This window comes from Acipenser ruthenus, chromosome 13 (assembly GCF_902713425.1).
Source record: "Acipenser ruthenus chromosome 13, fAciRut3.2 maternal haplotype, whole genome shotgun sequence".
NCBI classification, from domain to species: domain Eukaryota; kingdom Metazoa; phylum Chordata; class Actinopteri; order Acipenseriformes; family Acipenseridae; genus Acipenser; species Acipenser ruthenus.
This window is the reverse complement of record NC_081201.1, coordinates 34,245,608-34,300,295: the sequence shown is the minus strand read 5'-3', so window position 1 is coordinate 34,300,295 and position 54,688 is coordinate 34,245,608. Positions and strand designations below refer to the sequence as shown.

Genomic DNA, 54,688 nt, shown 5'->3' with positions numbered 1-54,688 from the left:
TACACACTTTGAATTGCAAAAAAAGCAAATAGATTTTTTTCATGAAAAACATAATTGTTACATCCCTTGTGTCCCAGGAGATGGCACAACTAAAAACAATTTCCAGTTTCATTCTGCTCATTTGTGAATGCATCATCAATCCTTGGGATAGTTTGCTGTGACCTTGTTTGTTTTGTGTATTCACAAATTGGGTTTGTTCTACGACTAAAGATGTTCCAGTAACAAACTGGTCCATCTCAATCATACTGGCCCATCTCAGTGGTTGAAATGTGAAATGTTTAGAAGACCAACCTGCTATGGTTAATGTTTGGTTTGGTTGCGCTATGTTTAACTATCACTGTTACTTTGATGTTCTACTTACCAGTAGAAGAGCGTATACTTGGCAACGCTGTTGCATCTCTGTTAAAAACTGGACTCGGATGTTGGTAATGTCTACTTCATGATTCCGCTGGTGCCACCCTCTCTATTGAAATATATATTTAAACACGTACATGGAAGTGTAGAGGTGGATTTGGAGTTGAACCATATACTGTAGGTAAAGGTAACCCACTCAGAATCGTCTGACTCGTGCTCCAAACCTTACAAATGTTTACTACGGTCATTTTGAAGTTTTCCCATACTTTTTCTATGGTATATTATGCTTTTTTTTTAACCAAAATATTGTGTATTTCCTAGAAAATAGTACTGGGAAAATATTGAATGGACAAAAATCGGGTATAAATCAGTAAACATCGTCCAGTTAAAAAAAAAAAAAATCCTGAAATTTGTCGGTAAAATTCAGAACACTACCTATACTGTAGGAGGTAATGTAATAAACATTTTATTAGAAAAAAATGTAAAATTGTCATTTTGGCACCACAACAACCAAATCATGTTTGACTTCTACACATTGTCATGGTCAGACCATGGAGAAAATGGTCGTACAAAAGTCATTGTTTCCCATGAAACAGTCCTGGTCGACCATGGTACCATGTCTGAGAAAGACCCATATAAAAGTTGCCATTGTAATTGTGCAGTTCGCCATGTTTACACTACAGTGACCATATGGCTCCATGTTCAACTGGACAGCTTGGTAGTTGGGACAGCTCAAGCTTTTTAACTCCTATCCCAATGCATTCTGGTAAACATAGCCCTGCTTCTCTTAAAGAACAGAAACAAGCTAAAGGCACCTGCGACAGGTAAAATGTACCAGAATGCACTGCGATGGAGGTGGAAAAACCTGAACTGTCCCAAACTGTACAAGTGAACATGGAGCTATGTGGTCACCCTAGCTTTAACTATACTTTATTACACAGTGAAGACAATAATTAAAAATTAAAAAACAAACAAACAAACAAACAAAAAATGAAAGTCTTTGGTGCATGTAACATTTGGAAACCATAATTTATTTATAGCAGAATCGGTTGCCTACACATTTTATATATATATATATATATATATATATATATATATATATATATATATATATATACACACACACACACACACACATTGTGACAGGGTGACGTCCCCTGATGGAAACACAGTCTGTCTTTGTGTAAAAAGTACTGTGTACTGGGGTAACTGTGTAAACGTATTTGTTTAACCGAATTGCAAACAATATGGTGATTCCTGCAAACAGAGGAAACACTGAACCAGATTAAAAAGTTGCATTTAAAAAAAAAATCTGTGCAATAGAAGACTGCTACTGTCCTGGTTTCATCCTTGCAGATGTTTTTGCGTCGGGGGGGAACAAATATTTGTTTAGACTGCATCGCTGTTTCCCGTGCAGTTCATGGCAGTTAGAAAGGAGGCTGTGTGGTCCAGTGGTTAAAGCAACGGGCTTGTAACCAGGAGGTCCCCGGTTCAAATCCCACCTCAGCCACTGTCTCATTGTGTGACCCTGAGCAAGTCACTTAACCTCCTTGTGCTCCGTCTTTCGGGTGAGACGTAGTTGTAAGTGACTCTGCAGCTGATGCATAGTTCACACACCCTAGTCTCTGTAAGTTGCCTTGGATAAAGGTGTCTGCTAAATAAACAAATAATAATAATAGACTGCTGGGAGAAACACAGTTGCAAGTGTGTCCTTCAGCCCAATGATAACTACTGGAGGATGGGGTGAACTACAATTCCCAGAAGCTTCTTTGAAATGCATATTAACATGTGGCAAAGCGAGAGAGATGTTAATAGAAGTGGGCGTCCCATAGCACGCGCTGCAATGTTAAATAATCAAGCGGACAGAAGAGTTTGCATAACGAGAAGAATCAGAGTTGATGCAATGAAGTATTGGACTGTTCCCTGGGGAAATCATCTAGAAAATTAACAAAATAATAATCTTTAAACAGGATTAACATACAAATGAATCTTGTTTTACTGAGGCGTGTTTGACTCACCATGTCTCAGGATCGACAGTACCTGCTAAGGCACAAAGCTTTAGTATTTCAAAGCTCAATGCCACAAGTCTTGTCCTTCACATAAAAAAGTGCATCCTGACTGCTGTGAAATCCCATCAGCATTTGTAGTAAAAGAATGTTATTTACCCGTATTAAATGATATGAGCTGACAAGTCTTTGTCTATCCCTGTGGAATTTGATGTCTTTCTTGCCTTCTGTTATTTATTTTATTTTTTTTGGTAAAGATTGGATGCAAGTATTTCTAACACTATAATGAAGGCTACAAAACTCTGAATCGAACTACATGCATAATCGTTCATAATCACTTTGAAAACCAAACTAACAGGTAGCCATCAACACTTTAATTGTGAAGATCTATTGAAAAAATAAAAAAATAAAAAAATTTGAATTATTGTAAGAAATGTTCCGACAGTATGTTATGAATACTTAGAGGCATGATATGTTGGTTTTCAATATAATTATGCAGGATTATGAATATAATTATACAAAATGATGTTGCATTTAAGAAGGTGTTACGAATACTACATTATGTACAACTCAAACAAAGCATTACCTTTTGTTATATTAAGCAGTATTTATATATATATATTTTTTAAGTATTTTTTACATAGTATAAAAATGTGAAACACAAGCTTGCAGGTCAACAAGCATGGAAGTGTGATACTAAAATCAGCATGCAATAAATTACATCAGGGAATATCAGTTAGCACATGTGACAAGACTACTTAGTTGCAGTACTTTAAATACTGGATATAAATTCATCTGAAAGGACACTGAAAGGTCACTTGAGTTTGGACCTCTGACCTTGACCACTTCAGAATGAGTTGGGAATGTCATTCTGTGCTCATGATTGAGTTGTTTTAAAAAGTGGATCCTGCAGAAAATCTGTGTTCCATTGGCTAAGAAAAGTTGCTTCACCTGACATTTGAGTGACAGTGCCATTTGAGAAAGAATTGCAACAGGAGCAACATCTGGTTTATCAAATTGCCTTGTAAAAACTTTAACTAATGTGCCCTTTGAGATAGCATGTGTTGACCTACTCTTTGTATGAATGCTTCTAAGCGAAGAGCTTTGCTATAATTTATGCTTACAGCGGTCTCCAACTGTACATGGTACTCATTTGGATACATTTCTGTTTCTTTCTTCACTTACAATAAAACCACCGTGCTGGGATGGCTGGGGAATGCTGTTTATTTGTTTTTAATAGACATGGAAATGGAGAGCCATAGATAGGAACGCTAAGGGCTGTTGTGGGTTTCTCAGCTTGTGCTTGTTGTGTCATGCACTGTACCTTTGATGCTTCCTTTTCTTTTGTAGTCAGAATGGGTGAGCTGTAGACACTTCATCTGATGCCCCGCCACCACAATTTAAACCAATGCATTTCTTTTTTTCTGATGTTAAGAACAAACCACAAAATCACTTCTTAATCACTATTTAATAAAACAAGAACAAAAACGTTGATTTGCATGCAGAATGGAAGCCGAGTCGGAACTGATGTTGAACATCCCATAAATCTTAAGAAGCAGCTGCTTTTTTTCTTGCATGGATCAAAGGATTCAACACAAGCTGGTGCCAAATGTATTTGCCTCAGATTTTCTTACAACTTCTTCAGGATTAAGAGGCTCTGGGTTGGTGATTATAGTGCTCATGAAAGGCGAGGGACAACAGAACTGGCACTGCCAGATGCACCATAGGTGGAAAATTGATTGCTAAGGTACCAATACGCTTTAACAATCCTGACCTCAATGAATACTCCAGTCCTGGGACTTTCCATCCAATGGAAGCTGGAATCACCAAAATCAACTGTTTTGTAACTTAGGCCTCCTATGGGGAAGGCTAGTGCATTTGTCAATCACAGCACCTACTCTGCTCTTTGTCTCAAGTATTGCAGCTAATACATTTTAATTATCAGCAGGAGCTACTGACTGGATTTTCTAACTACTTGACTTGCTTTGCTGCCTATGCTGTAGCTTTTACTATTCAGTACTACACTTTTCATGGTACACTGCAGTAAACACCCATACCTAACAGCACAGTGTGAAACCAATTTAACTGCATTGAAAGCGCTTCAATTGCATTGGAATGAACTGCCTTTTTAAACAATTTAAAATGTCGTAACTGCAGTTTAATGTCACTAAATAAACTGTATTATGTTCTGTTTGACTATACACTTGGATTGTTTTCGTGACCAAGGAAGGTTGTCTCTCTATAAATCCCTTGGGACGTTCTTCGAAGTAAAATGGTACTTCTCAATGTTTGTTTTTCTGGTATGTGTCTTATTTTAATAAAGAGAGGAATACAAATACCAATTATAGTGGTATAATCTACATTTACAATGCAATTAAACTACTTTTATTTGCCATATGGGACAGTGAGAGAGAGAAATAGAGAGGTTGGGTTCTTATGTAATAAGTGTCATGATCAATATAATATTATGTATAAACAAACACATTGGGACCATATTCAGTAAACTATGACAATATTTAAGTTGTAGATACAATTTCAATTATATAAAGGTTTTTTTTTTATTCCAATGTTTAGTGTCAAAACAGAAACACAGAATAACAAATCAAAACAGAACAAATATGACGCAGGTTCACAGAGAGTTATTTTTATATGACAAGTATAATGTATGGAAAAGAAAGTATATTTAAACCCATAATTAAAGCTTTGCATCTGCAAATCACAGTTTCATCATCTTAATAGCATTTCCAGCCTGAATCACAAATGCAACTGGCATTAATTTAAAGGACAATATTGCACAACTGTCTGAGTAAATGCAAAAGAAAAACTAGTATTGCTGGTGTTTGCTCCTGTGGTTTATCTAATTTTTGTCAATTCTGCAATTCTTTATTTCCTGCTAATCTAGTTTGAACAGACAGATTTGGAGAAATAATGCAGTTTAGCAAAATGAGTAAAGGTAGCTTCTTTTATTCATAAAGGTTAACTTTAAAAAAAAACATTCAATAACTCATGAGCTATAGCGCTGTGAACACGAGAGAGAGAGAGAGAGAGAGAGAGAGAGAGAGAGAGAGAGAGAGAGAGAGAGAGAGAGAGAGAGAGAGAGAGAGATGTAGTGTCCTGGCCAAGGTTGGTCTGCACTCTTGAAAATATGACCCAGACACAAGAACTTGCAGTTTATATGATTTTCTGCACACTTTTAATAATCACCAACACAAATGAAATAAAACACAGGAACAAATCAAAAGTTTTAACAAAACACTAGAAGCCCCAAAACCCTTCAAAATAAACAGAATACCACACCCAAGCTACAACTATCACGGTGCTTTCCACTTATTCACTGTGCTTTCCCCCCACTCTCTGCTCCACACTGAACATTCATTCCTTTGTGTGTTTTATAGGGTGGGTCCACGGGCAATGGACAATCAATCATTCAGTTGCCACCTGGCCACATTCCACACTTTTCCGACCATACCTTAATCACTAACTTAAACACAATTTCCATCACCAGACAACCACTCGTGCACCCATGCGCTGGGCCTCTACTCTACACACATCCTCCCCCTACCATGTCACAATAAATACATTATATACATATACATATATATATATATATATATATATATATATATATATATATATATATATATATATATATATATATATATATATATATATATACAGCAAATACAGTGAATTCTAAACATTATTATTATTATTATTATTTATTTCTTAGCAGACGCCCTTATCCAGGGCGACTTACAATCGCAAGCAAATACAAATACATTCAAGTGTTACAATATAAGTCATACAATAAGAACAAGAAATACAATAATTCTCAAGTGTGACAAACCACAATTCAATAATACAGCAGATAATAGTGAAAGTTACATCAGGATATGATTAAGTAGTGATAGTTACATCAGGATATGATTAAGTACAAAATACTACAGATTAAACACTTGGCAGATTACAATATTCTGAGGTTCAGGATTAAATGCAGTAAAATAGGGGGCAGATAAGAGCAAAATAAAGCATATTTAAATGAAGGGTGATAGTGTCCCAGGATACAACAGAGGAGTTCTACAGGTGCTGTTTGAAGAGGTGAGTCTTAAGGAGGCGCCGGAATGTGGTCAGGGACTGGGCAGTCCTGACATCTGTAGGAAGGTCGTTCCACCACTGCGGAGCAAGGGTGGAGAAGGAGCGGGCTCGGGAGGCAGGGGAGCGTAGCGGAGGTAGAGCCAGTCTTCTAGTGCAGGCGGATGCGTGAGTCATACAGAATCATATGAATGATGGAGTGAAAAACCTGAAATAGCAATTTAGACAGCAGCTAATAACAGATATCAGGCTTAAAGAGCATTGAAAGCAAGAGAGAACAAGTGGGCCTTGAGAGTTGCTTTGAAGCGAGCGACTGTGGGAGCTACATGCACTAAAGCTGGGAGAGAGTTCCAGAGAGTCAGAGTCAGAGGACCTCAGCTTGCGTGCAGGGACATAGAGGATCAGCAGGTTGGAGAGATACTCTGGACCTGTGTGATGAAGGGCCTTGTAGGCAAGCAGGAGAATTTTGAAAGTAATACTGAACTTTACAGGTAGCCAGTGCAGCTGGGCAAGACAGGGGGTAGAAGGAGGATTTGACTACAGAGGAGATTTGGACACCAAAGCTGGTAGCCCCCTCAAGCAAATCAAGCAAAACAAACATGTACATTTTTATTGGTTAATTTGAAATGAAAAACAAGGCTTCATTGCTTCATTCGTTTAACAAAGGAGGAGAGAGTCATGTTGGATAATGCAATATATGCTCTCTTCTGGAGGCCTGGGTTAGAATCCAGCTTAAATTTGATTTCTGTGGTATTAGTCATAAGGACAAACAGGTGGTAGCTAATATTGGTACAACATCAGCAGTACATTTGCTTTAACAAATAGTGCTTATTTTTACCTTAACATCAATTAAATTCTAACCCTTGAGGGTTTAAAAGTACAGAAAGGTTGGTATTGTTTCTGACACATGACTACCTACAGAAGTCAACAATTAGCTGATTGCTGGGCATGTTACAGTAGCCTTTCCATACTGCCGGTATCGGGCTTTCAAAGGTCACTTGTATCTACAGGCTGGTACAGAGCCCATGCTTTGTTCATTGTTGGCACACAACAAGTTCCCATTTCTCATGCTTGATTAGCTAATCTCGCTTGCTGTGGAAGCTAGAAATAATGCCACTGCCGTCTGAGGAAAATTACTTCAAGGAAATCGTAACGTTATTGACATTATCATTTTCATAAATCAGCCAGTAACCATGTTATAATTAGTCACATCAAAGACATGATTATCTGTCAAGGAAATGTACCCAAGCATAGATACAGACTGCTGTGGTTGATTCTTTGCAAGCAAGCATACTTGACATGGGGAGGGTGCCTGATCAAAAAAAAAGAAAAATGCTGTTCTAACAGTGTTTGCTCAATGATGCAAGTCAAGGATGCAAGTCCAACACCTCAGACAATCTCTCAAACTTTTAACTTCCAGGCATTAATTGTATCTAGATTAAAAGTTTGTCAGTTCTTTAATTGCTGGGAAGCTATTTCAAAGCTTCATGTATCGCGCTGTAAATTAGTGTTTTAAAGACTGACAAAATAAAAAGCTAACATGCCCCAGGGAAGCTATCATTTTAAATTGAAAAATAAACAACCTGACTGCCACCGACAGTATGGATCACAGGTGTTCTTATCAAATGTTTCCTGTTTAGATATTAAAGAATGATAACTGATTTGTAATAAGAAGAAAGTTACAATGTTTAAGCATGGAAAATGTTTGCCCTCTTTCTTGGATCTGGTATTGGTACTTTGATATCGGTATTGTGCAGTTTGCTATAGTTTTACCATGATTATACACTACTACACTGTGCTATGCTTTTACCATGGCATGGTAAAGAGAATGTTAGGGGGAAAAAATAAAGAAAATCCAGGATGAAGTCATATCCAGATAATAATAATTGTAGGCCTGGTGTTGTGTTCTTAAGCCTAGAAATGCTTCATACTGTATGCAAGGGGTGTCCAATCCTGGTCCTGGAGGGCCCGGTGTCTCTCCTGGTTTTCGTTCCAATTGTGCCCTAAATTACTTAATTAGAACAATAATTGATAATAATTGGTCCAATTAGTAATTTAGGACACAGTTGGAACAAAAACCAGGAGGGACATCGGCTCCCCAGGACCAGGATTGGACACCCCTGCTTACTGTAAACAAACCAACCTGCCTTCAAAGAATTTCAGAAATACTCTAAAAATCATTTTTTCTTTTCGGTTTTAGAATTGTAATTTTTTGCTGCAGTTCTACCAACCTTTTCTTATTTCTTTACACATTATTACTTTTACTCTTTTACTTTCAGATTTAATAAAAGGTTTTTAAAACATTCAAATAAATTACCATTCCACAAAGAGCTGAAATGGTACCTACTGAAACCAGTGAAAGGTAGGAAATTACTTTTCAAAGTTTTCGAGTGAACCTTTATTCTAAAATGATACAGATGATTTAATGCTTTTAAATATGGAAACTGACCTCAGAGTGGGAGCTGTAGAACTACAGCGGGGGTGACAATCCATTCAGGAAAATAATGCAATTCAGAACATTTATAAAAGAACTGCCATTACTGCAATATTTGAACTGCCTTTATAGAGCAATACAATTTAACTGTTGTTTGTACCAAAACTGTGCAGCCATTATACTACCATGCAACCACTGCAGCTGTTCTCTAGTTTGCTCCGCTGATCAGAATATATCGGTTCGGTTCAATTTCTGTTTTTTACTAAATGCATTCTTCCTAAAGGTACTGTCTGAACAAAACTAAAAGACCAATACAGAACATATTTAACCTGTTACATTCATACAGAAAGACCAATAACATGTGAATGGATTACTATCAGTTGACAAGGAAGGTCAGGTTATCAATCCTGATTTTACCCACCAGTTCCCATCCCAATTATTAGCTACAGTGCACAGTTGTCACAATTTTTAAATTCCTTTATAGTTCTTTATTTAGGTTTAGCACTTGCTCCCTTATAAACGTTTGCCATAGTAAAAACATAGCAAAGTCTAATACAGCATAGCAGAAGCATGGTAAAGCATATGTAAGCATAGGAAATAATAGAGAGGTATGGTAAAACACATTAATAAAATTGGCAAACCAGATTAACTATGGTAAATGAATAGGCAAAGCATGGTAAATATCATTGTAAACTTTTAAAAGGGCTGTGTCGGTTGTTAGTCCCAGACCTGTCAACTCTCCCGTATTCACCGGGAGGCTCTCGTATTTTGGACCCTTCTCCTGGACATCTCCCAGGACAGATTTTCTCCTGTATTCTCCTGTTAAACCCCCTTATGTCAGCAAACCTTTAATGCCTACAAAATTCATGGCCGGTATGTGATTACTGCAATCCTCGTCTGTACATAGCAGGGTTTATGACACACGGGAGTCCTGTGGCAGACATGCATTCAATGCACAAGGCAAGTTCACATACTTAGCCATGCAGAGAGCTAAACTTACAGCCTGCAGCTGTTTCTTCAATTTTGTAGCGGAGTTTCCTATGGGATAACCTTGGGGTGCATGGGAGGGGGTTTGCATTAGCAAGACAGAAATGTTAAGGTGCCACAGCTGAAAAGTGAGACGTTGCAGCCCCTCTGGTGGTGACACAGATGGCAGAGAATACAGAAGCTACTAGATGCTGCCATGAACAGCATGGTGCCATTGGTTGAGTTTCCATGCATGTTTTTTTTTTTTTTTTTAGCTGAGTTACTGTTTCCAATGTTTACATTGTTACCTGGTCTGTAGTGTAAAACGGGCGACACCTTGCTAATATATTTGAGTTTTTTTCTCAATAATTTAATAGCAACACCATTCTTGATCATTTTTTTATGTAAAGGTTACGGAAAGATTCAGTGTTGATGTTCAAGTCGCATAGAAAAGCGCAGGACATACGAGTGTGATGGTACCGCTACCTAAGAGAGGTGCTGGCCAGTCCCCCCCGCAGTCCTCCCCCCCCATCCCATCGTCTACAGCCTGGAAAATCACAGACAGTGAGGGTGAGCACTGAGAGAGAGAGAGAGAGAGAGAGAGAGAGAGAGAGAGAGAGAGAGAGAGAGAGAGAGAGAGAGAGAGAGAGAGAGAGAGAGAGACTCGCACACTTACCCACGCTGAGGAAGACAGTCTGGGGTTGCTGCCACATTCACACCAAACTACACACACACTCACAGAGACCGAAACCGCAACTTTTCTTTTATCGGCAGCATTCACAACACTGCTTCCACTGCTAAGAAACGAAAGAGAAAAAAAGAGAAAGAAAAAAAAAACTAAAGAAAACGGAATATGGAAATAATACTTAACTAGGAGGGAATTATTGATAATGTTCTAAGAAAGTACTCTAAACTAGAAAAAGCTTCTTTTTCGTGGGACTCTTCTTTCTTGGCAAGCGGGACAGATGGTCTCGGAAAGGTAAGGTGGTTGTTTTCTAATTTTGAAGCACTATAATAGCAATACTATATATATATATATATATATATATATATATATATATATATATATATATATATATATATATATATATATATATACATGTATTGTCAAAGAAAGATGCCGGTGCCGGTATATGTATTCTACATACGTCCTCTTGTTTACCAGAGCAGTGGTACCGTGTAAAGTCGCATCCGGCTGCCTCCTTGCTTCAGTCTCCTTATCTTGCTTTCGCACACTTTTGATGAACGTTTATTTTAATTGCTCATCTCTCATGTACCTCACACTTAATGAAATTAGTTTATTTTGGAGCGGTAAAATAAACCCTGACTCCAATCATAACTTGGTTAAGAGTGAATGGTATCTATCTATCTATCTATCTATCTATCTATCTATCTATCTATCTATCTATCTATCTATCTATCTATCTATCTATCTATCTATCTATCTATCTATCTATCTATCTATCTATCTATCTATCTATCTATCTATCTATCTATCTATCTATAGTTATGTCTGAATTTTAATAGTTGCTCTTTAAAACTCAGTAATATTAAGAAAGCCTTTTTTTCCTATTAGTATTTCTCTCCCTCAGAACCTGTACATTACTGCAGTCCTTTTGCTTTTTCAGACAGTCTGAAATGTACAGTATTTTTGGTTTGCAGAGTTGCACTGCACCAGAGCACCATTTAACTCACGTCACCCCCATTCACTTTTATTTCTAAGACCCCCTTCATGAAATTGTTCTTTATCTGGTTTCTGTCAAGATAACATTTTTAGTTACGGTAACAATTAGGGGGAAACATTAGACAAAAAAGCACCTTCATACTTGTCATCAGAAAAATAGCGTGTTGTTTGTTTGTTTGTTTATAATAATAATAGTTCGTGTTAAGCTGAATGAAAACGACGCTAGTATGTTAATACACCTCGGTTAAGCAATGATGGAATATGCAACAAACGGTTAAAAGCAGGATAGCGATACTCAGATAAATACGAATTTAGAGTTCGTTAGTGTCCGAATGATGCGTGCATGTGATGTTCATTTACAAAGCGAATGGGAAACAAAACTAGCCGGCAGACGCTTTGACAGCAAATACGTGCAAGAGTGCAGTGCGGTACAGCGTGAACTGTGTGGAGAATAATTTCTTGTCAGCCGGTTGTACACAATTGCATCCTGGATTTAGAAACTGTTGTTTGGTAAACTGGGGGGTTTGTTCTTTAGGTACCTGCCTTATTTACTTCCTGCGGCATGGGACCAGGACTGGTTCTGTCATGAAGTGAATCTTTCTACTTATGCCAAGCAACACCCTCCCCAAACATTTGCCTATAACAGAAGCATGTCAGATATGCCTGGAAACTTATTCTTTGATTGGAAAACGTACTTGAAGCAACATTATTATTATTATTATTATTATTATTATTATTATTATTATTATTATTATTATTATTATTATTATTAGGGAATCTACTGTAGAATTTGGAAGACATTTCTTTACTTTTTTGTTAAAATAAAAAAGTGTCAAGTATAATGAATGCCATTTTATTCAGTGGTTCTAATTATCAAAGTGGGTCTTGTCTTTACAGTGGTCCCTTTGAAGGTTTAGAGCAGCATGCCAGAGCTCTCTATTCAGGCTAGTGGAAGTCCTACAGTAGCACCAAATCTGAGCTGGTCTTCATTCACTGCTCTTCATTCACTGCTTTTGAAAGTGCTATTCAACCAGTTGTAACTAAGACACGCATTAGATTAATATTACTATCCTGCCGTCAAGAAGCCTTTACTTGGGGGTGGGGATTAAAGCATGTTGTAGGTTAATTGGATGCTTATGGTACAGAGCTGTTAACCATATTGTCAATTAACCAGTTCCTAAACAACATATATTTTATTCCCATGTCTTAAATCCTAATTTGTGTTCTGCAGGCAACAAACGTTAATAAGAACATAAGAACATAAGAAAGTTTATAAACGAGAGGAGGCCATTCAGCCCATCTTGCTCGTTTGGTTGTTAGTAGCTTATTGATCCCAGAATCTCATCAAGCAGCTTCTTGAAGGATCCCAGGGTGTCAGCTTCAACAACATTATTGGGGAGTTGGTTCCAGACCCTCATAATTCTCTGTAAAAAAGTGCCTCCTATTTTCTGAATGCCCCTTTATCTAATCTCCATTTGTGACCCCTGGTCCTTGTTTCTTTTTTCAGGTCAAAAAAATAAATGACAGCTTTGTGCTTTTACAACATGGGAAGCTACACACTGGCAGCAGTTTTCAGTCTGTTGCAATGTTTTTAAAAAAATCAGTTTTGTAGATCATTTTTTGTTATGGAGGTGTCATAGAGTTTTGCATTTACCAAATGTTGTTTTAATGGGGGATGTGTGACAATAACTAGGCTCCACGATTAACTGCTGTATTATCAAGTCAGTTAACCCATAGGAAGCAGGAAATAACAATCAAATAGACTTTTTTTTTGCTGATGCTATTAGTTTCCATAATATGTGCCCTACATCTGTAAAACTCCAAAGAGTTGTGGGGGAGAAAGATTTCTTGTGATAGACTACAAAGTAATCTTATTCTAAGAACCTCTGTACTACGGAACTGCTAGTAAACATAGTGCTTTTGTTTTTCTAACTTTAGAATTGTGTTCTGTGCACAGGATGACATCAGTAAATGGGATAAGATGTGCTGGGATTTTGATTGTTTGATTACTCATACAGTACATGATTTATAACATGTTTTCCCACACTAGACTTTTGTTTAAATTGGTCCGATTTACTATTTAGCATTCAGATCTCTTGCTCTCACACCATGGTTCACAAATAACTTTTGGAAAACAATTTCCAAAGTGTGTTTTATTCAGCCCCGTCTCGCATGCTAAACTGCTTCAAAACTTAGAAAGGCAGTTTGATTTAAAATTGTTAAACCTAACACCTGTGCAAGTATCTGAACTCTGGTTTCTACACAAGTTCTTTTGTATAATGTCTGGTTACTCTGAGTAATTATGCGCTTATATTCCTACTACCTTAAACAAGCTAACACTGCATGTTCATCAAGTAAGTCCGTCCTTCGGATGAGACATAAAACCCAGGTCCAACTGTAAGGCTGTGTGGTCCAGTGGTTAAAGAAAAGGGCTTGTAACCAGGAGGTCCCCGGTTCCAATCCCACCTCAGCCACTGACTCATTGTGTGACCCTTAGCAAGTTACTTAACCTCCTTGTGCTCTGTCTTTTGGGTGAGACATAGTTGTAAGTGACTCTGCAGCTGATGCATAATTCATACACCCTAGTCTCTGTAAGTTGCCTTGGATAAAGGCATCTGCTAAATAAACAAATAATAATAAGTGACTCTGCAGCAGAAGTTGTTAATGCATAGTTCACCCCCTAGTCTCTGTAAGTTGCTTTGGATCAGTAAGCACTGCTGTATTGCTGAACTTGGTCAAGTTTTATCGAAGCTCAACAGACATTATCCATGCGGCTATTGGCACACTAGGTTATGAATCACAGGCCCAGCAATTGAACCAATGCAGTATTGCAGTGCAGTGCCGGCTTGTTAAATCTCTATCTGAACGGATGCAGTATTGCAGTGCAGTGCCGGCTTGTTAAATCTCTATCTGAATGGATGCAGTATTGCAGTGCAGTGCCGGCTTGTTAAATCTCTATCTGAACGGATACAGTATTGCAGTGCAGTGCCGGCTTGTTAAATCTCTATCTGAACGGATACAGTATTGCAGTGCAGTGCCGGCTTGTTAAATCTCTATCTGAACGGATGCAGTATTGCAGTGCAGTGCCGGCTTGTTAAATCTCTATCTGAACGAATGCAGTATTGCAGTGCAGTGCCGGCTTGTTAAATCTCTATCTGAATGGATGCAGTATTGCAGTGCAGTGCCGGCTTGTTAAATCTCTATCTGAACGGATACAGTATTGCAGTGCAGTGCCGGCTTGTTAAATCTCTATCTGAACGGATACAGTATTGCAGTGCAGTGCCGGCTTGTTAAATCTCTATCTGAACGGATGCAGTATTGCAGTGCAGTGCCGGCTTGTTAAATCTCTATCTGAACGGATGCAGTATTGCAGTGCAGTGCCGGCTTGTTAAATCTCTATCTGAATGGATGCAGTATTGCAGTGCAGTGCCGGCTTGTTAAATCTCTATCTGAACGGATACAGTATTGCAGTGCAGTGCCGGCTTGTTAAATCTCTATCTGAATGGATGCAGTATTGCAGTGCAGTGCCGGCTTGTTTAATCTCTATCTGAACGGATGCAGTATTGCAGTGCAGTGCCGGCTTGTTTAATCTCTATCTGAACGAAGGATTTTTTCTTACCTTGCTAGATGTTGTAGCAGGTCACATACTGCAGTTTTCAATTGACACATGGTTGTATTCAATGACCACTCTATTATTCACCATCATTATTTTTGTGAACCCGGCATTTCAAATCTACCGGCGTAACAATGCTGGAAACCAATGTGAAAAATTGCTGAGGTAAAACAGATTCCTGCTTTGAGAAAATACTGAAGACACAATAAAAACATGGTGATTGTGGTAAAACACTGGATTATGGGAGTTATGAAAAGTATGTACATTTTCAACACAAACTGCTGTACGTATGTAACATATCCTGATATTGACTCCAAGGTGAAGTAGGTAATTAACATATTCTTATTTTGGGTTTGAATATCTTATATTTGATTAGAACTCAAACGTGCACATTTTATAAAACCATTTAAAGAAGTAATGCATTTTCATGACATGTGCACTGTTTCTGTCAAGATATTAAGTATATGTCAAGTAAAAATAATGCACTTATGTTTTTTTGTGTATGTTAATAACATAACAAACATTTTAAAACATTTATCTTAATAAAATAAGATTTTATAACAAAGATAAACTTGAACAAATGTTACAGTGCCTACGGGTACCAAGTACTGGAGACTGACCGATGTGCTAAATCAGTCACAGGAGCATTAGGCTGTAACTTAATACACACATCAAAAGCTGGTTACTTTTTAATAAACTGAGGTTTTTTTTCTATTAGGGAGGTATTTTGCAGTGTCAGACAGCACTTAAAATCACAGAAACTAATTGTTACATTCTCAACATGTGCTGTGTTGCCAGTTACATTTTTCTTTATGTCTGCAGTTATTTCAAAGCACATTTTACATGTGGTTATACAGTAATTAAGGCCAATTGACAATTGATTACGTGTCTGTCTGAAACTGGGCAGGTAATAACCAACATGTATTAGGAAACCTTAAGTCACAGAGGGTTTAAGTGTTTTTAATAGTTTTTCATTGCATTCCCCGACACCCCCCCCCCCCCCCCAATTAATTTTATAGTCATCTTATGGTACAAAGGTGGATAAATGTATATTACACACTGGCCACATGTGATGCTAATTTCCCTGGCTAGTTTTATTGCGTGTCTGCAATTTATTAAGAAATACGACCCTAAACACTGCTTAACTTGTCTCCACCTTTTGTACATAAGGACACTGGATCCAATAAAAATAATATGATGCTGTTTGGTTTTCCATTTCTTTTTCCATACGGGGATCCTTACAACACTCCATTTATGAAACCAGGTGTAACGCATCAATAAAAACACCGAATGTTGCTATTTTATTTTTAAGACTTATTACATAAATTGCAAATATTATTACCCCTGTGCTACTTACATTTATTTAAAACTGAAGCCCATGTTCTACAGTGGTCCAGCTGCAGTTCCTGCAGTTCTGGTAAGCCAAAACCCTTTGCTCTCGTTGGGCTCTATAGTCTACATTACCTTGATAGTGCCGGGAGTGCATGGAATTGCCTGGCTGTGCCTTCCCAGACTTTGGTTTTCCTTCTTTGTGGTTCAACCATCCTCTCTGTCCCTGGGGGAGACAGACCCCCCCCCCCCCCACCTCCCCCATCAAGATACAGATTGACATTAGTTTAAGGCAGTGGCATTTGAGTTGGATTTTGCCACCATGCCATAAATATATCATCATAGGTCACACACCCATTCTAGACAATACGGCAGCAGAGTTGTGTGTTGGGACTCTTGTAGTCTCTACAATGATATGTATTTGCTATAAATAAAATACTTCCTGAATACCCACATAGGTGTTGACATTTGGAGGAAGAAAATATTGTTATCAGCTGGTAGCAGGATGCGGGATGATCAGGAGGTGTAATCTGGGGGCCTTTTTTGGATTTCTTTGAAAACTGTTCACAAAAAGAAAAACACTTTAATCTAATTGGAAGACACTCGGCACAAAAACACAAACAATTCTCATTCATGATTGCTTCTGTGAATCATACTACATAGCAGGCTTTGCTGTATGGCTCTGCTGCCTGTCAGGAACTGTCTCTGAATGGCAAGCCACAGATTACATGTTTTCTTAACCCTTCTTTGTACGGCGAGTGTGCATTTGACTGTTTGTAAGACGTCTTAAACCTTATGCAAAGAGTTTGCAGCACAGCAAACATTGTAAGACATTATCTGCATCCATTTATGGATTACTACAAAGGAATCATCAACATGCCTTTTAATTCTCCTTAATTCTAGACTTTTAGGTAGTTGCTGCAGCTATTGGCATACTAGGTTATGAATCACAAGACCAGCAATTGAGCAGATGCAAGTATTGCAGTGCAGTGCCGGCTCTTTAAATCTCTATCTGACTTTACTTTGAAAGGTCCTTTCTGTTAATTTAACAAATTCACAATTCCTATAAATGTCACTATCAACCAGATATGTTTTTTCACTCAATGGGCTAGACAAACAGAGTCTGGAGTAGTGGTTAGGGGCTCTGGACTCTTGAACGGAGGGTCGTGGGTTCAATCCCTGGTAGGGGACACTGCTGCTGTACCCTTGAGCAAGGTACTTTACCTAGATTGCTCCAATAAAAACCCAACTATATAAATGGGTAATTGTATGTAAACAATAATGTGATATCTTGTAACAATTGTAAGTCGCCCTGGATAAGGGCGTCTGCTAAGAAATAAATAATAATAATATACCTTGCAATTTATTTTAATGCTGTTTGCATAGCATCTTGGTAACTGTTAAAGTGGTTTGCATACTTAGAATAAAATCACGCTGTTCCGATAAAATCCATTCATTTTAAGTCATGTTATCTTGACACATAAATGTGGCTGCTGTAGTATTCATGAGACTATTACATTTATACTACTGTCTGTTTAAGTTTGTACGACTTAAACCAAAGCTCAGTGATTCACAGTTGTATTCATAAAGTATTATCAGGTACATTGCAACCCTGTATTTTTACTGCCACGCTAGTATTATTGACCCACATCATTGCAAATACATTTTACAGAGCTCTGCAGAAAGGCTGATGGATAACATGACTCATACTAACTTTTATGAAGACAGAAATGTTGTTTAGTTATTATTACACAAGAGAAATAACAAACTGGCCATGGCTCCAGGTGGTGTTTTGAAATTTTTATAAATGATATTAAGCTTTACCTCTGTTGTTTCTACTGTAAAAACCAATCATATGTACAGAGATGTACAGACTGTTGCATTTGTGTTCTTGACGGCAGATCTCATTTAAAAAAGTGCAAGTGAAGCTTGAAATTGAAAAGCATTTCAAAACCAACCCTTTTGCAGGTGATAACAATGATTTCTGATGCCTTACATTCGACTGACTGACAATTTCCTTAAACTTGAAAAGGCTTTTTTAAAAAGATTTCACATTTCAAGTAAAGAGAACATGTGCCTGCGGTGATAAAACTGTCTTGAGGTGGTATGAAGGAGAGTCATCAAAGCGTACAGTACCATGTGCAAGCTAATTAAAACATATTACTCAAGAATCATTAAAGTGGCAAAGTTAAGAATTACTTATAAAGTAGGATCTTCCAGGGGCCATAGCTCCTCATTTCATACTTTATAATTAATCCAGACGCACCATTATCACAAAGGTATGACCCATTTTATGGTAATCCACAGTACTATCAAGGTAACATATCTGCAAGTGAACGCCATCATATTAGGACCACTGTTTAATATCTATTGTGTTACCATTGCTGATAATGCTGTGTTCAAATAGTTCTTCTAGGGTTTCAGGGTAAGTCACTAGTATTAGTATTATATTAGTATTGCTCTCTCTCTCTCTCTATATATATATATAATTTTTTTTTCTTCTGTTAGGGTGTCTACTGAGATTGCTGTATGGTATATTATGATTTTAATTTAAAAAGTAGATTTTGTTAGAGAGAATAGAAAAACCAAGGAGTGGAGTAATCCCCATAAGGATTACTGCTTTTTGTGTAGTTGCTTAGTCCACAAAACACATGCTTAGGCCTTACTGTAGATGCATGGATTGTTCAGAACAGTTTACCTTCCACCAAATCCTACAGACAAGATCATCCCTGTATAGAAGCTATGGAATTTGTATGTTGCCATACACTGTTAGGAATTAAACATTAACCTTATGCGACGGCATTTTAAACACATTTTAGAATAGATATACTGTATATACTGTGACAAGAACACCCCATGAAGATAGCATCCGGCAGCATTAATGTATATACCGAACACCTTAGTGCGATCATGTCACTTTCAAAACAACACATGCAAATACTTTTGTTGGGAACCAAAACACTGTTTGAACATTCATTCATTTCACCACTCACATCCTGGTCACAGTTACTCATCTTATAACTTGCACTTGCCCAACCATTGGTCTTTTTAAGAGCAGCAGTGCATGTCTTGAAGAAATTGCTTCTGTTAAAATGTTGCTTTCATTTGCTATGATTATTGAGAATAAAAAAGTCAAGATCACTTCAGAAAGAAGCCAAATCTCTTAATTACCCCAATTTTCCGATTTGCTTTAAGTAATGCATTCTTACACACAATAAAAAAAATGACAGGAAGCAATGCATTTGAAACTGTTTCATTCTAAAATCCTAATTGTGCAGAAAATGTTGTCCATGGGGAGATGGGGAAGCTTGGGATTTGTGTGGGCGAAATAAATAAATTTGAAATAGAAAATGCATCTTTTATTTTTTGGAGATAACCACTCCTACAACACATTGTTGTCCCTCAACCTTCTTGGCTGCCATGGACAACTGAACAGCCATTCATCTGCATCCCTGCTTGTGAATTGAAGTGAAGGGAAAGTGGCTTAGTGCTAGCAGGAAAAAAGCAAGGCATACCATATAAGCAGCCAAAATAAGCTGCTGAAAACTACTGTTACCCAAGACTAGTTGAATGTACTGTAGGCTTATTTTCTAGTTTCTGCACACCTTGGCTTACAAACTCTGCTAGTATAACACATTCTTCATTCTCAATTGAAAAGCTGCCCCTCAGTGCTACATTGTTGCCTAAGCTTTAATTAAGCACTAGTAAAGCAGGGACATCATTATAAAGAGTTGTAATATATATCGTTGCATTTTTGTTTATTAATCCAAACATAAACAAGCAAGATCGGTCCTCCAGCGGATCTCCTTTGAAAATAACCCTGAAAGTCTACTGAACATTTCCATTTATAGAAAAAGGAATTCTGAATACATAACAGCCTATTTAACTGTGCATACATTGTAATTTTATGATGGAAAACATCTGCCATGATGATATAATTAAGAAGGGACAACTAGAGGGGGTAGGGGTCTACTTAAATCGCGGTAAATTTACGTATTTTTCGCAGGTAGGTTATGGAATAAAATTAGGATTTTGCGGACATTTCGCAGACCTGTTTAAACATTAAATAAACCTAAGTAGACAATATTATAGACTATATTGTAGACTATATTTCAGAGCACTATAAAAGCCTAAAAATAGTGGTACATGCTTCCTTACTAAAACAGAGTGCTGTCATTTGTTAAAGGCAAGCATGCAACATCCCCCTGCAGTTGCTGCTGACATTCTCTGTCTGGTGTGGACTTGCCCATACATTGAGACTTCATGTTCTGCATCCACTGAATTGGTTGGAAGTGTAAGGCAAAGCTTTGCCAAGTTATACAGATGTGGAAATCGATTAGAAACAGTCCCACAACTCGGTTACCCAAGGGCATCTGGCATACTTTAATAAAGGCAATATATGCAGCACGTTCGTGGTCATGTTATTTGTCTTATCCAATAATGTATTTTATTAGAAAACATGCCTATTTGGGTCAAAAATTCTAACTGCATTTAAAAAGTAAGCAGCAGGTTGTTTGAAGCGAGGTGGCTGTGCTAGATCGTACCTGTAGTACTGATTTAACTTGGCTACAACCGACAGGAATACTTTTTGTCTGCGCTGACTTTCCAGTTTATTTTCTGAAAGCTGTTTATTTTACGTTCTGTTCAGCAGCCAGTTTAATGTGTAGCAATCGATCATATTTTCTCCAAAGACACATTACAAGATGTGCAAAAGAATTACCTCCATCTGCATGTGCAGTTTCTTTGGGAAATATCTGGATTATCAGCCAAAATATACTTTGCTCTTTTTGCTTTGTTGTTCAGTTCTGGTATTTTACCTCAAATGCTGAAAACTAGTACAGTACAGGTCACAGAAAAGCCAGTACAGACGCACTGATAGGCTGATTAAAATATTGTTGTCCTTTGAACAGTAAACAAGAATATTAACTGCTTTGGATTATTTTTTTGTAAATGTTAAGTCTAAGAACTTTTTTTTTTTGTCTAAGTGCAATGCACACAGGCTGGCGAAGGAATAATAAAAAAGAAAACCTTCTACAGAAGGAAAATACATAGTTTGCATCGCTTGCGTTGTGCAGTAGTTCATTTAAACGAGCTTTCTTTTTTTTTCTCTCCGTACTTGTCTGGTATGCATTTGCCCTAAAAGAGGTGAATTTCATGGTGACCCCTCAATTTCCCGATTTCCGTGAAATCCGCGAAATTAGGTAGACCCCTAACTATAAGACTCTTAATTTACTTTTTTTGTAGCACTACATATTAGGTATACTAGACTTGAGAACTTCAGCATGATCAGGTATAGGCCTCTAATATATGTGTGTATGTGTGTGTATATACTGTATATTAATCTTGAAGAGGACCAGACTGCTGAAAGATCATCTGTTTTCTGTTTTTGCTTTGCTAATGATGTGTGCAAATACATTTTTAAACTAACTGGGCAGTGTTTGTTTTAGTTGGAAGTGGTAAGAGCCTAACGTCAGTGCACCTCTAGCGCATACCCTCTCTGTTCCTGAAGTCTGTAAAATTAATTTGGGTGCTCATGGCGGTGTGGAGGTGTAAATCAGTTAACAAAAAAACAAATGCCCCTTTTCATTCCTTTTGCAATTTTTCTACCATTTGGCTCTCCTGAGAGCACAGGGTCCACCCATGGGCTTGCAATGTTCTGACTGGCCTTATAAACAAGATTTATTCACTGAGACTTGGAACACAGCGCCGGGACAAGAGGTCTCTGCAGTCATAGCAGCATTAACGCTGTGTCATCAACATATATTGTTAAGGGATCTTTGAAAACAGTTTTTGATGTCTAGATTTTGCATTACACAGACTGGAGATACAGGGTAATGCAGCAACTGTGTCAGTAATTTCATGTAATTATGTGAAGTATGAATTAACACTTGCTTATCCTTTAGTCACACTTTATGATGCAAAGGCACTTTCAAATACGACACATTCAAGTGTAAGAGGAAAAGGTTTGATTCTTCCTTCGGTGTAATGTGTTCCGAATCTTCAAAGGTAAAAATCTACCCTTCGTTGCAGCCCTACAAAGCAAGAAAGCTAAAATGCAATGATGTAACCTTCTAATCAAAGCGCTTTGTGATGGTAGTCCACTATGAAAGGCGCTATATAAATTAAAGATTGATTGATTGATAATACGCATTCCAAGCAGAGTTCACCTTCTCCCCATATGCTATGTAAGGCACATGGGTGTTAGCCATCAGTGCTAAACAAAACGTTGCGAGACAAATTAGTTCAAACAGTAAACATTTTGAGGAAATGAATTACTCAGCTTTATTTGGCCTTGGCTCACTTCAAGCTTTGTCAGGAGAGAAGAATAACAGTGGAATGACCTTTGTAACAAACACTGAAAGATTTATTTGTGGCTGGCGTTTCAGACGTTCTCGTTTCATGGTCGCAGTGTACTCACGATGTAAATGTCTGTGGAGGTAACCAGATTTTCTAATCAATTATTTTTCTCCTTTCAGATTTTATTTCTAGCCCACCTGAGTTGAAGCCCCGGGGTATGTTTTGCTACATCCACTGAGTTTCACTGTTGGGTGAGTCTAATAAACATAAAGAGCTCAATTCTATCAATTGTTTCAACAATGTGATGATTCAATATGTTTATGTTACACAGTAACCTCTGTCTTGCTCTGACACAAGAGCTCAACAGGCTACAAAGGTGAGACAATGTCCCAAGGTACAACTTGCAATATATACAAACCACACGGCTACTTGGAATTACCAGCACACATACAGTACATCGAATCAAATATGGAGGCGACACTAGTCAGTAATGGAATTTCTGGGAGTAGGGATTGAACTCTGTACGCTCTGCACAAAAAAATAATTGATTTAATGCCGCTTGAGCAGGCCTGTCCTGTTTGATCCAAGGTTATAGCATTGTTCAGTGGAATAATTTGGGTTAACAAGGTATTGAGGTACTTGAGTTGTCCATTAGTCAGTAGATTAAATACTGGAAGTTACTTTTCCAAAACATCATCATAAAGTGGATTCCAGAGGAAATTTCCTGACATGAACTTTAATCCAATTATTATTGTTTATTTTTTTAATGAAAACAGAAAGTGCTTGTGATGATTTTTAGTAAGTAGCTTTGAGAGTATAGCCCACTAACTTTTAGACAAACCCCTGCCAATCTTGATTTTGCCCCCTTTGTCAGTGGGCTAGTACTATATTTATAATCTTTTGACAATTTATTCTGCACTGTTCAAGTACAGTATTTTGGCATGCACAATCCTTTTCATGTTTTAAATTAAGAGCTTGGATTCAAACCGGTGATCCCTTGTATATATCTCTAGTCCTTTGCTCTGTGTGGCCCAAATGAATTTCTCAAATGTTGACATATGACAAACATAAGCTCTAAAAAAGTAACACGATAACTTGAAATACTTTCATTTGTTTATCTGGCTAGAATTTTGACTTACTCCCAAGTTTGCTATGTTATATATTTTGTTTCAGGGCTTACTGTACATTTACAACACATATAAATATAAGTACAATTTAAAGACACATATTCATCAAAAATGTGGGTATTACCAAATGTTTTTAACTGGTATTCATTCTGCTTAATCTGCTATAAAAAGAGCTGATGCTGACAGATGGAATGCAGCAGAACTGAGTCAGCTTTTGGAAGGATGTCTAGTACTGGCCTCACGTAGGCTGAAAAACACATATCTCACCCTTAGTTCTGAACCCACTTTAATTGCTATAATTGTTCTGTGCCAGAAAAAAGGAAGCCACTATCATATATTTTACTTCCAACACATGATTTTATTTTTCCTTTCCATTCTGTCCATTTGACTCGAAATTATAGAGCCTGCATTTAGGTGTACCGGAATTTATATTGCGTCTTCTTTTTTTTTTATTGGCTATTAGCCTATTTCTATAGTATTAACCATACGATACACTGAAGAATCTAAGTTATTTTCTAAAAAGAAAGCCTTTGATAATATCCTTGTGTAACAGTAGGGCTGGACGGGGTTATTTCATGGCAAACAAAGTGGACCAGGAACTAAGCCTGCCTGCTGTTAAGAACCCGAGAGAGGACTATAGGGAGCTGATAAAAGTTGGTAAGTAACGGGTTAAAAAGAAATGTGTTTAGGTTAATTGGTTAATTGGGTAACTGGGTAGGAAACGTGGGGAATTCAATTAATCAAGGATCAGGTGGGAGGATAGAAAAAGTTGGTGCAGACAGATTTGGAGGCCATTTTTCTGAAAGGAGTGGTGACTCTGGAGAGGGTGAGAAAATTAAAAGTGAACATATTGTTCAAATGAAACTAATGTGGAAAAAAAAATGAACTAACGGAATGTGCTCTTTCAGAAAAGCATATTATCCTTCTGGCTTTATTGTTATTGAAATGCCTTACCTTTTTACAAGAAAGTGGACCAATCTAGCACTGAGAATGCCCTTGGTTATCTGCAGGTTGGATTCCTGTTCTTTCAGATCCCATAAACTAAAGTGCTGCTGACACAATAGTGTCTTCCTACCATTGTTTCTTAAAAAGAGTATCATGCTGTAATTAATGTGTTGCCTATACATATTAAGTATCTTTTATTTGACCTTTTTTTTTTTTTACACGTTTTAATTAAACATTAGGCCTAAGTCAGAGTGAATTTTATCTGACCTATTCTAAATGGTAATTGGTTTGGATAACAATCTACAAAACATTAACTGACTAGCAGCCGATACTTCATGCTAAAAGAATGGAAATTAAAAACCTTTAGAGACAGATCATCCAGTGTCCCTTTATCAAGGTCCCAACACAAAAGCAGTGCATACCTTGGAAGTGGGTCATGTTGTCTATTACCCACATCACAAAGGCACCACACATTTTACTATTATTCTGAAGCAGAGTTGAATCTGTCCTTATTTCCTTAACATGTCTGGGATGTTAAACTTATCCTTTTAACTTTTTGATTATCGTCATCTCTGGCATCTGCTCAGAAGGGTATGAATTTAGTGTAGTGTGTACCTGGCTCCAAATTAACCATTGTTGCACTCCTCATTTGAATTATATTACTTGCTCTGTACTTTTACCCAATTAATATGTAGGGTTATTTTTTCATGTTTTATCTATTTCTATAGCCAGTGAGCTTTCTTTGTAATGTCGCCAGGTTCTCAAGCGTTTGCCATGAAATGAATTGCTTGTCATGTACATGTAGCTTCCTACAAGACACGGCCTCAAGGTTTATAATCAAAAGGTACTTTCTACTTGGTAACGAACATACAGCACTCCCCTTTGTAAGGTGGCCCTTTATACTGCAGAGCAGGTTAATACGGCAGTATGGTCAAGGCTCCCATTTGCCCCATAACGCCATTACACTAACACTAGTATTCTTGTTATAAGGCGGAACACAAATAGCACGGTCTCTTAACTATGGCTCACAGCGTTATAAAGGGGGAGCACTGTACCTGCACCATAGTGATTAAGGTCAAAGTACTGAATCTGCCTTTTGTCCACATAAATACATTGAAAAGTGCCACCTTTGGCTCTCGATGTTGGTAAAGGTGGCATGAAAATTCTAATCATCACACCTAAGTCGCATTCCACATTATTCATTGCCAGTAATTGTGAAAAAAAATACATTTTAGGTAAACAGCCACTACAGCTGAGAAGGCAGTCTGCCTGCTCAAATTGTATACCTCCAGGTCACAACTGGGCTGAAGTCTGGCACAGTGTTTTACAATTCCCAATGTCAGGGATAAAACACACAGGGGGATGGGTCTGTCTCCTGCAATGGAATTGGTTAAAAAAAAATAAAAAGAATAAAAAAAAAGCGGACACAGTGTTACCCAACAAGCGCATTCTCCCACGGCTACACAAATTGAATTTGTTTCATGAACATTATTCAGGGCTCAAATGGGGAATTGAAACTAAGTGTCTGAATTCATGTCCAACAGGCTTGATGGTGGGGGGAGGGGGTCATGTCAGGATAGTTTTTCCAATTAAAGGTAGTATATGATTTGCTCTTCTCTCATTTTCTTCTCAGCAAATTTGAACTATTGTGTCAGGATCCAGAAACTCTGATTCGTTTTGACAGTGACTAGGGGAAATGGACAGCCAGCGCATGACATTTTGTAGGGTAGGCACAGTTGATTATTTACTCCTCGGCTTAGAGTTGTGAGATTGACTGTTCATTAAACTGTACAGCACACTCTGGATTACTTCAGTAACCCTTGGAGTCAGCAGTCATTGACCAAGCTCTCTAATGCAGCCCCAGTTTACATCATCATATGATCCAGTTTTTATGAGAACACAACCTGCCTACATTATTCCCTGTGGACGCTTTTGAGTGACAGGACAGAAAATAGGATTGCACTGTTGTGTGCTAGTAAAGAAACGGAAGTCTTAAAATAAAAATGAACACATTGTGGTTTGTAGGCCTTTTTTAATTACAGTTTTTCAATTAAATCATCAATGATTTCAAAATAATAAACAGAAATCTAATTAACAACCGGAATATGCTCATTCAATAAAAGTCTAATAATGCGTATGGCTTTATTGTTATTTGAAATGCCTGTATTTCATAGTTATGAGGCATGGGAGGATTGTTCCTTACTTTTCTTTTTTACAGGAAAGGGGATCAATCTAGCCCTGAGAATGCTCTTGATTATAATTGCAGGTTGGATCCCTGAACTCCTCCAATAAGAAGCATAAGAGCATGCTTCATCAGACAGGGGTGCTGACACTGGATTCAAAGCTGGTGGTCCTGAAACAGGAAAAAGGATACAAATACAGCATCCCCTGTAGCCTTTCAGTTCCTTGATTCATGTCATCACCAGCCTCAAGAGGGAGAATTACTTGTGAAAGCTAGATACACTGCAATCATAGTGCAATTTGCTGGAATTGTAGCTTGTTCCAGCACTTTAATTAAAAAGGAACACCATTAAAAAGGGTTCTTTTCAGCTACAAAGCATTCGGCAGTCAGTCTGTCAGATGGAAAATTCTTGGCTTACACTGAGCCATTGCTTAATCAATAATAAGTAACTTTTAGCTGTTAAATATAGAACGGTAACACTTTATATTAAGGTGCTGCTTATTAATGTTTATAACTATTTGTAAATATATACTAGATATGTAATAACTATGTTATAACATATTAATACAACATTGTAGATGGTGATAACCATGCAACAGCCATAGACAGAATTACGTTTTTATAAACGGGACAGTTTTTAGCCACCTATTGTACTTTGGGATGTTTAAAGGTAATTCCGTCTATGACTATTGCATGGTTATAAACCATATATAATGCTTTATTAACACTTAGCGGTCAATTTATTCAGCGCGTCTCAGGCACGTCAGGTCCAATTCATTTTCACATGCGCAGTTTATTTTAGACGCGCTGTTTAAAAATATTTTTTTCACAGTAAAACAGGTTTAAAAGGCTCTGCATATCAACAGGACGCTCAGTAGTACATCTCCAGCCCTGCCCCACCCCTCGTTCGCTGTTTTTTTCACATACCTCTTGATAGTAGTGCATACCGATAAATCATCTCCTGATCACTCGTTTTATCACCAAACTCATCAATAATGCGATCCAAGTCATTATTTTATTACTATAACATCTAAAAAAAGCTCTGCAAACGTCTGTGATATTCTTTGAGCGCTGGATGCAGAAGCAGCTATCTTGTTTGTTTATGTCCGTGTTATCTATGTGATGCCGGGGCTATCTGTATTAATGAGATAGGGTCCTTTATTTCAGCTTCTCTCGGCTCCTATCGATCTCACTCGGCCATTGAATGGTTTTCTCAGCTTTTTCCGGAGAAAAAACTACTAGAGACCTGTGTTTTACGTCCGACATTGGACCGGAAATGGAAAATTGTAATGTCGGATCTGGTCCGACATAGGACTGGCAGACATTTAAACCCTGAGAGTTTATGCTTTTGCTGTTGTCTTTGTTAAGCTCTGGAAAACATTAAAAATAAATCTGAAATATTTGTTATCAGTGTTTTACACAAACAAAAAGGATATTGACCTAGCTAATATATACACACACACACACACACACACACAGACACACACACACACACACACACACACACACAGTATTTATAAAAAACTGCTGTCTCAAGACAAATTAGTCATCAGTCATTGTAGGACACTGGTTCATTTCTCATTATGAAAGAACGCTTTTCCTAGTATCATTAAGAAAGAAACGCAGCATACAAAAACCTACTGACCTTATAAAAACATTATTAAAACTTGAAGCACATGAGTCACTGACCCCTGAAGCATGTAGAAAACCAAAAAATAACACAAACCTTAATTACTCAGTTTTCCTCAGAGCCTTGCATCATTATATATACATACCATACAGCAATCTCAGTAGATACCCTAACAGAAAGAATGAATATATAGCTATATACTGTATATATATATATATATATATATATATATATATATATATATATATATATATATATATATAAAAAAGACTGTAAGAAAAACTGCTGAAAACCGCAACTTTTAACACAAACCACAACTTTTTAGAGTTGCCGCAACTTTTAATGTGACTACAGTGTTTCAATTATTTATATGTAATTTCGTTGCAAAATAATGCTGAAAATAAACTGAAACAGAAAAGGAAACATCACTCTCACATTGTCTTTTGCTAGTGGGGGATTGGTAGGCCTTGTCATTCTCTGTAGCCAATCAGTGATCTTCTTCCCCGATTGCAATGGTTAGCAACAGGAAAGAAGACAGTGGGCTGTGATGCAAGTACTGTACTGTACTGTACTTACTTACTGTTAAATATTGTGACTGAAGGTTTATTGCCGTTTTGCAAATACTGTAGTGGCTGTTCAATTTTGTAAGTGAGCTTTTATTTTGTAAGTACTGTATGTTATGCGTCATTATTGTTAGCTGCAACACTTGTAATGAAACACAGCGTAAAACATTTTATTTCAAATGGTGATAAAGAGGGAGTCTTAAGAACTTATGTTCTAGTTATCTATCTGTAGAAATCATAAATCATAAAACATTGATCCCCTTACTAAAGAAAATGTTCCCCTAAAATCTTGGTAGGGGCCAAATTGACCCTGAATCAGTAAGTCCTGGAGCAAACGCTGCATTTCAAAAACAATGTTTAACAAGCCTCATTTGTGATTTATCAGGTTGATCCATCTAGTAAAATGACAAGTTGTAAGTGAAGTAATTTCTGAATTTCTTTTTCTACAAAGTCAAGTTTAAATTTGCTTCTGAAAGTGGTCCCAAACAGCACAGAATGCATCTGAGAGCATGTACAACCCCAGAGCTTCAGTCAAAATGAGCATTGGCCACTTTCACTCATGAATAGTGGAGGTTATGAAACTAACTTGTGCAACGCCTCTGAAGCTCACAGTCCTATAAAGTACTTCCATTGTATTATTGAGAGAATAAGCTTTCCTCTTGCATAGATATACAAATTAGCTGTAGGATTCAATGCAACAAGAATAAATAAATACACTACTGAGCTGCTTAGGTTTTTTTGTACTGTGGATAAAAAAGTATAATTGAGACTAATTCTTAATAGATTATGAATAAATAGCCCCACATTAAAAAGGCCAGTTATTATTTATTTCTTAGCAGACGCCCTTATTCAGGGCAACTTATAATTGTTACAAGATATCACATTATTTTTACATACAATTACATTAATTTTTATTATTATTTTTTTTTTACATATAATTACCCATTTATACAGTGGGTTTTTACTGGAGCAATCTAGGTAAAGTACCTTGCTCATGGGTAAAGCAGCAGTGTCCCCCACCTGGAATTGAACCCACAACCTTCCAGTCAAGAGTCCAGAGCCCTAACCATTACACCACACAGCTGCAGTTTCTCAATACTTAGGGTGGGTCGCTTGACTAGCCATGTGTGTGTATGTCAGATAACAAACCGAGCAGTACATACTGTAACGGGCAAGCAGCTGATTAATCTGTCAGTAACATTACCAGTTTTATTTTCCTTGAGCTTGACACATCTGATTGAATCTATAGTTATTATTAAAGTTTACCAATGGAGGGAATTATTACTGAATCCCAGGCTACTGCAATAGTTTACCTTTCTATTCTACAGATTCTTGAAAAATAAAAAGTCAGTTTAAAAAAGGATCAAGGGTCTTTCAAGTAAAGTGTAATAAAGCAAGTGTGTATTGTATATTTCCTTGTTTTAGCTTGTGGTTGACACTGATGTTGTATAGTTAAGGTGCTAACAAACCTAACACATTTCATTTGTACATCAAGTAGCGTTGTCTACTACAGAAACTGTGCATTAAACTGTCAAAATAACAAACAGTTCTTTTCTATGCTGGAGCAGCCGACCTTTCAGACAAACCAAACAGCAAATGGATCAATAATTGCAATCAGGGGGGGAAGAAAAGAAGCTGGAAAACAAAAAGGAAGATGATTGCTTTTCTCCTTGGTGCAAAATGTCAGCGGCAGAAGGCAGAGAATGTATAATAATAAATCAACTATTGCATATGCTAATGCATTCTATTCAATAATCATTTACCATAGATCCTACAATTTAATATGCTAAGAAAATAATTTTAATTTAAAAACTGCTAATGATAAGAAGAAGCTAGTCCTATTATAGTAACACTCACTTAGAATTTATTTGTATCTTGCAGGCAGGTAGAAATGCATATCCAGGCAATCAAAAGTGTATTCTTAGGCTCTTAGCAAGAGTAATATTGATTTTAATGATGGAAATAAGTTAATGAATAATGTATCTGATCTATTAAAACAATAAAGATTCAGCATTGGCATTTCTTAAATCAAAGTTGCAGGGCATATTTTAAATATCTAGTACATTAGAAACTTTAATTTTCAAATCTATGGCTATTTACTGCTACCTCAAATTTAGTCTAAACAGTAGCATACAATTTAGATCACTCAGGGCACATATTAAATCTGCTTCAGTATTCAGCCATCAAGAATGTTTAGACAATAATAAATTAAGATTCTGTCTGCAATATAATTCGTCCTGATTCAAATGAAGTAGCTAATCAAGCTAAATATGCCTTGAATAACACACTTGATCCTTTTATATTTTGATGTATAAATACTGACTGGTGATTATCCTTTTCCATCTGCCTGAGTTACATGTATGTATATATTTACATATTCCTGTTAAAAATCTCAAAAATATGACTGGGGCACATAGAAAATGTGGGGATCCATCATAACTTAATACAATAGATTAACCTACATAATTCTAGGCACTAGACAACACAGGTTTAAGTTGTACTAGTTGCTAGAAGGTGCAGTGTTTAAAATATAGGATTAGTGGATGTATGACAACCCTTGCCTTATCTCTCACAGAGGAAGGAGGATCCCCCCCCCATCCTCCCTGCCAGTGATTACTCCCTTATCACCCTACTCTGCTGATGTGTGCACCAGGGTAGACTGCAATGGCAGCTCCTTGTAGTGTAATCCATTTACACCAGCTGCATCTAGTCTGCTAAGAGGAGGGCTTTCTATCTCCCATGGAGCTGAGGTGGAGAAAAGGTACCTCCTAACTTAAGAACAGTAAATTCTTGTCAGGGCCTCCACATTGTGACATTGGCAATGGAGCAGCACGTTGCAGTTAATCAAGGATTTAAACCATGGCATGGATTACCTTCTGTAATCTAAACATGCTGAAAGCTAAACTAAATGAATACACTCTAAGTAGTCCAGTAAAAAAAAGCACATTTACAGTATAAAAATAATTGTTAAAAAAGTAAAGTAACATGGTACATTGATCACTGGATTAACAAAAATGAGAGTGGAACGTTTGTAAGGTGACTACTTTTCTAGTTTGTAAATACAGGGTAACCAGTTCCTTTGTGCCTCTGATAGTTATTTATAATTTATGCAGGTTTCAGCACGTTAGGGAAGAAACTGGTGTAAGCACTTTTAAAAAGACAGGAGGTGACAACCATTGCCATGTTCTTGAATGGTGTTAACTTAATTTATGTCACCACTTCATCAGAATTCTCACAAGTTTTTAACCCTAGTTCTTCATGTTCACACATTTATTGTACCTCCGCACCCCCTTACGTTCAGGGGGGTCCTCACACATTGTTGAGCTGCTTAGGTGGAAGTAACTAGTCTCGCTCTCACAGCCTACTGTAAGTATTATTATTATTATTATTATTATTATTATTATTATTATTATTATTATTATTATTATTATTATTATTGTAAGTAGACTGCTTTGGCACTCTAACCTCCAAAAATGCAGTTATTTGATTAGCCAAAGACAACTTTCACTACAAATTGCGAGCTTGTGAATGTGGCACAATCAGCTTTCTAAACATTCAGAGCCAGCCCTGTAAAGTTATTTTTTTTCTTCATGCTTTACTGTTATGATTACTATTTCTATGCGCATATCCTGAAAATCAGAACACCTTAAAATAGGCAATCAGTTTGTTTTGAGTGTTGCTAGGAGTGTAGCTGTTAAGGAAAAAATAATCAGTATTCATTAACAGGGTTTAACCCTAAAGCTTAGCATTAAAAGTTTCCCTGTGGAAAAAATACAAATGACTATTTGAGCCAAAAACAAATCCCACAGTGAGAGTCAACTAAGGGTTTGGTTAAACTGCTGAGTTGTTTCTCTTCATTGGAAGTACAAATGTTAATATCTAAGCAAGCGTTCTGCTGTCTTGGTGTCCCCTGGCGTTCTTTTGTTTTTAATTACAGATTGCCCTGCAGTCTGTACCACAGTATTTGTGTCAATTGGCACAGCTTGTTCTTGACTGGAGTGCAACCAAGTTCAATCGGTAAAACATTTCACATGACTTTTTCTGGAAAATAAAAGAACAAACAAAACAAAAAAAACATACTAGATTACTAACATTCCGCCCTAATTATCCTTATAAAAGTTAATTGCTGTATACCATGATAAAAGCATTGCAAAGTTTAGTAAATCATAGTTAAAAAAAGAGTGCCCCTGATTCTAATATCCTAACCAAGATTCATCACAATTGAAAACAATGTATAATAATAATCATCATCATATAGCACTTTTGATCGTGGACCACCATCACAAAGCACTTTACAAGATATGAGACTAGGGTGTGTGAACTAGGCATCAGCTGCAGAGTCACTTACAACAACGTCTCACCCAAAAGACAGAGCACAAGGAGGTTAAGTGACTTGCTCAGGGTCACAATGAGTCAGTGGCTGAGCTGATATTTGAACCAGGGACCTCCTGGTTACAAGCCTGTTTCTTTAACCACTGGACCACACAGCCTCCTATAATGCTTGGAAATGCATCCCCAGCAGCGGAAAATAATCACTGCACAACTGGGAACAATTAGTACAAAAACGACAGGACTGAATAATGTAAGAAAAAACAAATGAGGTGGTCGTAGAGGTCAGCTTTTAGGTGCATTAACAGAGCTTTCTTCTGTGGGAGAAAATTAAAGTCTGCTGCTTTGGTGTGAGCAATGGATGATGTATTTGTATTCTATCCTGCTAAACCCTAATAAAAGTTTCCTATAGTAAAAGCACAGCAAAGTGTAATAAGACATGGTAAAGCATTAGAGGTAAGCATTAGAACGAATGTGGGAGGTATGGTAAAGAATATTAATAAACATGACAAACCTGCGTAAGCTGTGGAAAATGCACTGTATAACCATGGAAAAAGCATGGCAAAACTGCAAAAATATCATGCTAAATAACCGTGGTACACTTTTATAAGAGAAAACCCATCAACACTGTAAAGTGTATTTGTAGTAATAACTACTTGTGAGTTGTTTTTTTTTTACTGTCCTTTTCATTTTATGAGGTTTGCAAGATATATTTTCATATTCCTGATTATAAATTTGCAATTGATGTCCTGGTGAATGAGTTGATTGTTGACTAACAAACAGCTTGGCCTTAAGAGCTTGTGAGTTGCTATTCTTCAGAAATGTCATTAAAACACACCTCACTTCTTCATCAGTCCCAACAGGATTCTGTGAAAGTCACAAGGGGTTTAATTAGGATTGGGTAACTATAATTCATGCTTTGTGGCAAGATGATTAATATCTCCTCAGTTTCATTATGAAAAGGTTCAGAGTACTGTATTGTTTTTTCATCATCCTCTAGAGTTGAGACATGTTTCCTTTCATTTTAAACATATTTAATGGATCGCAGCATTAGGTGAATGCTGGTGTGCAGCAGACTGATCAACAACACTTTGCCCATTTCCTCAAGTATTTCGTTTTTTTGCTCCCCAGTGCCCCCTGCTGGGAGTATAGCATAAGTGCTGTTGAATGGTGGAATACTATGACAAATGGAAGGACAGTATGCTATGATAATAAAAAAAAAAATGCCTCCAGCTGTACTGTACCATCTGGGATCTGCTGTATGATGGTGGTGTGATTTTATTTTTCACTGAGTCAGAACTGAGATTAAACAATGCACCAGCATGGTGTGTGGGAGGTGTGACTGTTTGATGAGACACTGCACCAATGTCCTCTGTGGATATTAAAAATCCAGTGGCATAATGTTGGGAAAAAAAAATCTAATTTATGTACAGCCACTCATATCGCCAAATACTAAATGCTACACAAAGAACGAGTAAAAAAGGCAAACAGAGAGGAACAGAAAGTTTTTATGGTATAAAAATATAGAGTTGTTCTTCCTGCAACTGCATTGTTCCTTTTATTCATTTCAGAAATTCTTCGCATTTCAAAATATGAAAATAGTATATGAGTGGGAGTTACATTTTACAATTTAATTTTAAATATGTCTAGGGGAAGATTTAGTTCAAACACAGTTATAAGTATTTCAATTAATTATTGTATCTTAGAAAAAGCAGGATTGAAGGTTCCCAGTTCAATGTAAATACATTTAATTTAAATACAAAGATTAAAATGTCACTTCATAATTTATTTTATATACCTTTTTTTGGTTCAAAGATACTAATATCTGAGCTTTAAGTACCAGACAAAATTAAACAAATACTTTTGAAAAGTAAAAAAAAAAATACTTTGTTTATTCAGAAGTTACAAAATTCAATAAAAAATACTACTGGGCTGATGTATTGACAGTTGCAGTGCAAACAATTGGGGCTTCAAAATCCAAATTGCCTAGCAGCCAGGCAATTATTTTGCACTGCAGCCTATGTAAGCTTAAAGCAATGCAAATTACTCAACATGCACAAATAATGAGCCGCAACCATATGCTACTGGTGCTTTATATCTGAACGTCTTTCAGTAGACTTCTAAATATTCCTTTGAAGCCACTTGTCTGTTGATCTTTTGCAGGATCTGCAGGACCATATGTTCTGATTTGAATCAAATCCTTTGTTTATCAAAGTGTGCAGTCTGTATTTTGAAGCTTGGTGATACATCTAGAATGATACATACTTCCGGAAGTCTACCCAGACAGTGTCACCAATTCTCTTTAAGCCTTTGTTTTATAATCTTTTCCTTGCTGAACTAGAAAACATATCTAATTTGAACTTCTGTTCTTTTTTTTCAGGAGAGCAGGCTGAATTCAGACAAAGATGCTACGGTTGGGAAGATCTGTAATTTAAACAGTTAAATGAGTTAACAAATGGAAGAAGCAGCTTGTGCATTCAAACACAGCCTCCAGCCCACTGTAACATCCAGAGGCTCTCCTGTGGACCGAGACACCACTTACTGACCAAACTCGGCCCAGAAGATGACCGAGATGGACTACAAATACACTTTACTCAGCTCGGATTCAGAGGACTGCCAGAAGAGGCCTTTCTTGTTCCATGTGGATAACAACAACCAGATGAATTTGTTTGCAGTTCTAGAAGTCAGGAGGGATAACTATCGAAGATGGGGTGGGCTGTCTTGTTTCAGGAAAGCAAAAGTGTACAGCATTGGGTTGGGGCTGACTGTGATGTCTCTGGTGATGGCTTCATACATACTCACTGGAGACAAGAAGGGTCTCTTGATTACCCCTTCGCCATACCAATATAGCACCTTAAATAACCCAGGCTTATTGAACAGTCACGAGACTGACTTGTCCTTCCCTTTCAATCTGTCAACTGTAAGGGATTCCACCAACATGAAATTAGTTATAAAAACTATAACATCAAACATAGAGTTTAGCACCAGGCAGCTGCCGGATTTAAAGGACCTTATAAAATATGAGCAACATGTGAGTATATATAGAAAGCTTTTCTTTGTCTCCAAAAATATTTTATGAATTAGGCCTTAATTTAGATGTGGAGAGCTCTGAAATGTGCTTTATGTGTAAAAGTCACAGTCAGTAATGCAGCACAGGGTTACTACACTCACACAGAAATATATAACTATAGAAAATCAAAAAAACAAAAAAATTAAATATACTCTCCCTTTTTCTTCAACTTTAGAAATGTTTGCCCTGTATGTTTGCAGTTTTCCCATGCTTTCCAATGATACTGTACTATGCATCTTTTATAAGGGGTATTTTGTATAATGCAGATTGATATACAGAGTGAGATTAAAAATAATATGTCTTCTGCCTGATCTGTCAAGCTTACATTTCAGTTCAGATGCTGTTAGAAAGCTAGTAGAAATATGATTTGATGAAAATATGTTTTCTGACCTCTTTGTTTAGCTCAGCTTCTTCTTCTTTTTGAAGCCCCAGCAAGTGCACTTTATTTTCACTGCAAGGAATGACTCTTCAGCAGCTGCCAAAGCTTTTTCCAGCAGAGCTCAGTAAACATTACAGCAGTGTTTTTTTCAATAAGTTGCAGTGTACATCCTGTAGATTTTTTAATGCTAAAAAATGTCCTAACCTCTGCAATGTTTGTAAAATGTTGTCATTTACTTTACAGATGTTTTCAGTCATTCCATCCACATTCCTTCCAAATGTTAAAAACCCATGTTGGTATGAAGAATACACAGGGAATAGCACTGCTGATCCTTATGGGACCAACTTATATGCACTTTATTCAAAGCGTTTTCGAACAGTGTTTGATTATCTGAGAAATGCTTTCCGGGAACACTTGTACCGTCAAGGAAACAAGTACTATCGCTTTCGCTGTCTGCCATACTTCTACATTATAGGGCAACCGAAATGTGGAACCACAGACCTTTACGACAGGCTGAGATTGCATCCGGACGTTAGGTTTACCACTTTCAAAGAGCCACATTGGTGGACCAGGAAACGGTTTGGTAAGTGGAAAAAAAACAAAAAAAAAACAAGAACATGTTTTATTCAGTGATGTTGAAGCATTGTTTTGTTTAAGTTACACTAAAATGGTTAAACAATAGATGTAGACATGGCTTTCTATTGAAAAGTGGGTAATAATGTGTGCACTGTTAATTTGCTATATTAACCTACAAATCCACTGCTGGAACTAATGAATCATGTCCTGGTGGACATATCCAACAGATAAGAGTTGATGGTTAATCCTCTTTTAAACCTCTTGACTCTGGTCAATTAGGTTCTGTAGAGGGTCTTTAATTGAATAATGCTTTTCATGGTTGACCTAAAACATAGATTAAAATGGAGCCGATGGGAATTTTAATGGGTGTCTAATTTAAAATGAAGTTAAACCCACCCCTGTCTAGCTTCACAAAACCTTAGACGACCTCTAGTTTTACTTTAAGAACTAACAGTGAATAACATATTAATTATAAAACAAAGCAATACATGTTCTGTGTCTCATTTAAAAGATATGACTTTGTCAAAGTTCATGGGAAACTCCAAAGTCTCATTAAGTCGTGATCAACATAAACAGACTTTAGAAAGATCAGAGGCTTTGTATTTACTTGGCAGCAAAGATTAGTTTATGTATCTCAAAGTCTCTCTCTCTCTCTCTCTCTCTCTCTCTCTCTCTCTCTCTCTCTCTCTTGCTCTCCAAATATAGCTGCTTTGAAAACAGGGGGTATGCTGGTGTCATCTATTTTGTATTTGATTGCATTATGAAATGTGGGTGGGTGGGTGTGCAGAGGGGAGAGTAAGGATAGAGTTTACTCCCTGACCAGATTTAGGCAAATCCTGACTAAGAACTAATGTCCCGATGCTTCTTTTACCACTAGCATGATGACTTCCATTGCTTTCGGAAACATCTAAACTCTGACCTTGCAAAACTGGGAATTGGAAACTCCCCACACTAGATTCTTGGAAAGAACACTGTGACACTTTCCTAGAAATAGAACGGAGAATTATTTAAATATGAACCGCATTTCATGTGCTTTCCATCCTGGAGTGGTCAGATGTTTTATGACATATCACAAGACTAATGTTTAAACTAACATTGGCAGTACACTATCCCCTTCTTTGCGGTTTATTAATAAATAACAGTCTAATGAGAAATTACCCCAAAGGAATGGAAAGAACATCTCAGTAATAGGAATGTGAATTGGAAAATAGTCTTGTATATTCTTTGTAGTACTGTTAACTATGGTCACAAACCATCAATTTATAAATATTTCTTAACACAATATACTTTATTTAAAATGTATTAATAAAATTAAAGTGGATTTTTGAACTGTAGTAACAACATGCACATAGTTTAATAGTTAATTGGCAATATTTTTTGTGGGGTAACATTTGCCCAGATTTGTTATGTGGTTCAAGATTTCATTGCAGGGTCTGTGGACAGCCTAACTAGGGAATCGCCCTTGGTTCTTTGTGGGATTGTGATCATATATGAATATACATGTCAATAACTGCAGTTTGTAAGAGCCAAAAAAGTTGAAAGATAGGAAGTATTTGTTACTGTGGTCATGGCAAACAATAATAAGAAACCAAACACAGTTTTCCTGTGACCAACATAAAGCACTTCAGCCTGTGTGCATTTATTTGACTATTGCAAATTGCAGTATTTTTTTAAAAGACAATTTCAAAGTGTGGCAAAGTGGTAATGACGTGCAGGTGAGTGCAGTGCAGAATAATCACACAGACAGACGTTGGTACAGGTGCAAGGGTGTTTATTTAATTTAATAAATGTCCAGAGCCTCAAGGCAAAACCTGTAAATAATAATAGTGCTGGAAGTGATACAGCGGCGTGTATTATCACTTCTAATTATAATCCTACGGGTTTGACCCGCAACCCCAAAGTCCCGTTCAGACACCCACACTAAACACAAACACAAAGACAGTGCGTGATTCAAGTGCTAAAAGGTGCAAACACAAAGACAGTTCCGGTAGTGAAAAGGTGAGTGGTGAAGTCCGGGTTTTTCGCTGGCCTGCGGCTGCAGCTCCGGATCGTGCTCAGTAATCTTTAGTGAGAAAACAACACACAAGACACACAGTGTTAGGACACAGACACGAAACACTCACGGTCGATTCCACAATACGGGCTCCTTCTTGGTTATATAAGTTAACCATATGCAAAGGAACAGATCACTCAAGCCATGCCCCCTATGTATACCCTCGCCCATGACCCCAAGGTTAACGAGCGCATCCGCTCCTCCAGTCCTCGGATGCCACGCCGCTTACCGTCTGGGTCACTGAGCTCGGGTGCCATAGCTCCACCCCCTTCCGAACTGACCGACTTCCATCTACCCTACGGAATAAATTGTCGTGCCATTTCATTAAGGGTACTCTGTTCCTCGTACACCGTGCTCTCACAGGTCGAGAGGGAGATCTAACACTAAGACTCATTCGATCTCTGTCACACAAAGTTAAACACATTTCTGAGCTCCCTTAATCATCAATTACATCTTTTTAATGAGTATTCATCAGCATCAAAAGGATAAAATAGTTCCTTGACTTAACAACTCTGATGGCAGAAGGCTAAAGTAAGGAAATCCTCAGTTATCATGTTTTTTTTGGTCCCTCACAAAGACAATGCTTTGTTTTTTGGCACAGGTATAATTCGCTTGAGCGAGGGGTTCCATGACAGGTACCCAGTGGAGGACTACCTGGATCTGTTTGATCTAGCAGCCTACCAGATTCAGGATCGCTCACAGCTCAATGCATCCAGAAGCCAGCACAAACGCAACATCATCATTGGTAAATATACACTGGTATTTATTTATGTTTTTTGTTTATTTAATTTCCTTTAAAAATATGTGAAGGCTGTACAGTAAAACCTTGCTATAAGACCACCTCAGTAAAAAGGATTTGCTTCCCTTAATGGCAATGTAAAGTAATCTTCAATATTAAGAACACCCCATGTATTCGTTATGAAGGCCACCATCTCCAGTCCGAAATCTATCAAACCTCTATAAATTACTCCTCTAATAATAAGAAAAAAACCTGAAAACAGACAAAAAGACAATGGTTAAACTCTTGATACCTTTAATGGTAAGGTAACATTTTCTGGCCCTAATTACAAGGTATAACTACATACATTTTTGCTTTTTTTTGTTTTACTAGTAATCACACCATAATGGCCACCAGCAACCAATGTAATTTTTATTATCTCTGGAGACTTGAAATAAACATATTATTTGAATAATGAAATCAGATAGATAGATGTTTGTAAAAGACATACAACACTCTCTCTTTCTCTACACGGCACTCTGATTAAGGACTGATATGAGTCAGACAATTGCTTTTTGAATTCCCAGGAGTAATTCGCCAGATGGCTTGCTTGCTGGTTTATTTCCCACTTTAATACATTATCCATCTGATCAGAGAACATGCCAAAGTCCTCCTAATTATTAACGATTGTTATGCTTTGGTAGACACAGAGTTGGGAGGCTTAGCATTGTGGTGTAAGCGTGTGGTAAGCAGGATACGACTGTGTGACTGTGTAATCAGACTGTAGGCCTGATTACACACCAAGCACCTTTAATTGGTGCACAATACCAGGGAGCCTCAAAGGCATGCTTAAGAAATGTCAATGTTAGAACCACACTTCCTAATGTGAAGCAATGAGCAGCACAATTAAAGGAATCCTGTTCCCACAGTTAGCATGTAATAGGTCCTCTTTGTGAATATTGATGTTTCTTCAACATGAGGGCTGAAGAAGAGTTGATTGATACAAATACTAATTCAATTAGTAACTCATCTTATAAGAGTAATTAAAACATTGGTTCAAACATGGAGGTTGTTTACATAAGAAAACTAAATAAAAAGGAAAATCAGAAATACTGAAGCAATTATTAATTCAAAATAATGGATTATGCTTCTTTTTTTTTTTTTTTTGCCAGCACCTGCTAAATAAATATACAACTCATCTGCTGTTAAATTACATTTGAATACCGGACAGTATTATTAATGGTGTAACACAAAAATCAGTGCCATGATAAATAGAATGTGAACTATTGTGAAAATGTTAGGTGTGCATTTAGACACCATATATAATGTCATACTTCCCGTACTTTCAAAATGACTTATGAAGAGAGACATGAGGTGATGAGGTGGCTTTTATAGGCTTTTTTCTAAGAAACCCATTTTCATATATCATCAACTTTCATTTAACCTGTTAATACTGTTGAAATGTTAATTTACTGGTAATACAGTGCCTGATGTGTTACCCTGAGTCATAAATCAGCTGGGGAATAAAACCTGACACATCGTAGCAGATATCATTGCTGCACATTAGATCGACCGTGAATACTTTTTTATAGCTTCTCAACATCCACTGTCTGTATCCAGATAAAACAACTACAAAAAAGCAGTTTCTGGTTGAACTAGCAAAATGAGAAGATGATGGTTTTAGTGCACACAGAAGTAGAAGCCAGTGTTATTTGGATACGAACAGCGGATGTAAACGTCACAAACAACACTAAACAGTACAACATGTTTAATAACTCTCTAAATGCAACACTATAGCCAGCGCACATGTCTTTGTTGGATTCTTGTTCCACAGAGACTTCAGTTTTTAGTTTTGGTAATTTGCAAACGTAACTTTAGTGTCAATTTTCTACATTGTATTTTTATTACAATTTTTTTTGCAATTAAAAAAGTAACTAGTATTGACTGGTTTTGTTTTCCAGGCGAGGCAAGTGCTTCTACATTGTGGGATAACAATGCGTGGGCCTATTTCTATGAAAATGCAACTGCCAAAGGGGAACCACCATTTTTAATCCAGGACTTTATTCACGCTGTTCAGCCAAATGCCAAGTTTATAATCATGCTGAGAGACCCTGTGGAGAGGTTAGACCTCACACTTGTTTTTAAAAATGACTATGCAACAGATGGGATGAATGGATTTTTAAAGATATATTTTTTTGTAACTACAGCTGTATTCCCAATATGTTAACGTGCCAGGAAATGTATCAAAGTCCTATGCATTTTATTATTATTTATTTCTTAGCAGACGCCCTTATCCAGGGCGACGTACAATTGTTACAATATATCACATTATTTTTACATACAATTACCCATTTATACAGTTGGGTTTTTTACTGGAGCAATCTAGGTAAAGTACCTTGCTCAAGGTACAGCAGCAGTGTCCCCCACCTGGGATTGAACCCACGACCCTCCGGTCAAGAGTCCAGAGCCCTTACCACTACTCCACACTGCTGCCCAGCATGCTAATGCTTTATGAATATAGTTCTTTGTATTGCTGGAAAACCCAAAACAGACACTGACACGCGGCTATTGCAATTATCAAGAAAGGGAACCCCAAATGATAAGCCACAATATTGTTGTATTATTATTTAGTAATTTAGTATGTGGAATTACAAAAACCTAAAATAATGCTAACTAGAGTAGTAACTCACAGGATTTCCACACAAATATCCAATAACATGTGGACCAGTGCCACAGAGCAAAGAAGCCATTGCATTTCCAAACGAATAAGAAACCATTTAAGACTATTACAATCCCCTAAATTAAATGCTCAACTATTCTGGTTTGATAACTTTATTGAGTGCATTTATTTATTTCTGAAAACAAAAATGATGATTTGCAGTGAAGAGCTTTGAGAATCTACACAGCTAAAAATGAAACACAGACTGTATGGTTCCTGCTGGGGACATTTATTCCATATGGGGATATTATGAAACTAACCAAATCGACAGGATGTGCTGTATGACACATCCATTAATCAAGTATGAAACATTCCTGAAATTAGTACAGCATGTGATTCAAAAACAAACTAATGCCAGTCTGTTGCCATGCACGCCCAATCTAAAATATTGTGTTCTATGCATCTCTTTTGTAGGCTGTACTCGGATTACCTTTACTTTGGGATCGCCAACAAATCGGCAGATGATTTCCATGAGAAAGTGTCCGAGTCCCTGCAGCTGTTTGAAAGCTGCATCTTGGAATACTCAATGAAATCCTGTGTGTACAACACCACCCTCAACAACGCCATGCCTGTGAGTTGGCAACCCAGCGATTATCCGTCTTGCTGCTGTCAACCCCCGTGGTCAAGCAGCACGATAAGCTGCTATTTGACTGATGCCAGTTTTGGAAGCTATTTTAATTTTAGACTGGCAGAGCTGGGTTCTGTAGTCAACACTATATATAAACACTAAACTGGCAGCACATTAAAAACACAAAGAAGTCAAATGCCAATGTAGGTTAAATCGGGCCTAGAGGTCACCGTTGTTGTGAGCTCTTGCTGATGGTTTGCTTTCCGTAGATGCCAGTCTAAAATGGGCACTCAGTAAACAAGCTGGCTAGCTTGGTACCACAGCCTGTGTTAGAGAGGTGAAAGGCTATGCCAGCAGAGCAACCCCAAGTAAGACTTGGCATACAGCATGCATCTGAGCCTAGGAACTGACAAGTGGAACAGGAATGAAGAAAGGCAACAGGAATGAACCTTTTATTGGACCGGGATCTCTAAGATAAAAAAAAAAACACCAGTTAAAATCCTTAAAAGAATAAGAAACACGTTAAGATTATTTATAAGTCCCTAGATTGTTGTGTGTATTGCTGGTTTGGTAACTTTTATTAGGTGTGTTTTTCCTTTCTTAAAAAATTGTCTTGGAGAATCTAGCCTTGACCGCTACACTTTTAAAACATTAAGGCTTGATTAAATCTTCACTGGAACAAGTCAGATTTAAAAACATAAAACATTGAATGGTACAGTATGCCCGGTTCCAAATTATTTTCGTTAATTTTAATTTTTGTATAGCCACAATCCAAACATGCACTACATAACCTAGCATTCTTCAGTTGTAGCCAGGTATATTTTTGCAACTGTATTTAAATAAGTAGAAACTGCTTACCGTGTATTTCATACATTCACTGTTCATTGAAGCATTGCAAAGTGTACATGCAAATAAAGATTTGATTTATACAAGCTTAGGTAGCCTCCAGGCATCATACAATACTATTCTGCTTACTTGTTCCTATGCATTTTATAGTATACTCAGTCAAAAGCAAAACAAATCAGACAAGAACAATTTCTGCAGAACTAATTTGGTTTTCCAGATTTCATTGGTGATTTACACCCTACAGGATATAGATGCAATTCTGAGCTACAATTACCAAATCAGTTTGCTACATGAATGACATTGCATCTTTTCTCAAGTGATCACCCGATATAGTATAATTGAACTTAGTCCTGAACATAGTCAGAAGGTGAATTTATTAATATAAAGAAGTACCAAGAGAGCACTGCATTGTAATTACTTTTAGCCACTATATAGAAAAATGTTCATGTTATAAGGGCATTTTATTTTTCTGAAGGAATACAATAAAACTACTTTCAGAGTTGTTTACTTCTGGTATGATAACTTCATTGGGTGTGCTAAAACTAAAAGGTTTTGAAAACTGGTCCCAATATCTTTTCCCATTTGCTATCAAAAGGTATATCCTCTTGCCACCCCTTCATACTGCACAATATAAGGAGCCTGCTATATGCATGCCAACAAACACTAACATTAAGTGTACCTATATGTGCTAATGTTTTTCAGGTGAGATTGCAAGTTGGACTTTACATTGTTTATATATTGGACTGGCTGACCGTTTTTGACAGAAACCAAATGTTAGTGCTTCGTCTGGAAGATCATGCCACCAATTGTAAATACACTATGCACAAAGTATTTGACTTTCTCAGCTTAGGTAAGTATATTTACTCAAGCAAGTATGTTTATAGACGGGGGTGGGGGTTATGAATTAATTTGTCCTCTTTGTTATCTTGATGATGGAAGTCTTACTCGTGATGAATAGGGTCCATCTACTAGCACTTATGTGTGTTTTATGTGGGTTACAAAGAGAATTGCAAAGCTGTAAATGCATACAGTGCTGTCTCACCAAAAGGCCTCCATTTATACCGTAGAGCTGGCTATACTGCAGTATAGTCATGGCTCCCATTCCCAGTACACTAACACTTGCATCCTCGTTATAAGGCAGGACACAAATACCACAGTCTAGTCCTGGCTACAGCTTTAAAAAAATGGAGTTGCTTCTGTAGAAGGAGCTGCAGCGTTCTCCTCACTTACAGGTTCATTCGCTGAAACACATTGTTTAGTTTTTAAAGCTATAGTGGTTCTTATTGCTTTATCTGTATAAATTAAATTACCTTCACTGTTTTATAAACCTGGGATTATAAAGCCTGTAAACCAGCCAATGCATCTTATCTTTCTCAAGTTATATTAATTTAGCAGAGGCTGTGATTTAAAATAAATAAATAAATAAATAAAATTCCGAGCTGGCTCAATGGGATGGAAATTATTTTCTTCTGTCTGGGCCACATGCAAAACTAGGTGTCAAGTCATTAAAAGCTACTCATACAGTATGCACATGGCTTCACAAGATTTATAATTTGGGCAATAAAAACATAAAATCAAAGTATTACTAATGTAATGTAATATGCCTGTATTTAATGTATTTGCATTGTTTTTTTTTACTATTTGTATTTAATGTACTTTGCCCTGAATTTCACTGTATTTAATGTATTATGCAATTGTTCCTCACTATCTTGTAAAGCACTTTGTGATGGTGGTCCTCTATGAAAGGCGCTATATAAAATAAAGATTGATTGATTGATACTATGAATACTTATTATGAGGAATGTACTGTGTAATGAATCATACAGTATGATCCAGTTCACTTGCAGCCTATTTTGGTCACACTTTATTTTAAAGGGTAGTGTATAAACTTAAACTAGCTCACTAAAATGTTCACAAATGTTCTTCATTTCTTTTTAATCAGAATTATTAAATATGAACTAAATATTGAGGCCAGATTAACACTACATTTCTGTGGCATTTCAACTCCAAGGTCAATCATATAATTTAAATAGGGTTACATGAAAGGCACTTTTAAAGATGTAACCATAGTAAAGTACAGCAAACGAGACCAGTATTTATTTTACACAATCACTGTTTTGAATTCCTCTGTGGTTTTCTTTTTTGTGTTTGTGTGTTTTTCTTTTTTTTTTTCTTTGGTCATTAAGATTATAATTGTTCTGGCTGTAATCTTGTGTTTCTGTCTGCTAACTTTTTATTTTTTTTGTGGTGCTTTTGTTTCGAATTATATAGGGCCTCTGACCGAGCAAAAGGAGGCGGAAATTACAAAAAGCCCAGCGTCAAATACCAGAAGACAAGCGGACAAAAACCTGGGGCCAATGTTACCTGTGACTAGGGAGATTCTCAGAGACTTCTACACTCCTTTCAATGCCAAACTCGCTCAAGAGTTTAAGAATGACTCTTTCCTCTGGGAAAAAAAATCAAAGTTCATGTAAAAACAGTCTGTACAGAAAGCAAATACCGATCATTTAAACAAAAACACAAATTCTAAAATCATTAGTTTTGCGATTTTATTTGTTTTGTTTATAACATAACCCCAACCCAAACTGTGCTACAGGGAATTGTTTGACTATTATTTCAGTTCTCTAAGTTGTACAGAAATAAAGGCACATGAGACTTATCTGGGTTCATTTACTGGATCTGCCATATTTCATATAGCAAGTGAAGTTAAACCAGTTTTCTTTTTCTTTTTTTTTTTTTTTTTACTCAATAAAATACTATATATATATATATATATATATATATATATATATATATATATATATATATATATATATATTTCACAGTGGTTCCTCAAATAAAAAATATATGTGCCTTTAGACCAGTTATTTGATTTCTGATCACAAATGTATTCTTGTTAAATATGTAGCAGTGGTGCGCAAACTTATATGCCGCCCCCTTTTCTTAGCATACGTTTTGTTAAATCCAGGAAAAGAAATACACGATTTACATTAAAGCCGAGAAAAAAACACTTGTTAAAACATTTGTGCTTTTTTTAACACTTGATCACCCCATACATGGAAGCTGCCATTTCGGCTCTGTTTACTCCAGTTTCACTGACACTTGCCACTTCAAACATAATTTCTCCAGCTCTAGAGTACTCATCAACGGCTCATTTGAAAGGTAAGAACTTGGACTAATTAGCTGTCATTTATGTATTTATATAATATGGTATATATTTTAAAACACTTTTTGTCATTTTTACAGAACTACCCCTTTAGTCATAGTTGCGCCCCCCTTAGTGACTCTCCGTGCCCTACAGTTTGCACACCACTGAGCTAGAGGTATATCACCACTACCCTTTTTAAAATCTTCCCCAAAAGCATATACTGTTCAGTGAGTTTAATACACCCAAGTTTTCATTTGCTTGCCTTTGAGCTCTTGTGTGGCAACATCGCTATCTGGTGTTGAAGCTTGGTAGTACAAACAAAAAGCTACCAATTCTTCAGGACTTTCTTTTCACGTTGACTCCAAGTAAGGCCTTTTATCCCGTCGTCACACTCTCCTCATCTACTTCCTGTGTTGACAGTAATAAGACCCCACCCCACCACACATACAGTAGTGTCCTTAAAGCTATTCAGCACAGAAGCTGAATGCAAAGCTTATACTGGCAGTGTATTTACACAAAGAGGGAGTGGAATATAGGTTTGACTCTTCTAATAAGGCGGTTTGTTTGTATGTATCACACACATTATCTGCAGCAGGATACGCCTCTAGTGAATTGTAATTGCCTGAAATTTGTTTGTTTGTCTGACAGATAATTAGCTACCCATGTCTGGTTCCGTCTGCTTCCCAGATTCATATCCGATAACAATGAATATAACAGTCAGAGCTGCATTGCAGCAGGTGGCACTAGTAAATTAGGTACACTCATAAAGGAGTTTATTCAATGATGACCCTCTTTATACACGTAACATAGCAACCGCTCGATTCACCAATAGCATGTTTTTAATTCAGGTTTATAAATTATGTTTATTTCAAGTTATCTTTTCTGAGGGCCCTACTCTCACTTGGTTCATGCTATTTACTCACTGGAAGGGCTTTCAGAGGGTGTGTAAAACTTTCTTCCAGCGTGTAAATAGCAGGTAAACCAAATGAGAATAGGGCCCCAGTGATCAATACAAAAAAAAAAAAAAAAGTTTACATGACATTCTATGAGTGCAAATGGTTATACTTACTACAACACTCACACAGATAATGACCTCCTGTTTGAGCTGCACACTATTTAAATTAGGCTGGGTATAATTAAAGCAATTTAGCCAATGTAATTCATACCTAGTTTTGGGTGATTGTAATAACTTCTGCAAAGGCATTTAAGGACAGGCTCTCGGCACTCAATTTAAATAAATTACACATAATGGCAAAAGTTTTAATATGAGAAGCAGTGGAAATAAAAATCTGGCCTTAATTGAGCAAAACAGGAACATGAAGCAAATGAAGCCTTACCTAATCTCAACAGAGCATTGTATTTTACAGCCTGCAGTCTTATGCCCTGATGAGAGTTAATGGAGGATTTAGAATAATATACTTCCATCTACATTTAAAAGGGCTAATACGTCTTTAAAGGCTTTAAAAAGAACCTGCTTGATATATATGAAACAACATTTTATGAAATAATAAAACAGATGACAACAGCATGTATCACAGCCTTTTGACTTGTGGCGTTGTGGCGTTTGGGATACATGGTGCTACTTCAATATTTTAATTGACAGAGCCACTTCATTGATTCTTTACTGGAATAACAACATTTCAGCATAATACCTGTACTAAAATTAAGGATATTTCTTTCTCTAGATAAATGAACAGATTTACATAATCAATGCCAAGACATGTACATATGCCTTTAAAGGTATTTCAGCATTTTTTTTTAGGTCTCTCTGTATTAATGCTTGCACTATTGAGATGTAACTGGGCTGGCCCTGTGTACACACGAGTGAATAAACTAAACATTCAGCCACAAGGTGGCAGCAAAACTACACAAATCAAGTTACAGTGCTTGTCTCTTGATAACAAATCCACTGAACAACAAGCATTGTGCTAATATTGGTTGATAATTGTGTCCCAATACTTCTTTTAGGGGGCTAGTGTATATTTTCTACAATGTGAATTCCAGCATTTGAATACTAGATAGTGGTTTATATTGAATTGATCTAAACAGATGAGAATCTAATCATTTAAATCAATAAAATAACCTTCCTGATTTTGTTTGATATTTCTGCCAACATAAACTAAGGACACTTCACTGCTTGATGTTTTATTTTCAGAACCTTCCTTCATCATACAGTGGGTGTATTTAAATCCAGCAGATCAATTGAATGCACAGCAGTAAGCATTCCATTCCAAACAACCCCAATAACAGTTCCAGTGAATGAGCGGTTCCCTTGCCTGGGGTCCAGTACTTTGCCGGGTGCCAGGCTCTTTTAGGAGAGAATATTTCTGTATGTTCTGCATTGGTGTATTTAGCTACCCTTCAGTTAGGGGTACACAATTAGCAGTGCAGGTAGGCGGTTCATTTATTTTGTTTCTTTAACCAACCCTTGCTGGCAAATTGGCTTTCCAGCATTAATTATACTGTTTTTGTTTAAAATCCTACCATTCATCAGTTCAGTAATTGCTACATTTGCAGCAGCCTATTTATTTCCCTACCAGTGTGGAATGCATCCCTTTGTAATAAGGTCTCAATGTTTAATAAAGGGGGCTGGCCAATGTGAAAGAACACCGAGGTTCTGGTGGAGAGTTTCTCTGCAATGTCTTCTAAATTATCCGAGGGTCATTTTTCCATTGGTTTGGTTCATCTTAGCCGCAGTCAGCCACGTTTCGGTCACAATTTTGCAAAGGTATTACAGAAATTACAGAGCTAAAATAAAATAAAATAACTTGCAGGCCATTATTGTCCTAAGTTTCACTTCTGGGCTGTCATTTGGCTGAATTTACTGTGCAGTAAAACATTCTGAAGTAGTTTGGCCGAGTACTTCTGCATGTCTTCACTTCCGCGGTTTTGTTTGAAGACTCCTGAGAAACAACATCATCCCGAATTGCTAGTGTTGTAATATTTCTGCCACAGAAAACCTGTTTTATATTTTTTCCATATGCCATATGTGGAGTCTTGGGGTTGGACAAGAAACATTATGTTGTTGTATTTAGTCTGTTTAATTTCATTTCAGGTCAGGTCACCATAAAATAGCTGGCAATTGAGAAATGTCCTGGAAAATTCTAGATTAAAAAAAAAAAAAGATGTGGTGAAAAAACTTGATAAACCACAAATTTATTTTTTTAATTTGATGGTAATAAGACGCAAGATTAGGTTACCTACAGAAAAGGCAATAGAGGGTTAACACGTTTTTCCTGGACACCCCTCTTGCTCGACAATACAAAAGTCACACATTGTAGTTGTGACATATATCAACCAAATAAACCCCTCAATAAAAAATCTTGGGAGGTTTGTATGCAGAATTAAAATATCTTCAATGGCAGACAGTGTAATAGGAAGAACACCATCTAACATCTGCTACAAGAGACCCAAGCTGAGTGTCATTCTGCTGTCACATATCAATCGACTTCTACCATGAGGACATTATGTGTAAGTGTGTAGTGATTGTTATACATGTAGCTTTGCATTCAGAAAGACAACAAATAGGTGTGACTCATCCTACATTGCATGCACAGGGTGTTTCATAAGCAACCCACCATGGAAATAATAATAATACAAAACATTACAGAATGTTCATTTTCCATTTAGTTTCAGGTCATTGCAGACAGTCCCACATACAGTATTGATGAAAGTCTGCAAGCCATGGGCACTGTGCTTGTAGTGCAGCAGAGGCCTTATTTGTTTTTATATGGTGCACTGTTTTTAAAATCACCCGGATTATTAGGGTTTTACAAAGAGAAAATCATTAAGATGAAAAGCATCTGGTTTATAAGGAGTCCCCTAAGAGGAATAGCAGTCACAGTAGTTGTGTTGTCAGTTACAAAAACAAACATTATCATACAGTACATTTGGGTCTAAGGCAATACCCTAATAAAATGTAACCACTTATCCAGCACAGCATTGGTTCACTTCTGGAATATTTACAATCTGTTATTAACAGGAGAGAGAGTTAAACAGTCTAGGCAGTGTTAGAAATCATCAGTGTAACAGCAAAGTTCCTAAAATAAACTAAAATTCAATGACAAATGTTTTGACTAGAAGTCTCCTGAAATCAGAAGTATGACTATTTCTAAATTCAGTACTACTGAGAGTTGTAATAGTGATGGATGCAATATAATTTTCAACTACAAAAAAAGTTCTAGTCAAATAACTGCAATGAATTAAACAAAACATTTGCTCTGAAACAGGTTATTCAGAGTAAAAGAAGACAGGCCATTATGCCATTAGAAAAAATGCTTTTATAAAATCTAATAGTGTTCTTGTCTAGCTACATCTCTGCAGGTTTTTTAAAGTCTGTATTAGAAAATAAAAACATGCTGCAGAGAACCAAATTTTACCTTTCTTAAGAGGACCCCCCCACCCCCACCCCAATGGAGTAATTAATGAAAGCTGTCTATCTTAACCCCTGCACATGTAAGCTGTGGGGAGGTGGGGGGGTTAGAGCTGGAGCATGGCGCAGGTGCTTTTCATTAGGAAAGCCAGGGGGCATGTTAGCCTTGACCTCTATTTGCTACCCTTAAAATGAAAGCTAAACCAAGACAAGCATGATAGGCATGATAGGAAAGAAAAAGCAACCCACTCTTTCAAAACTCATTAAAAACCAACAGCATTGTCAATAATCATGTCTCATTAGTGGTGTTGCTTACCAGTGATGAAGCAGACTTAGCATAGGGTTACTTTAATTAAAAATAAATTACATAAAAGCTGTGTCCAATGCTGGCTTTGTTGGAATGTGTCCTCCCTTTTTCTGAAACACACAAACCTATCTGCTCCTGGGTTTTTCCTAGAACAACCTGGAACATTTAGACTCCTCACAAGATTTTCAACAAAAAGACGTCTCTTGGCAAATCTTGTTTCCCAAAAGGACTCTTCCTAAATTTTTCTCTCAGAAACACACAAAGAAATCCCCTCCTTCTCCGCATTCCATTCCTTCTGTATTCTGATCATTACATCTTAAAGATGCAGTCCACAATTCACAATCCTTTTTACAATTAACTCTTTCAGTGACGTTTATAAAAGCAAACAAAGGTAACTAAGATGGCTTTTCTTGTGCAATGTGTCCAATAGCTCAAACCAGTGGTGCCTCAGAGAACATTGAGAATGCAGTACCTGCCACTACCACAAGAGGTACCAGTCTTGTAGCCTCTATGCAATACTTGTATTCTAACCTGATCTCTTCAGGAAGGACAATGTGGAGAATAACACAAAAAACATGGAACAGAAAATAAGGACCATCACTAAACAGCCAATGTTATGTTTGCATGTATTTTCCATGATAACCACATATACTGTATACAATAACATAGATACTTAATGTGGTTAATGTTGCTATGCACTAGATGCTGTAAGTTACATCACTGCACTACAATAAATGCATTATTGGATGCATTAGCCAATACACGACCTATGGAAATGACTGCATGGAAAGAATCTGGTTGTCAAATTTGCTCCGTGTTCTGTTCACACTGGAAACTAATCCCAGATTTGATGTATCTTAGTTTTCCTTCCTTTCTATTCAGCTGAAGTTGACACTGCAGTGCAGTTATTTGATCTGTGCATGTGTGAGGCACATCTTTACGTGCGTGACACATGATCAATCAGAAAAGTAAGTTGTATTATTTTTTATAATGTGCGGTAAAATGACTGTGGAAAACGGTATTAGGACAGTTGGTACCTAAAATTGGTAAGAGAGGCTCTGATACTAGTTACATTTTTCTCTGTTTTTTTTTTTTTTTTTAATTAATAACCTATTAATTTAAATATAATTAGTTTCAGATATTATAAGAAATAACAAATTGCTGTAATTACTCTAGGTTATAATTTGCAGCTCTGGGTTCCAGTGACTTAATCATATATCACTTGAGCTGGGCTCTCTTAAATCTGTAATGTCACCAGAACTTCAGTGTAAATAATTATAACATTGTAACTCACTGCAGCCCATTATATTGTTTTAAAAACAGCAGATTCTTGCTAATCAGACCCAGCTGGGACCTGATGCTGTTCAGATTATTGATTTGTCTGATCCTAGTCTGCACTATACTAAAAACGCCTAGACTAATCTTTGTTTTATATGTTGTACTCAGCTGAAAATCAGTGATAAACCTAAAACATTTAGAGACACCTGTAAATGTTGTACGCACACATCACAGAATTATAAAATTGGAGTTTGTTTTTTACAGCTGAGATCAACATGCAATACATTTTGGACAAGCGTGTCTACTGTGTTTATATAAACAACAAGTCCTAAAAAATAAAATTTAGTTAACAAGCAGAAATCATGCAGCATGGAATAGAGAAGAAACACTCTTCTGAGAAAGACAGCAGAATTAGTTGGTACATTGCTGAAAGTGCCTTTGTAGATGGATTCACATGTATTGTACAGTTGAACAGTGCTTAGTACACCAAATAAACTCTTAGGTACACACACACACAGACGAAAACCTGAAAACATCTAATTTAAGGATTCTTGCCTCGGCTTCGTGCACATATAAAACAATAAAAGCAACGTAATTCATGTAGCAGATCTTAAATATACTGGCAGAGAAAGTCAGGCCTGATAAATGGAAGCTCTGTGACCCTGTCAGATAATTTACTACTTATGATTTATTTCACTGCTCTTTCTTTCCACAAAAATTGATAAAGAAGTAAAGTACTGAGCATACAATTCCATCTTGTGTTTGTTCAACTTTATTGGTGTATTTAGTAACTAGCCATAATAATAATAATAATAATAATAATAATAATAATAATAATAATAATATATTTATTTTTATATAGCACCTTTCATAGTGGACCACCATCACAAAGCGCTTTACAGAGGTAGGCTGTGAACTGTGCATTATATGCAGAGTCACTTACAATAGGACATTTTGCATTGTACTTTGCAGATGCTTTAAAAAAAACCTTTTTTTTTATGGTTGCGATCAGCTTTTTAAGTGTTTAATACTTTTCTTTGGTACTAGGGAAAAATGATTTGCTCCACAAACCACAAAAGTTCATTTCCATTAGTCTTTTCTTC

General features: G+C 36.9%; 1 protein-coding gene across 5 annotated transcripts; it reads left to right on the top strand.

Annotated features, from left to right (window-relative positions):
* Positions 1-10,493: 10,493 nt before the first annotated feature.
* LOC117418037 (carbohydrate sulfotransferase 15-like) lies at positions 10,494-47,222 on the top strand. Of its 5 annotated transcripts, none has more exons than XM_058985195.1 (11): positions 10,494-10,831; positions 22,955-23,026; positions 24,459-24,559; positions 26,481-26,573; positions 35,932-36,582; positions 37,244-37,583; positions 40,231-40,374; positions 42,309-42,468; positions 43,481-43,637; positions 45,183-45,330; positions 46,752-47,222. In XM_058985195.1, exons 5-11 carry the CDS (start codon positions 36,115-36,117, stop codon positions 46,952-46,954), a joined length of 1,620 nt encoding a protein of 539 aa, XP_058841178.1. In that variant the 5' UTR covers positions 10,494-10,831; positions 22,955-23,026; positions 24,459-24,559; positions 26,481-26,573; positions 35,932-36,114; the 3' UTR covers positions 46,955-47,222. The 5 variants fall into 5 exon arrangements, with proteins under 5 accessions (XP_058841178.1, XP_033886455.2, XP_033886457.2 ...); XM_034030564.3 differs by having other exon boundaries at positions 24,456-24,559; XM_034030566.3 differs by lacking the exon at positions 24,459-24,559.
* The last annotated feature ends 7,466 nt before the right edge of the window (positions 47,223-54,688 follow it).

Coding starts and splice junctions, on each gene's coding strand:
- LOC117418037 (XM_034030563.3), top strand. CDS start 36,115: ATGACCGAGATGGACTACAAATACACTTTACTCAGCTCGGATTCAGAG. Junction 37,584..40,230: donor GTGGACCAGGAAACGGTTTG/GTAAGTGGAAAA, acceptor TTTTTGGCACAG/GTATAATTCGCTTGAGCGAG. Junction 45,331..46,751: donor ATTTGACTTTCTCAGCTTAG/GTAAGTATATTT, acceptor CGAATTATATAG/GGCCTCTGACCGAGCAAAAG.